The sequence below is a fragment of the Lactuca serriola genome, chromosome 2, assembly GCF_051521515.1.
Source record: "Lactuca serriola cultivar US96UC23 chromosome 2, Lser_US96UC23_V15, whole genome shotgun sequence".
Taxonomy (NCBI): Eukaryota; Viridiplantae; Streptophyta; class Magnoliopsida; order Asterales; family Asteraceae; genus Lactuca; species Lactuca serriola.
In genome coordinates this window covers 25106759-25178847 of record NC_136409.1, presented here as the reverse complement: position 1 = coordinate 25178847, position 72089 = coordinate 25106759, and the positions used below count along the sequence as shown (strand labels likewise).

The following is a 72089-nucleotide window of genomic DNA, read 5'->3' as shown; positions in this document are numbered from 1 at the left end:
CACCTCCCAACTTGAAAGAAAGCTCTTGACCATGTTTTGGGATCTTTCTCCATGAGATATTGATGGGCATCTGGGTTCAATGTATCAATTTCCTTTATCACAACTTTAAAAGCATGCTCAGTTGTGGCTTTAGATGCTCTCCAAAAAAAGGTATGATATATGGCACCCGTGAATCTCTTCTAAAAATTCTGGCAAATATGTCTAGCACATTACCTGTGCTCTACATATGGCAGCAACTCTTTAACAGCCTCTATCAAACCCTATATTAGTACAAAGGTTTAAATCAGATAGTATAAAATAAATATAGATGTATTACTATGTAAAATACTAACCTTATGTTGGTTTGACATTAAACTGAAACCATTGCCTAAATTCAAGTTTAGATCATCAATGAGAAGCTCTAAAAACCACTTCCAATTCTGCTTGTTCTCCATATTAACCACTGCCCAAGCAATAGGATATCTTGTCATTTGCATCCCTCCCAATAGCACAAAGCAATTCCCCCTTACAAACACCTTTAAGAAAACATCCATCAAGACCTATTATCCTTCTACACCCTTCAATCCAACCTTGTTTAACTCCTTGAAAACAACAATAGAACTTACTAAAATATTTCTTTCCATCTAGACCATCCTCCATATCTAGTTTCACAGTTGACCCAAGATTTGTCCTTAATATCTCATGACCATATGACCATAACTTACCATAATGTTCAACAAGGCTACCTTCAACAAGATTCAGTGCATACTTCTTTGCTCTTCTACATTGCCCCATACTAACTTGGATACTAAACTTGGCCATTACCTTTACCCTAAGCTTCCTTACACTTATTTTTTTGACTTTGTACAATCTCTTTGGTATAGTGACTCCCAATCCATGCATATGTCACCAATGATCCAAACTTGAAGTTCCTAGCACAATTATGATAAACTTTTAGTGACTTGATTTGGAAACTCTCTTCATCACTCATCCAAGAAGCCCATAATCTAAATGTGCAAGCACCCTTGCTACACCTCATCAAAAGTCTTTTCCTATCATTTTTTTCTAAATGCAATTGATATCCATTAGCTACAGCATAGTTACACAACACTGATTTTACTTGCCCTGGACCCTTAAATCTCATCCTTAGAATAGGTTTTTGTTTTTTCCAGTGTAATAACTCATTAAAAATAGAATGAGTTTGTATGTTAACTTCAACTTCTCTCCCATTTTCATCATCTACAATGTTGTTTTCATCCTCATCAGCAACACATAGCTTACTCAAGAAAGGATCATTTGATGTCCTATTCATATGCACTACATCCTCATTAAATTCAAAGGCAACATTTCTAAGTTCATCTATGTTGTCTTCATTTTCACCATCAATACAAGACTCATGTTCATCATCATCATTATCTTCATCATCAAGCCACCCATCAACACAAACCCCAATATGATCCACATAAACCGAAATTACATCATCTGTTCCATAAGCATCAAAAATAAAAGCAGCATATTCCACATCATCTGAAATGGGATTAAGCCCTTCCATCAGGGAATTGCCTGGTTCATAGTAGTAAAACTTTTTACACTCTTCATGCATGAAACGTTCGCAGAAGGTCACAAACTCAGAATAAGTCATAGAAGAAAAGTTGACATCAGTGAACATGGTTATCACACCACCAGTGTAAGATAAAGGATTTCAATTAAATACCCCTTGGTAGTTGTGTTCCACAATCGCAAACACTCCATTAGGTTCCGATTGTGCCATTGCTGCGACTTCTTTGTTTTTTCAGCTCGATCACAGGAATGCTTCACAAACCCTAACTCAGTTTCTTTTACAGCTGAATAATAAAGACGAGTGAAGTTCGATAGTTGAAGACGAAAGGCTTTAAGCTTCGTATATCATTAATTGACGTGACATATCTCACATGACATTGGATTAGGCCAAAAATATATATTAATTGACAAATATAAATTGTCAACCGGGAAACCTTCTAAAAGTTGTTAAAATGGTGTAATTAATAGGTCAATTACTAGTTTAGTGGTCTAATATACCAAAAAAAACTTTAAGGACCAAATTAGCCAAATGAAGAATGTTTCATGTGTTCTACTGACATTATCCTAAAATTATTTCATGCCAAAACTAACCGTCACAAGGGTTGGGAATGGTTGTGACTTTCCCTCCAAAAATAACTGCAAATGTTGATAGTATCGGTTGTTGAAGAGAGATATGAACATAGTGTATCGTTGCTCTATCGGATTTTTTTCTCGAAAAGCATACAAACGACAACAAAGTATTATGTGTTTGCGATTGGATTAAGTCTGTAATCCAAATCGATTCTATTTGATTATCATTTGTGCAACCCCATACATTGGATCACATTACAGAATTCCGAAAATATATTAAACATCAACGAAATTATTCAAGTACATATAATCCTATTTCTAATGGTCGATTTAAAAAAATATTCAAGTACATATAATCCTATTTCTAACGGTCGATTTAAAAAAATAATACTAAAAGGTGATATTCAGTGGGAGTCCTATATATCATCTTCATAGTTTAGGATCGATATACCATAATATATACTCCCATCTGTAGAACCAATCAAACAATAAAAATATGTTTAGCAACACTACGCGGTTTACGGTTGACTTTCTAATTCCAAGTTGTTAATACTTAATAAGTTATAATTAAAAGATGATAGTAGAATTTTTATTTTTAATTAAATATTGCTAATAAAGAAGCCATTGGTTGATATATAATAATTTACAATTTCCCTTCCGTCACTGGTACACGTCTTTTGTAAATAACATATGCTTAATACATTGGCATAAGCTTTATCGTTGCAGCAATACGGGTGAGAAAGTTAGCTTCAGGTGCCGCAAATTCTACACCCATATTTAGTTTGTGAGGTACTGAGGTGGTGTTTCTCCGATCAACCGGTCAGATATTTAATACCTAATCATATATGATTAAATTTTCGTCTTTATCATCTTATTTTATTTTAGTTTACCGCTATCAGAGTTCCGCAAACACCTATCAGTGTAAGCCGTTCAGTAAATTACTGTATTTAAAGTATCTTTTAAGAGGTTAAATTTATTTGTTTTTCTGATAAATTGTTGGTTTATAAGCATGCTAATTGTGATATCATGTCTTTGAAATGATATGATAATATAAATAAAATAAGTATTCTTGCTTATCGTGATCTAGTTTCATGAATTTAAGAGTAAATTACATGAATGATTTCTATAGTTTGGTGTAGTCTTTGTATTTGGTCCTTATTTATTTATTTTTTTAAATTTGGATTGTCCGTGTAATATTTGGTCTGGTTCTTGATTCTTAGTTTACAACGTATTTGGTTTTAGGCGTTTCGGGTGCGGTTGGTTTGGTTCTAAACACCTTCTTAGATAACATATTCCTTAGTAGAACCGAACTGGAACTGGTTAGTGGTATTCGACCCAATTTTCTATTCTTAGTTTTCAGTTTTTCGGTTTTCGGTTTTTTGGTTCACGTCCGGTTTACATGCCTAGTGTTGATGACCATGATGTAGGTAGCATCCATTGTGACATCTAATGCCACGACAAACACTTCCTCTCAACAACCACAAATTTTGTAGGCACACATGAATGAATATGGTTTTCGGATGAAAATTTAGTTGGCAATTTGACATTTACTTCTCAACTAGCTATTGAGAGAGGTTAGGGTTTATATTTTTTTTTTCTTTCTAAATTATAGCTCTCTTCAACATTATAAATACTCACATCTTCTTAAGGATGAGCATGGTCGGGTTGGGTCGGTTTTAGGGTAAAACCGAACCCATCCAATAAATTTCGGTATCTGGGCTTAAGAACCTGTTGGGTTCGGTTTTAAGTTGGTTTTGGTTTCTGAGTTTGTGGGCCGGTTTCATCGGTTTTGGGTTCAACCCATGGGTTTTGTGTTTTGGGTTTAACGCGATGGGTTTCGGGTTGTAACCCATTTTTAGCAAATATTTATGACTTAAAAACTAAAACAAAATTAACAACCTAGATTAAAAAACCTAAAAAACACCAATTACAATATTAAAAGTATGTTGCTAAAAGTTTATAGCAATCAAGTTTAACAAACAACAAACTTCAAATGGTATATATAGTTTCTATTTTATAAAAATATATAAGCCAGGTCCGTTTTAAGGCGGGTTCTACTGAATGGGTTGGGTTGGTTCCTATGGGTCGGTTTTAAGTACTAAAACCGAACCCATAACCCATTTTTCAATTTTTAAAAATTTAAACCCAAACCCAACGGTTTGGGTTTGGTTTCGGTTTCTCGGTTTTGGTTGGGGAAGCCTCAATGAAGTTGCTCCAGGATCCAAACCACATACATATGCAAGTAGAAAAATGGCAGCCAAAGAAAAGATGATTCACTTGCTCATTCTTAGACTTGCACAAAATGCACAAGGTGGAAGGTAAGGTAACCGTCGCTTGATAAGATTTCAAGCAACCTACACTCGAATTAATAATACCCTCCAAACAAAACAATTGATTTTAAGGGCATCCAATTATCCAAATAAAGCTCCTCCCATTTTCATTACGATCCACCTTGGCAACCGAAAATACCTCATAGAGGACACATAGAACTACACCCCCTCCATTTCCAAAAATCAGTTGCATCAGTGAGTCTAACCTCAACCAAGGCAGCCGAAAGGTTCAACAGAGCAGACGATTCACATTAATATATAATTTAGTCTGGAAGTTGGATATAGGATCATCATTATTATTATGCATTTGAATAATTGGCTCAAAAATATTGAGCTCTTCTTTTGACTTGAATAGACCACTTTTACCCGTCTAAATATTATAAGTTTGAATTTCATTGGGAAATTGATGTCAACGCTCCACTACCGAGTTCATTAACGAAAAGAAAAGAAAATGAATGATCTTCTTTTCCTTTCTCTTTGATTTCTTCCCATTTAGGACAATTTCTATGGAAGATTAATGTAAATCTTCCTTTCTTTTCTCTCCTCTTCCTTCCAATAAATAAAGTTATGAGCAATGATTTTTTTTCCAATCCTCCCGCCTCCTTTGCTTTCTCTCCTTAAATGAAACTCTGTAGCAATACATTCACGTCCCCAGCTTACCCGACCATTTCTGTTCTTGGAGACCGGAATTCCATCCATGTTTAATCGCTAGACAATGTTGTGTTTTTAAATATTACCTCCAAACCATCCAACAAGAATTTTTTTTGGCCTAACATGGTAGACCTTTGTGGTTTTCAATCACCAAGATGTTGTGAAGGCAACCATTAATCGGAATTGAAACTAATTCCTTGATCCAACCGATGATTAGTCAATATTCACACTCTACCAACATCTATATGCTTATTATCTGTACACCCTTCATAAACAATGACCCCTACTCTCGCTATTTTAGAGAAATCTTTTACGGACCAAACACAGAATGGTAGAACACATATTGTTAAGAACGCTAATATGTTCTTTGCCTAAAATCTTGGGTCTATCTGCATAGTTTTGAGAAACAATTTTGCCATATATCCCTTGAGTTTTGAAGAAACTCAGCAACTACCAATGAGTTATCAAATTCGATCCGGATGCATAGTTCTCAAATATAGGAGATTTTTACATTTTCCAAAGCTTTCGGCTCCGATCTATATTCCAAATATATATTTCATTAGCTTGTAGGTTTTAGTTCATTGATAAGAGATCTTTGCAAACATTCTTTCATAGACATAAAGGAGATTATGTTCATTACAAGTTGTTCAGCCTCCTCCCCTACTATTCCAATTTTCAACTTGGTTGAAGTTTGTTCCTTGCCTTTTTTTTTTCCTTTGACTATTTATGCTTATGTCAACTCAGCCCTTATCGGTTCATCATTCTTTAACACTACAAGTCTACACTCTTGAGTTTCTCCTGCCTAACCACCACACTTTGTCATTTGCTTTCGATTCTCATAGTTTCGTTATTCTTTCTTCTATATCTAGCGGAAATTGATCTCATTCTGAAGGAACCCAACCAAATTCCATTAAGTCTTGACAATGTTTTATATATATTTTACCCCAACAAACTTCACAAAACCAAACCTTTTACCAATTACGTTCCTCTTTCTAGCAATAAAAACATCAACCATACTCGTGTACAGATATAAAGTTTTCCACAAACATGCTTCCTTTTCTTGCTCTGGGACATCACTTAAAGGTGCATAGGCTCACTTCTATGCAACTACAATTCTGTCTTTTTCCGGCTAGCTTAAGCCATCCTTCCTTCCTACGCATGACTTGTAAGGCTTGTACTCTTATGCAATTTAGGGACATTTTCCTAAGACCATTGGTTAATGATATTTTTAACCATTTCATCTTCTAATTACATTGTATGCTCAGTGTTTTCATTTAATATAAAATTTCATATCAATGATTTGTTTCATCTTGACAATATTAATTTTTGGTATTTTGATAGCTCACATGTTCTGCATACCAATCTCCATGTTATCATATGGATGTTATAAAACCTACACTTTACCTTGGTGCACAAGGTGTAGAGGTGTAACAGGAAAAATAAGAACAATTGACAGAACATGTGAAGAGAAAAACAAAAGGAGAGAACACGAAATTACTTGATCTACAAGCTTTATTAGTAATAGAAGGATGAATACTTTATTAGTCTACCATATGTTCCGTATTTATACTAAAGGCATCCACAATGCATTGAACTCTATAGTGTTCAATGGAGTGCCACATCATCATTCACTATTTCATACAACTCTATTCATTTTTATCCCACAATGCATTAAACTCTACAAGTTCAATGGAACATGTTAAAAAATATTTATTTAAGGATTTAAATACTTTCCTTTTTCCCATTGAAGAGTTCAATGACCATTGAACTCCAAATTCATTGAATGACAAGTAGGCATGGCACCTCATTCAACTTTTCCATTAAACTCTCCATTGTGGATGCTCTAATAAAAAAGACTCCGTAAACTAACAAAAAATGTGGAAATATGGTAAGTTTCCAAACAATGCACCTGGGTCCCTGATTCTGAATTAAGCCAACAATTTCCCCCTAATTCAGAATTCATCACCTTCTTCACTACTAACATACTTCTCATCTCTTCAAACCTTACTTTTCTTGTTATTAATGACCACGTTGCCTTTAACAAGATCAATCCAAGCAACATTTAACCCGTTACTTGGAATTTCTTAACCAAACACTAAATAATGAACGCTAAAAGACACTGACCCGTGATTGGTAAGCTACCTAACCGTGACACACTGACCCGTACTAGTGACCTGATAAATAATTGATTAACACGACCATATAGATTACCCCTTAATCATGTTTTCCCACACTTCACTTACAACAATGTTTCATCACATTCTTTTCAAACCATCTCGATTGTCGACCTTTCCTTGGTACCTGACACCTCTGTCACATCGAAAGTCTTGTCTTGCTCAACCCCTTTTGATTTTTCACAAAACACCTGTAACATGTAACATGGAATCCCGTTGGACATTTTCATTACCACCTCGATTTTTTCGGGATCTACGACCTTTTCCTCGGCCACATCCAGAACTTTGTGTTGTTTCTTTATTATCACTTGTCTTGACAACCATACCTTTGCTATTCAAACCTATTTTAAGAGATTCTTTCATAGAAAAAGAAAACAAGGTCACCACCACCTTTAGCATCTTTTATTGCCTGCAATACGAACCAAACTCAAAGCTAAAAATTTTGATTTCATTACGCTCGTCTTTTCCATGCCTTTGGTTAATTAATCTTCCTTTATCACAGAAACACGTTGATCAAGGATGGAACCTGCTTTCAAGACTTCAACCTCTGATCATAACATCACAACCCCTTTAAAAGAAAGCCCGGTTCTTACCGCGTTTGCCTTGTAATGAAGGGTTACACCTTTTCTTGAAACCGACATTCTACATCTTCACGATCCCTAGGCTCTGATTCCATATGTTATCTAAGGGTTGTTATAAAACCTGCACTTTACCTTGGTGTAAAAGGTGTAGGCGTGTGCCATGAAAAACAAGACCAAGAGACAGAACATGGGAAGAGAAAACAAAAGGAGATAACACAAAATTACTTGATCTACAAGCTTTTTTATTAGCATAAGGAAGAATTCTTGATAAAAACACAGTTAACATATGTGCCGCATGTGGGGAATTAATTTTCTCTGGAAATCCTTATGAGGGTTGGATTTGTCCGCTTATGTGGAACTTGAACTCGGGATGCACGTTGAAATATTGCTTGTACGCTTCCGTTGAATCGTTTGTTGTTTCAAAAAAAAAAAAACCAAGTCTAACATATGTTACCTATTTATACTAATAAAAAAGACTCCTTAAGCTAACACAAAAGCTGGAACGTAAGTATCCAAAAAATGCCCCAGGGAATTTTTGTCCCATATTGTGAATTAAGCCAACAGACTCCACATACATGTAGGCACTTCCTGACAATGCTGATCTTTGACTCGATTAAGACAAACCTAGAGTTCCAAGTTTTATACTCAACTTAGTTTCTCGTAAACCATCTATTCAGGGCGATGTTAGTATATGTTATTTTTTCGTCTATTTTAGTCTTGGTATTTTATAGAATTATATTAGTTTATTTGTTTATTATATATTTTTCCGTCAGAAAAAACTTGTAGTTTATTATTATATTTTATCTTATTTTTAAAAGCAATATATAGATGCATTGTTAACCCTTTCTGTTGTAACATAAAATCATTGGTTCAAGATATTATATTTTCTTTGTAAACCTTTAGATTGGATACTACATCAAAATTTTCTCATAGTTTGTTAACCCTTTCACAGATATTGTGTTACTAATGGAAATTGCACAACACTTAAAGATACCACTCGAGGAGATAATAGTAGCCACTAAAAACTTCGACAAACAAAATTTCATTGCCAAGGGTGGATTTGGGAGTGTCTATAAGGGCGAACTCTCATTGTTTGGTAGGCTCATTGAGGTCGCTGTTAAGCGATTAGATCCTCAATCAGATCAAGGGAAACGTGAATTCATGACAGAAATTTCAATCCTTTCACGTTATACACACGAAAACCTAGTCTCTCTACTTGGTTTCTGTGAAGAGGGTGACGAAAAAATACTTGTTTATGAACATGAAAGTAGAGGGAGCCTTGACAATTATATACAAAACCCAGACCTCACATGGATGCAACGTCTTAAAATAAGCATTGGCGCTGCTCGTGGCATAAATTATCTTCATGACGAAGTAGGGCAACAACATAGAGTCCTACACCGAGACATAAAGAGTGGAAACATTCTGCTGAACAAGGAATGGGAAGCAAAAGTATCAGATTTCGGATTATCTAAAATAGCACCCGCACATATACAACACACTTTTGTTATTACCGGTGGTGCTATTTGAAATATTGTGTGGAAGACTAGCATATGGAAAAGGATCCGAGTCTCTAGATGTCTTGGCTAAAAGCAAGTATATAGATAACAAATTGGATGAGATCATTATTCCTGAATTGAGGAAGCAAATGACGTTGAGTTCCCTTAACACCTTCTCAGCAATTGCATATCAATGTTTGAAACCTGATCGAAGTGAACGTCCAACAATGGCTCACATTGTTGAAGAACTAGAAAAAGCATATAATATTCAAGTAAGCTTAACTTTACATAAGTAGTTCGTTACATTACAACAACTTGCATATACATTATACGTCAAATGATTATTTTATTTATCATGGTCCGTAGCTCACCTGTCATTTTTGTATGGTGTATTGCAAGGTGTCTCTCAAAACTGCAGAAGTAATTCGGGTTGGATATTGGGGAAATACATCTAATGGAGGTTCCCAAAATTGTTGGGATTTCATACTTGAAAAAGATCATAAATTAAAGAAGATAACTATCGATCATGGTGATCATATATACTCTCTCACGTTCACTACAGAATCCAAGGGTATTTTGTACACATCTGAAAAGGCTGGTGGTAGGAATGGTGGAGGCACAGTGAGTGAGGTAACTCATTTTTTAACAAACGTACACATACATGTTGACTCATTTATTTACTTGTTACAATTATGAATAGTTAAAAGATGTTACTTTTTGGCAAAATTCCACTATGTGCTTTTCCAGAAGAAGTTTGAAGAGAATGAGGAGCTAACTGGCATTAAGGGAACAATTTAAGTATTAACATCAGGGCATACAACTATTTCGTCACTAACGTTTATTACAAACGATACGAAACGTGGGCCGTTTGGTCGAAAAACAGATACCCCTTTCTATATACTATGGGAAAAAGGAAAATTTGGTGGATTTTATGGTCTTGCACACAACATTATTGATGGCATCGGTGTCTACATGAAGTCTTCATATGACGGATTCACACGGGTTGGAAAATGGGGAATGAAATCTCAAGGACGTTCCCGATAACCAATGGTCTTTCCGACTCCAGAAAAATCATTGTCTGAAGACGATAACAATCGATCATGGTTATCTTATATACTCTCTCATGGCCCGGCCCATGAGGGCGGGCAAGCTGGGCGACAGCCTAGGGCCCATCGTTTGATTGGGGCCTCTAAAAAGGATTTATGTTATAATTATATATTAGCAGTGTTAATTTTTAAACAAATATGATTGTAGATCAATTGGAAAAGGCGCTTCCTCTATTATTCTCTATCAGGTGTGTCCCGAGTTCAATTCTGGCAATGTGTATGATTTTTTATATTTATAATATTAAATGTTATTGTAATTTGTATATATCAAGTTATTTTAGACATTACACAGATGCCGGCAGGTTTACACACAAATGTAAACAGTTAGTTTATAGTTTACACACTTCAATTATTCAAATTATTTTTTTAATATTACACAAAAATCTAATTATAAATTAACAAAACTATTTATTTTTTTATGAAATAAAAGCTAATTATTTATCTAATTTTATAAGAATCCTACACACGAAGAATTTATAAATTGAGTTTTATTTAAGAGGCTCAATTTTAGAACATGATGATAGTTTATTTATTTATTTTTTAAAATTTTTATATTTACTTAATATTTCTTTTAACAGAAAAATATAATTCACTCCTAAACTATCATTAATTTAATCTATGTTTTAAACAAAACTTAAAGTCTCGATCCAAGAAAGAAAGAAAATATTTGATACCGTTGCTCAAGAACAATTTTTTTCAAAGAGCCCCTTTTTTGTTCTTGCCCCGGGCCCAAAATATGCTTGGACCGGTGGAGAGGAGAAGAGAAAACTTTAGATAAGGCTAGTGGTAGGGCCGGTGGAGAGGTAGTCTTTGAGGTGAGGACTTAACTAAGTGTATATGTCAACAAAATTTCGTATTTGGTATACTTTTTAAATGAAATGTTTACTTTTTTGGTTCACTTCTCCTTTCGTTTTTTGTTGTTTATTCTTCTCAGGTTAAATTTGCTTGGGACGAGGAAATTATTGCTATTAGTGGAATTGTCGGTATCTCAAGGGGATTTTATGCTGGTTATACGATCATATCGTCTCTCACATTCATCACAAACAAAAGAACCCATGACCCTTATGGTAATGTAACAAGAAAAGCCTTTTAACGTACCATGGGACAAAGGATCATTTGCTAGATTTTATGGTCGTGCTGGTGCATTTATCGATGCTATCGATGTATATTTGAAGACTACTGTATAACTAACCATCTTATACAGAGCGAAAGAATAAGGGATAATATCACTTATACCCTACGGACTTCTTTGTTTTGGTTTAAAAGATCACTGATGTTATTTTTTGGTCTTCTAAAGATATAAAACCTATTTTTATGTGTTAAAAAGCCATTATCAAATATTTAAACGGGTCATCCGGTAAACATTTGCCTAGTCACAAAGGTTGAGTGCCACATCATTTAAAACTTTGCCAAAGAAAAGAAGGAGAAAGTCTAGAGGGATGAGAGCAAGAACCCCAAAGTATTTGCTACATTTCCATCTTCTTCTCTCTCACTTCTGATTATCTTGCCACAAATAAATTCCAAAACCAGTTGGGGTTGGAAAACTCTTCTATTAAACACTAAAATAGAATTACAATAGGAGGAGCAACTCTCACACTCAACTATTACAAAAAACCAACCCTCATTAACACTCTCACTCTAAGTGTTATACTATCTAATTCTCTGTGTTTTGGGATGCATACAACTGAAGAATGAAGTCTCTATTTATAGTCTTGGCAGCCACCATTTTTGTTTCCTTCATTAACTATGTTCATCATAGGGTTGGAAGAACTTGCTACCCTAGGTTTCTTTATGTCAACAAAGTTGTCTACTGTAGCTTTGGAGGCTGGAATACAACAAATCTCCCCCTCCAGTCTCCGTCCAGCAATCCTCATCCCAACTACGTCAACATATAGCTTGTGTTTCTCTTGTGTCACCACCTTTGTCAACATGTCTACATGATTGTTGTTGGTGTTGATCTTTAACAACTTCAATTCTCATCCCTCAATTGCTTCTCTAACCCTGTGATAACGGATATCAATATGTTTTGAGCGAGAATGGTACATCGAGTTCTTACTCAAGTCTATAGCACTCTGACTATCGAAATGAATAATGTACTCTTCTTGTGGAAAACCTAATTCTTGAAGAAACCGTTTGATCCATATAAGCTTCCTCCCATCTTCAACGGCAACAATATATTTGGCTTCTTTTGTTGATAATGCGACACACTTCTGTAACTTGGATTGCCACGAGATAGCTCCCCCTGCTAAAGTGAAAATGTAACTTGATGTAGATTTCCTATTATCAAGATCTCCTGCCATATCGACATCTGTATAACCTTCCACGATTGGCTTTGCTCCCCCGTAGCATAAACATGGTTTCGAACTACCCTTCAGGTATCGAAGTATCCATTTGACTGGTTCCCAATCTTGTTTTCCCGGATTAGCTAGATATCAACTCACAACACCAACAACATGAACAATATCTAGTCTTGTACACACCATTGCATACATAAGACTTCCTACGGTTGAGTAATAGAGGACTGCCTTCATCTCCGCTTTGTCTTTCTCGGAAGATGGAGAATTTTTCTTACTCAATTTGAAGTGATTAGCCAAGGGCGTGCCAATGGGCTTGGCATTTTCCCTGTTGAACCTTTTGATCACACGTTCAACATACTCTTCTTGTGATAAGAACAATTTTCTTGATTTTATATCACGCATAATTTGCATGCCCAATAATTGTTGTGTTGGGCGTAAGTCTTTCATATCAAAGAACTTAGATAGATCCTTCTTCAAGTTGTCAATCATCGTTGCATCTTGACCCACTATCAACATATCATCCACGTAGAGCAAAAGGATGACAAATTTCCCATATGGAAACTTCTTCAGATAGACACAGTGGTCTGCAAAGGTTCTCTTGTACTCATGATTCATCATAAATGAATCAAACTTCTTGTACCACTGCCTTGGGGCTTGCTTAAGTCCATAAAGGCTCTTCTTTAATTTGCAAGCAAGATGCTCTTTCTTTAGGACTTTAAAGCCATCGGGTTGCTCCATATATGTTTCTTCATCCAAATCACCATGGAGAAAGGCTGTTTTCACATCCATCTGCTCAAGTTCAAGATTTAGTCTGGCAACTAATCCGAGTACAACTCGAATAAACATCATCTTCACAGCAGGTGAAAAGATTTCATCAAAGTCGATTCCTTCTTTTTGTTGGAAACCTTTGACAACGAGTCTCGCCTTATACTTCATAGTATTTCCCTTGCCGTCTTTCTTCAACTTGAAAAACCACATGTTTTTCAAGGCTTTCTTTCCTTTAGGTATTTTCACCAACTCATATGTTTGATTCTTCTACAAAGAATTCATTTCTTCTTCCATGGCCTTATGCCAATTTGCTTTGTCAATATGAGATTGAGCTTCTTGAAAGCTCTATGACCCCCCTCACTCGTAAAAAGAATGTAGTTTGCAGTCTGATATCTTCTTGATGGAGCACAAACTCGTTCGAATAGTCGAAATTGAGCTCTTTCATTTGCAACTTTTGGAAATGGATCTGAATTATCCAGGGGTGGAAGCTCCCCCTACTCAACACCTTCTTGATTTTCATAATCTACTTCTTCATCCTCTTCTTAAGCGCAAACATCTTTTATATTTTCAGATATTATTTCTGAAACTTTGGAGCCTGTTTGCTCGCTAATCGATGCCTTGAAATCGTAATATTGGTTTTCATAGAAAACCACATCTCTGCTTCTAATAACCTTCTTGAGTTCTGGGTCCCATAGCATGTACCCAAACTCTTCATCTCCATATCCAATGAAGATACATGGAGTCGATTTGAGGTCCAACTTCTTCCATGGTTCACTTGATACATATGCAAATGCCTTACACCCAAATACTCTCAAGTAAGAATATGATATGTCTTTACCCCTCCATATCTTCTCTAGAACTTCAAAATTCAGTGGAACGGAAGGTGACCTCTTTATTAGATAGCAAGCTGTCAATACAGCTTCACCCCAGAATGGATTTAGGAGTTTAGTCATGCTAAGCATGCATTGAACTTTCTTAACAATGTTGCAATTCATTCGTTCTGCTACACCATTGTATTGTGGGGGTCGTGGAATAGTCTTTTCATGTCTGATACCATGTTCCATGCAATATGTAGAGAACTCACGGGAATAGTACTTGCCTCCATTATCTGATCGGAGACATTTCAACTGCTTGCATGTTTGTCTTTCCACCATTGCATGAAAAGCTTTTAAGTGGTCCAATACTTGGTCCTTCATCCTCAGACAGTATTCCCATACCTTTTGCGATGCATCTTCAATGAATGTCACAAAATATCGGCTTCCACCAAGAGATTCTAGTTCAATGGGTCCACATACGTCGGAGTGGACAAGGCTCAGCAACTCAGAGCAGTTATTTCATGTGGAGCTAAATGAAACTCTCTGTTGTTTCCTAAATAGGTAGTACTCACAAGGATCCAGGGAAACATCTTTTGCCATTGAAATGGACTCCTTCTTTGCAAGAGTCGTCAGTCCTTATCGCTCATGTGGCCTAGTATTCTATGGTACAAGTTTGGTGATGTCTCTTCTTCAACAACGTTAAGACTTGGCTGAAGCAGCGTTGCATGGATTTTATACAGAGTACCATCAAGTTGTCCCCATGCAACAACCATAACACCTTTTAACAACTTCCAGGTGCCATTTTTGAATTTATTATCATATCCTTGGACTTCAAGAGCTCCGACTGAGATAAGATTCATTCTCAGCTATGGTACATGTCGAACATCTTTCAGCACCAATGTACATCCAACATTGGTCTCTAAATGAACATCACCAATAACAGTAATGCTTAAGAAACTAGTGTATCCTATCTTCAGGGTACCATGGTCTCCGAGTTTATAAGTAATGAATAAATCCCGATTTAGAGTTGAATGATATGCCGCATCACTATCAATCACTCACTCATCATCATGAGTTCCAACATGTAGGCATGCTTCCTCCTCATATGTAACAAGGGCAACATCTTATGTTATGGTGACCATGGTTTCAACATTTTCCATGCTTGAATTTTGGCTTGTTTCGGGCTGCTCACGTAATAACCTTCGACAATCACTCCTTTTGTGGCCATAATAATTACAATGATTGCAATAGCCTTCAAACCAAGTATTTGAAGACTTACCTCGATCCCATGATTTCCTTCGATCATGGGATCTTCCTCTACTTTGGCCATGTCTTCATCTACCTCTATCTCGACCTCGGCCTCTAGTTCTGCCTCCGCGTCTTTTGTTTTCTGAAATGAGGGCAAAAGAGTGGTTTGGACCAGCTTCTTTCCTTTTGGCTTCCTCATTCATTAGGGCGTCTGTGACCGTCTCTATTATCACTTTACCACCAGGGGCAGAATTGTTGAGAGTCATAACCAGCATCTCCCAATTATCTGGTAAAGAACTAAAGAACAATATAGCTTGTTGCTCGTCTTTGAGAACCCAATCAGCAGCACCGAGCTGGTTTATGAGATCCTGGAACTGACTTGTATGCTCGATTATGGAAATACCACTTCGTAACTTACGGTTTACAAGGCGTCTCATCAGCACGGTCTTCTTACGTGCCATCTTTTCCTGATACATATTCTCGAGCTTCTCCAAAAATTTTTACGCGTCTGTCTCTTGAGAGACATGATGAAAAACACTATGGTCGATCCATTGTCAAATATGTGCCACCGTCTTCTTATTTATTCTCTTCCAAACTCCGTCTGTCTTCGTGTCAGGTTTGATGCCTTGCTTTTCTATAGGCTCTGCTAAATCTTTCAGATTAAGAAAATCTTCCATCCTTGGCTTCATCATGTTGTAGTTTGTGGGCGTAAGTCGAACCTCGTAATTGTACTTGTAGATTCCATCGAAAATAATTGCAAATTTATTTTACAAATATTTTGAGGAAAAATTAGAAAAAACCGAGCTCTTGGTTAGATTCAGGAGCGTGAAAAATGGTGGGCTAGAATTTTCCGGTGTCAAAATATACTTTCTTGAAAAGTTATGTGCTAATTTGTAACTTTTCAGAACTATAGGGGCTAAACTTTAATTTTTGGAATTTACAGGGGCCAATCTAAAACGTTTTTGCAAACCAGGGACCATTCTGAAACTTTTTAGAAGTCCAGGGACCAAAATAGTTATTTTCAGAACAACAAGGACCAAACTACTGTTTTTTTCCAGAAATAGAGGGACATGTCTGCAACTTTCTAGAACTTCAGGGGCTAAAATGCAACTTTTCTGAAGAGATGGTAAATGCTGACGTCATTGATGATGTCAATCGTCTTCTCCGGAGACCGATTATTCCGGTGACAATTTCCGACAACTTTGACCAGACTTTGACCGACGATTTGAGGGCCTTTTGGTGGTCAAAAAATTACAAAAAATATATTTTCAGAATCCTTGAAACAAGCCCTTTCCAATGGTGTACTCAAAAGTGGATTTTGAGACAAAATTTTGACGAAAAAACAGAGAAATTCGTAAAGAATTCATTGGACACCAAACAGGGCTCTAATACCAGTTGTTGGGGTTGGAAATCTCTTCTATTAAACACTAAAATAGAATTACAATAAGAGGACTAACTCTCACACTCAACTATTACAAAAGACCAACCCTCTCACTAACACTCTCACTCTAAGTGTTATACTATTTGTTTCTCTTTGTTTTGGGATGCATACAATTGAAGAATGAAGTCTCTATTTATAGTCTTAAATTTTACTATGATCACATTTAAAACTCATGTACTTAAAATCATGTATGATTATACATGTACTTACAATCACATATGCCTAAAATCACATTTGGAGTGGCACGTATGATGACATATGATTTTAATCACATGTACCTATAATCACATCTGATTATAATCACATGTGATTTTAAAAAATTAAATTTTTATATGATCACATCTAAAACTCAATATCTTTATAATCAGATGTGATTATAATCATATATACCTAAAAACACATCTAATTATAACATTAGGATACTATAAAAAATAAGGTATAATTAAAAAAAATACCTTATACGTTGCTTTTACTTCGTGTTTCTAGTTCATGTGCATAACATTAAAAAGTTCTCATCCATCTCCTTTGCCTAAATCGTTAACATCACAATACCATCCTCCTTTATAAATCTCTTTTTGAACTCCAATAAATAACTTGCTTGTGTAGACATTTGTTGCATGTTGTTCTATCATATGTGGAGACTTCAAAGAATAATGTGCTCCCTTAGTTTTTTTTATCATGTTCACGTTGTGTATATCGTTGTTTTTGAATGTCGTTGTTGTAATTCTTCATGAAATTAGAAGGAGATTTTATGTTTCTGAATATGTATTGAAAAAGGAATTAATACTCTCAGACTTGATGTTATCTTCATCAACACACACATTGGAAAATCATTGAAATATGCGGGTATCTATGCTTCCTTATTTTCAAAAATATCTTTAAACCATCTCTCATCTTCAAGATTAAATTCTTTCAATAACAGTTCCCAATTCCACTAAAAAACATCACACTCAATATACATGTCCCAAACAAGCTTACTAAATCTTTTCTTAAAATTCGTGCTTTTAAGAAATTCCACAGATAGCATTATAATTACATGTGATTCACATATTAATATTCAAATATAAATGTAATAACAACATCTCATAACTTAAAATGATTCAATCACATGTTATTATAAACATAAAACAACAAACAACTTGATTTAATCATATATGATTAGAATCTGTGACAACAAAATAACATTTAATAATAAATTATTTTAAATAATATATTATTATCATTTGTTACAATCTTAAATGTATTAACCTTTAATGAATATATTACTAAAATCATATGTGACTACAAGTAGTCTATATATCCAAATATATTCAATCATATATGATTAAACGATGCAAAACTATACAAAAAAAATACCTTTTTTGGCAGTTTGTTTGTGACATGCCACATGCAAAATCCATGCTTTGACCGATAAAAAACCAAATCAGCAGCTTGCTTTAGTGTTGCATCTTGATCCGTTAAAAGCAACAATGGTTGTTTATTTGAATGAGCCTTAAAAATTGTACAAGTAGCCACTTGTACAAATCTACATCCTCGGTACTTAACAACCCAACTCCGACAGTAATAAATGATTTATGATGATCAATAATAGTGAAAGGAACAAAAACTAATGCATATTGTTTCATATATAACAACATAATCAAAATACGACTAACTATATTTAGAACTTAGCAATAAATTAAAATTAATGATATTAATCACATATGATTAAATAAAAAATCAAAACAAAATGCTTGTTGCCAATTAATAAATCGCATATGATTAGAAAAATAGTTACATCAGCATACTTATTGAGCATAAATCAATCATCAATCACATGAGATTATAATCACATATGATTAAACACATGATAACATCAATATGCTTGTTTAATCACATATGATTAAACAAAAAATCAAATTAGAATGTTGTTGACAATTAATAAATCACATGTTATTAGAAAAATAATTACGTCAACATACTTGTTGGGCATTAATCAATCATCAATCACATGTGATTATAATCACATATAATTAAATACATAATAACATCAATATGCTTCTTTAATCACATATAATTAAACACAAAATCAAATCAGAATGCTTGTTGCAATTAATAAATCACATGCGATTGGAAAAAAATTACATCAGCATACTTGTTGAGCATTAATCAATCATCAATCACATGTGATTATAATCACATATGATTAAACACACAATAACATCAGTATGCTTTTTTAATCACATAATAACTCAACACTGTTTTGACTTACTAAATATGAATTCTGAATCTGCAATAAAGTTATTGAGATTGTTGTCTATGTAGTGATTTTATTAGAGCTATCTCGGTGTGAAATCTGATCATGTGAAAAAATGAGTGAAGTGTTTTTAAAGTTTAAATTTCAATTTTTTAGGTCATCTATATCTTTCCATTTGTTACAATGTCTAATCTTTTTTATTACTTGAGGGAAAGTAAGTTTCAAGATAGGGGATATTTTCTAGATGTCATTTTATGCATCTTTTAGGGTAAATTTTATTAGCATTAGCATTATATTTTACACATTTGCATTTCATTATTTTAAATAATGTTCAACTCATGTCATTCATTAGAATTCCCATATTGCTTAAGCTTTTATGTTATTTTTAGATAATTTGAGTGGAGCAGTACTTTGGGAGCAGCTTTGGATGTGTTTGTTGAGGATTGGAACCAAATTGGAGCTTGGAACTCGTGAAGGATGCTGAAGAATGCTTGGAAGTTGCTTTAATCAAGGAAAAATAGAAGTTTTGGTCAAAATATAATAAATTCGATCGAATTATACAAAAAGTCGATCGAATAAATGTTTCAAAGAATTGTCATCTCGTTTTAAGACTAAGAAAAGAAAAGCAAAAAAAAAATTCAATCGAATTTTCCCAAACTTCAATGGAATAAATGTATAGAGGTTCAGAACTTCAAAAAAAAAAATCAGTAAATGCCTAATTTGAGCCTAAATTCAATTGCATTCAAAAAATTCGATCGTGCCTGAAAAAATTCGATAAAATATTTACCAGTGTTTTATCTGAGCGTATAAATAAGCCTTCATAACATTCCTGTAACCCTAACTTTCTACTAGAGATGATTACAGACGACAAAAAAACTTCTGAAGGCGATTTTCTACTACTTTTCATCACTTTTTGAAGATAAGAAGGTTGTGAATCATCTACTACATTTAGTTTTAGATTAGTTATTTAGATTATCTTTTTTCAAGTTTTTATCAAATTTAAGCAATGTCTGACTGAAACCGTAGTTTTCAGTTCTGCATTACACTAGTACTTTTCATGTAATCAATTATCATATTTGGTTTTCTTTGTGTGCTTCTATCTAGTTATTTCAGTTTTAAACTTAAGGAATGTTTGATTTTTAATTCTTGTTAGACTGATCACCTAGCTAGGGTTTAATCGTTTTAGTTAATTAGTTAATAGAATCCATAATTGTTCTTGTCAACTAGTAATAAGTAACAAGTATTAGAGTGGTTCTATGTTGGGATTTAACTTTGATATAAACTAAAATTTCATACCTTCATGCTTCCGAGCTTGTGAGAAATAGTGGGTATTGCTGGGAATTTTAGACAAATGTTAATGTAACTTTTCTGATCTTAATTAAGAGCTTGTTTAATTAGATAGTAAAAAGCTAGGGTTAAGTGAAGAGCTTATTTTGGTTAATTTAATTAGTTAAAATTGATTATACTTGAGCTTGTTAGTTTTTCTCATTACAAGCTTAGATAGAACATACTCTAAACACCCAGATTTGTGCTTATTGAATGAATGGGAAAATCATAGAAGAATTGAATTCGGTTTTATTACTAATTTCGCTTAGTTTATTTACAATGCTATTTTTAGTTTAGTTAATAATCAAAACCCCCTTTTTATATTTTCTATATTGAATAGAATGTGCATTATGCAAAGTGACATTGCCCATTAGGCTGTGTCCCTGAGGATTTGACCCTGCTTTCCTGTGTTATCCATTAGTGCAGCTAGTAATCAAAATATTATTTTCTTAAATCATGCACGACTACGGTTTTACACTGTGAACACTCTCTTCCAACAACTCCTACATGTACAAGTTATGAATACTATATTGTTGAATATTCACTAGTAATAAGAAGAAAATGTGTTATCTAATGCACCTACCATACTCATAACTTGATAAAATATTCCTATGTTCCACATGCTATCTATATGAACATGAGATATGGAAAAATATCATTCTCTAATTTTCAATATGATGTATCCTGATAGAGACTTGTGTTAATGTTGGGTAGAGACCAAGACATAGCAAATTGTCGGAAAAAACCTCATGCACCTCTGTTTGAAGGATATATGATATTATCGTTTTAGAATTATTGTGACCGAATCCATAAATTAAACTCTAAGTGCGGGTTACTCCAATACCTAAAACTTTATTTTAGGTACTCATGAGTATTGGTCGCAATTTTAAGCTATGTCCATCTCCATGAGCAATCTACGAATGCTCCTTGTCAATCTTAAATTACTACTTATTTCTAGAAGTAGGACTAACTATGGAAGTTTGAATAAATTAATATAATGGAAGTAATTCTAAACACGCAAAAATGGGAACATAGTAATAGTTTAATGAAATGACTGATTTTCATCATATATTAATATCTCCACTTAATAACGCCAAAGCAAATAAAGAATTATACTACTTAAGTTCCCAAACCAAAAACAAACTAATTTAAATACGTGCAAGGTAATTCATTTTCAAAGCTTGTGCCTTTGACTTTTTATAACAATCATACTTGGTTAGTGACATTGGCATAAGGAATGGATCGACAATATTTTCTTCCGATATGACTCTACTGATTTTGATGCCTTTGAATTAGACTAATTATCACATATGATGGTAGTTATTGATTGTACTCCATGTGACCTTATGTAACTTGGGATCCTAACTCAAGGTTAATTCACACTTTCAAACACTAAGGCTACTGATGAATCTCTTTTTGAATTAGACTAATTATCACATAGTTTTCTTTGCAATATCACTTGCTGCAATATACTCTAAGTTTAATGTTAAAATCTACTATAATATATACCTTAGTACTTTATAAGCTACCACTTCACCATTCAAAAAGGACATGAACTCTGACTACGAATAAAATCGTCTCTATTAGTGTGGAACTTAGTATTTGTGTAACTTTTACACTGATCTCTTCCACACTAATAAGAGCGTCTCCTTTGTCCTCATAGGACACTTAAGAATGTTCTTCATTTTGACTTTTTTATTCTTTCCAAATTGATATGATATCGATTCTTTAGGATTAAGGCATATAAGTTACTAGATCCAATACATAACATGGCATACATGATCAATGAGCATGTGGGACTCGAATCAATTCCTCTATCTCAAAAGTTCAAGTAGTATAGTAGCATTTCTTAATGTTATTCCATACTTAATAAGCAGAAACTCATTTTGGAGTTCTGCATCTTGAGTTTCATCAAGATTCCATGCACTTTGGACTCATCCAACGAATCACTAGATCTATCTCCATAGATCCTTACATTTAGTACGTGTGTTACTTCTCCCATTTGTTTCATAATGAAATAATTCTCTACCTAAGACAAGAGTTTACACGTTGGAGAGTTAGGAAACCGTTTACTTTGAATTGTATATTATCCATATATATATACATATATATATATATATACATATATATATATATATATATATATATATATATTCATGTTGCAAAAATCGGCCTAGGCGGCAGTTTAATCGGTGCCTAGGCTCTTGTCGGTCTTCCACTAAAGACGTTTATAGCTTATCGGCCTTTATAATCGTAAGAGGTGTGTGTGTGTGTGTCTATATATATATATATATATATATATATATATATATATATATATATATATCAGTGTCGCAAAAATTGGCGTAGGCAGACGATTAATTGGCGCCTAGGCATTTGAAGGTCCTCGGATGAAGACGTTTGTATCTAATCAGCCTCTTAATCAGACATGGACAAAGTCGGAGTTAATCAGAGCTAGGCTTGTCTAGGCACTCTATTCGGTCAAAGCAAGTCAATGGAAATTAAAAACTTTTAAGGGTTAAATTGTAAAAGTGTAAAACTTGTTGCTAGGTTTCACCTATTCCATCGCATTCAATATATATATATATATATATATATATATATATATATATATATATATATATATGTATGGAAATTTTCCCTCGACTAAGGAAAGAATGAACGATGAATGAAGTTAAACGCCACCATTTTCTTCCCCATTCACGACATCAACAACGTCTTCCTCATCTATGAGATTCCTTGTCGCAACAAGAACACCAATATCAACTTCCTCACCTTCTGAAGCTTCTCACAATAGTCTCATTGTGAACCTTCTCGACTCTAACGTCTGCTCTTCCTCCAATTCCTTATGTTCATCCTCTAATGTTGTCTAATCACTTGAAGCATGTCGTCCACATATGCAACGGTTAGTTTGACTTCTCCTTCTTTTATTTACTGTCGAGATTAAATATGGGAATGTCACACCCTGCTAAAGCAGAAATACAAGGCGTGGCAGTACAAAGGGTTTCATAGCAAAAGTTAAAAGACAACACCAACCATAGTATTAAAAATCATTACAATTTTACAATGATTTTGAACAAATTTTAAAAAGAAATTAAAATGTAAACTGAAATACAAAACATGCGAATGCTCCTAAAAGTAAAGTGTCTCCATGTGCCTCTTACTAGATGATTCCTGAAAAAAACATGTAAAACGAGCGTCAACTATAAAAATAGTTAGTGAGTACTCACAAGTTTATAACATAATATAGTTTGAAATCATGATAATCAGAACATTGATAACAATTTCCATAAACAAATGTTCATTGTTAAAATAATTAATTAAGTTTTCATGAATAGAAATTCATTGCTAAAGAGAGTAATAAAGTTTCCACAAAATAGAAATATATTGCAAAAATGAGTAATAAGTTTGCATAAACAAAGTTCAGTGTCATCATGAGAGATAAAGTATGTTGCCCAAATGAGATGCAACATTCATATTCTCATGGGAAATAAAGTTCGTTACTAAAACGAGTAAACAAGTATCATTGCTATAATGAGCAACCAGGTTCGTTGGTAATACAAGTAAATAAGTTTCCAATAATAAAAGTTCGTTGCTATAATAAGTAAGCTAGTTTTGTATGTATATGAGCAAACAATGAGTTCCCGACCAAGCTCATTACTGATGCCCTATCAAGATCTATGCTTATCGTTCCATAGATGAATATGGTATCATGCACCAAAGCAATCGGGCGAGTGAGGAGTTGTCAATTCCTAATAGTGCTATTCATAATGATCATTGGCTCAAAGAGTTAATGGTTGGAGAAAAGTGTAAGGGAAGGGACTTCAAACGATAAGGCCTCATGTTTCGTGTTTCATAGAGATACATAGCAAAATATAGCAATCAAGTTTGATACAAATCAATTTAAATATAACGAACAATAAATAGTTTTTCGGACATGCTTTTCCACCCCCAAAACATAAAAACCGAAAATAGGGGAGTCGTGAATACTCACAATGCTTTGAGATAATACAAATGATGTATTGAACTAAGTTCCACTTGTACCACTATCGATTCCTACACGATGTTACACACTAATGAGCCTCTAATCGAAATCTAATACCAGTATACTTACTACTACAATAGAATTATACCAATATTGTGTCAAATTTTAATATTGATAAGTTACAAATATTTTTCTGTGAAGTTTATATTTCTATGAATCAATTGTTATATAACAATTTAAGTGGAAAATTCTCATTATTGAAATGTTAATATTTAACATTTTAAGAGGTATTCCAATGATTAAATATTCAAAAACTGAAACAGTTTAGTTCTAAACTTTCCCAAACTTTGTATTTAAGTTTCAAATGAAGTCAAAGATGTTAAGATAAATTTTCTTAAATTTTTGATTTGTCTAACTATTTTTCACCATTTTAATTCCTTGAATAATCATAAAATCATGAAAAAATAGTAAATTATCATGAAAAGTTCTTATAATTTTTGTGTAATTGTTTTACAGATTATATAATCTTGGAAAAATAATAAAATATATTTTCAAATAGTTTAACATGATTTTTCTGATTTTTGTGTATTTATTCTATGAATTAGAGATAAATATAAAATAGTTTCACAAATTCCTCAAACTTTTTGTACTAGTGTTATTACATATATAAAAGCTGAGAAAAATATAAAAGCTAGTTTCCAAATAGTTTAGATATTTTCTTTGTTTTATTCAATTAAATAAGCATTAATTCATGAATAATTAGTAAAACATTAAAGAAAATTACAAAACTTTTTTAAAACTTCATATACAGTGTACATAATTTGGTAAAATTATTGAAAGTCATTTTTTGAACATAAAATCTTTATTTTTAGAATTTAAGTGTTTTTAATACCAAGAAAATAGAGATAAATAGTAAAAAGTTAATCTAAATCCCCAAATTTTTTATTTACAGTTACAATGTAATAAACGATTTCCTGGTACGTTGTTGTGAATTTTGGATAAGCTTAACTATTTTTAACTTATTTAATTCTTTTAATATACATTAAATCTTGGAAAAATAGTAAAATGTTATGGAAAATTCATAAAATTTTTATGTGAAGCTTATATAATACATAGAAGCTTTGAAAAATAATAAATATGATTTTTATAACTTGGAACCCAACTTTTGTTATTTATTTGTGCTTAATAACAATAAAATAAAAACTAGTAGTAAAAAGTAATAAAAATTTCTCAAACTTCATGGGGGATGTTGTTTTAAAGTATAGGTCAATCTTGAATTTTTCCAGAATTTATTTACTAGTGTAAGTATTTTATATGCTTTAACACTCTGTTTTCTTATTATTTTAATAAAAAATAAAAAATATATATATATTGAGCTGAAAATTTCCAGAATGCATCTTCATACAATTTAATAAAAATGAAAAATCGATTTCTTATTTTTTTTTTGTTGAAAAACATGCCTAAATGCTCAATAAATTATAGAGAAAACTTGGTTCTTGTGATTTTGGTAAAGATTATTGATGTTACTTTGAGAATTTTTGCAACATGTTCCAAAGGCTTTCGAATCAAGATCTTTTTTTCCTCTTAATACATGATCTTAAGTGCTCAAATTAATTTTCCCTAGATTTTTAGTGAGGATTAAGACCTTTGAACATGCAATACAAAACTAATATTCACAAAAAGGTATTGTTTGAGCAACAGTTTTATAAAAATTGTTAAAAATCGAAATATTGGAATTTTCTAGTGAGGTCAAAGGGTTTGAAAGATAACTTACAATATTATATTTCAGAAAAAGAATCTCGAATTTTGGTTAAGAAATGAGTGAGATATGGCAGTTTAAAGTCATGCAAAGAAATATGACAGATTGCATGCATGATGATTGGTTAGAAAGGTGAGTTTTCATCATTTCTTTGGGTAAATCTTTTGAAATACTTTATGAAATCATGATCCATGCATGTTATGGTCATGTTTCTGGAGATCAAATATATTTAAAAATCATAATGTACATACATGCATTAAAATACAAAAATCTTATTTCTCAAGAACTCTTAAAAATGAGTTTTATGTTCTTAACTTGAAAACCTATTTTTGTGTTAAGATCATGAACATGCAACCATGTTTTTCTACATGCATGGTGTTAAAACACATCCGTGATGTTATAAAATCCATTTTAACCAAAAGGAAACAAATTTGAAGAAGATGAAGAAGTAGAAGTTGGTTTTTGAAGCAATATGCACATAAAATCATAAGAAAATAGTAGAAACTTGCTGCATGATTTAGTTAGGTGCTTTTACCTTGATGAGACCTTATGGACGATGGATATTTTTATGCAAAATGGTGGGTTTTACTGTAAATTTCGTGGGTAAAAGGAAGAGAAGGAATGGGGGTTTTAGAGAGAAGAAAAAATAGAAAAGAGGGATTCTATCTCTCTGAATAGCTCATCTCTCTCGTCATCTCTTTGGGGTTATACTTCACCAAAATCGTCCACCAAAATATTGAGATGCATGCTGACTCATGAATTATCAACCGGAAAAATCTTTCCCATAGATTAAGTGTAACGACCATAAAATTCCAACTAATTTAAACTTTTCAAAAACAACCCGATTTCATAAAATTATTACAAAAAGGTTTTCAATACAATTATTTCAGAGTCTTCCCAGAATCACATCACAAAACATAATCATGAGGAGCAGTACGATCACGCCTTTGCCTTGCCACGGTCTCCTGAAGAACCTGAAAAATATTAAACCACAACTGTAACCCCGAAAGCTTAGTGAGATATCCCCAAAATACCAACCACATATACCATACACGCATAACATGCCATATCATAACAGAACACAGAACCGCCATGCACTTCGGGTCTACTGTGTGACTAGTCCGCCAAACCGGCCTTCAGTCCACCCTCCGAGTCTAACCACATACATCGAGCCTACAGTGTGATTGGTCCGCCCGCACCGGGCCTTCAATCCATCTGGTCCACTCTCTCAGTCTACAATATGATTGGTCCACCCGCACTGGGCCTTCAGTCGGCCTGGTCCACTCTCCGAGCCTCGGCACGTCTGGTCCGCCCACTTGGCCTACAGCCTATCCGGACCGCTCGCTGGGCCTTCGGGATAACCGGTCCGCCCTGGGTATGTTGGCCTACAACACAAAGCAGGTCCCGCCTCAACCCAACCCCAGTCCAATCAACCATGTGCACATAAACATTCAATCATATAATATATCACATCCAATCAAACCGATCTAATAGATCACATAGCATAACATCATCCTAACCAGGATACCGACCAAACCGGTCACTAGCATAGCATCATCCTATATACCAGGATTCCGACCTTAACCAGGTCTCTATCATATACCATCCTAACTACCAGGATGCAACATAGAAAAGCAATAACATGACAACGATACCCGGATCACAATCCGATAAAGGGCCAGTCTTGGTGCCTTAGACCCTGTTGATATAGTGAGGATAACTCACCTCGCAACTGCCGACTAAACAGATAAACCCAAGCTGCTCCGACCACTGATACGATCTCCAACACTGGCCAACACCAAAACGTTGAACTCAAAACAAAAGCCAACAATTACCAAAATGCCCCTGGAAATCAACCGGTCAACCCTTGGTCAAAGTCAAAGTCAACCCCTGACTGACTCTACTCGCCGAGTCAACCCGATGACTCGCCGAGTCCCCATACACAGAATTTCCCCAATCCGCGACTCAACTCGCCGAGTCACGCCGAGACTCGCCGAGTCCAACAACTCTGAGTCCTTTGACACTCGACTCACCAAGTCATCCCTTGACTCACCGATTCACAGCTCAACTAGAAGAAAGGTTAGGACCTCACGACCAGACTCGCCGAGTCCAAGGCTATCTTCAACCAACTCGCCGAGTTCCTGCCCATCTTCAACCAACTCGCCGAGTTGTTCTTCCAACTCGTCGAGTTTCAGTCTATCTTCAAGCAACTCGCCGAGTACACCCTTGTGACTCGCCGAGTACCCCTAGATCTGAAACCATACAGAGGCTTTCCAAGCCATGCAGAAGCTCTAAACCATAGATCTACCCTTCTACAAGCCATCCATCACGTAAAGTGGCAAACTTTATGTGGATCCAAGGAGATCTAGGCATTTTACACTCTAGGGCTAGGGTTTGGGACAAAAGAACTTCACCAACAACTCCTGAGCATGGACTTTATGGCTTTCTGGATCATAAACAACCTAGATCTGAGGTAGCAACCTCAGATCTTACACCAAACTTGAGATGGACATCATTTATGCCCCAAAACCCCCACAAAAGATAGATCTAGATGCACAAAAGCTCAAATAGAAGATTATTACCTCCAATGAAGGCTCCCACTGATGAATGAACCAATTCTCTGCAAAGCCCCTTGCTCCACTCTTCTTTCTCTTTAATTTCCTTCCAAGATTACCTCCTCCAAGGCTCTAATCTCTCACCAAGGAAGGCTCACACGAATTTAGGGTTTCTGGAACTCAAAGGGAAGGTAAAGAGGCTGGGGAAGAAGTGTTATGTTCTTTATATAGGTCTTAACTTCCGAAATTAGGGTTTTCTCCACTCAGCACCAACTCGCCGAGTCCACCCATACTACTCGCCGAGTTGGTCACTTAACACGCGACCAGAGTCGCGACTCTACTCGCCGAGTTGCCCTCTCACACTTACACTTTTAGCCCTTCAACTCTACTTCTAATATTCCGGGATGTTACAATTCTCCCCCACTTAAATTAGGCTTCGTCCTCGAAGCCTGTGGCAACACAACTTCAGAACTATTCTCGCAATGAACCACCTGGCATTAACCAGACCAGGTTCCTCAAAGTACAACCACCGAAACCCAAACCCAATTTTCCTTCCCGCGGTGTTCTGACCACCGCTTCAAGCCGTCCACCGGCCTCATCCTCCGATAACCACACTTATCAACTGAATACCACCCCATGATGCATCACTCGCTCTAAATCACAACAATCACTCGACTCAACGAGCTAGAAATAACCATGAACCACCAGAATTCCCGGTCTGAGCCCAACTTTATCCATTCCATGCTGATAGGATGACACATCCTTCAGCCTCAAAGCAACTCCCATGAGTTTCTCCACTGCAATCTCATACGCATGCTGAACTGGCTCTAACATCTTCGGGTTGGAAAAAACTTATACACTGACAACACCTCCAAACATCTCCCAGGATGAATTTCCACCACATACATAAATCCTTGATCAAAATCAAACTTGAAATCCAAGATTCCATTCCTGTATTCCTTCCGAGCCTTTTGGCTCTACACCCACGAAAATTTCTTCCGTGACCTCAGCAAACATCCAACCCGGATGTGATTCCATACCACAGCCGCAGACACACTGCTCATCAACCATGATTGGAACATCCCAATCATAACTCTACACTACTGCTTTCACTTCCGTGAACTTATACTCCTTCTCGGAGCTACATTCCTTTCCCTATCCTTACCAAGGAAATCCACTTGGCCGCCTTGTTACTATGACAAGTGCCACAATGCTCACCCAATACTACACCATTCTCTTATAGCATAACCGCTATCCCATGCACCACACACGCTCTGAATCCACTCGCAAGGATTCTCAAGTCCATGCTCTACCTTCCACTCACCACGATCAATACCCGGGGCCAGACCTTCTGACGCTAACACGTCGAGACATACTCAATCCATATCCCCGTACCAATTTATCAACACATGCAGAGTCTTCAACATGACTGGACCGCCTTTCCAGGTCTTCAGCCCATCTGGACCACTCTCGGAACCTTCAGCAGGTCTGGACCACCCCCCAGGGCCTTCAGCATGTCTGGACCATTCTCCGAGCCTTCAGCCTGACTGGTACGCCCACCGGCCTTCAGTCTATCCAGACCGCTCAACTAGTATCCAACATCCCGAATTATCCCTCTAGGAAAACTCCCGCATGCATATTGTTCTAGCCCTCTAGGGGTTCCGAACTCTATCTCCACCCTACATACTCAATCTCGGCCCGATCCTAGGCCTTCCACAATCAATCACCCTTGGCCTGTATCCCGCCCCGCATGCCTGCCACTTACTCATACCAGCCTACACTATTGGCTGACAGAACCACTGTTGAATTCCAAGCAGCTAAACAACCTCTGATGCCCATCGATCTTCTGGAGAATTTTCCAATTCTTCCCCACTTAGAGCACTGACTATCAACCACCGGTCGCCATCACCGACCTCCATTATCAACCCTACACAACACAATCCCTTACACGCGATCTGGTTCCCACTAGAACGAGCAACCCTCACAAAATCACATATTATCACGGATCATCATGGCTCGAAAGAAACCCGACCTGCAGCCAACCACTCCTCAAACTGCAGATGTTGCTCAACCTTCAGACCAAACGCCAGATTCCCACTAATAACCCTCATGAATGATAACCAACAAAATTCCCAACACCAAACCCTTAACCATACCATAACCCTCAAGGAACAACGAATGCAATACCAGAAACCACACAACGAGACTAGCAGATATACAATACTCCAAAATAATCACAAAATAACAAGACATCAAGGAAGAAACATACCCGCAGCTGCATCCGGCATTGCCCTGACCTCCTCTGCTGTAAGCTGAAAAGCACGACCCTGAGCCCTTGGGGGCTCCGCTCCACCCTGACCTCCACCCGTAATCCTCAAAGTGGCCGGTGCTGGAGCCTGCACCGGTCCTGCAACAACCTGTGGACAGTTGGCCTTCAAGTGTCCAACCTGATGACAATGATAACAAATCCTCAAATCCCGAACCGGGGCTGTCTGCCGACAATCCCTCGTATAGTGCCCCTCCTTTCCGCACTTGCGGCATGCACCACCGGACCTGCAAACTCTGGTGTGATCCTTCCCACACTTCCCACAAGTGTGGCTGCTCTGATCTCCCAATCTAGAATCAATGGTCTTGGACCGTTTCGGCGCCGGCTGCGACTGCACCGGAGCCTGCCTCTACTCTCGCAACTGTAACTCAATCTCCAACTCACGCCGCCTGGCGGCCTCCTGCAACTCTAACAAGGTCTCGCACCTCTGTGTAGACACAAACTGCCTGATATCCCTCTTGAGCATACTCAGATATCGGGACATCTGAGCCTGCTCCGAAGCAAACTCGGGGCTAAACATCGCCCTCTCAGTGAACATCCTGGTGATCTCCGTCACCGACTTCGAATCCTGCTTCAGCTCCAGGAACTCCTGAGCCAATGTTTCCCTCTCAACTTGCGGAACATAACGAGTGTTGAACATCTCCCGAAACTGATCCCATGAAACCGCAGCTCTCTGCGCATCCGAATACGACCCCGTGGTCAATCTCCACCAATCCTTCGCCCCGAGCCTTAACAGGTTCAGAGCACACCTCACCCTCTGATCAGCAGGGCATGAACACGTTAAGAAACACCCCTCCACGTCCGACAACCATCTCATAGCAACAATCGGGTCCTGAACCCCATCGAAGGTACGAGGCTTCGTATTATCGAAGTCCCGTTACTGAAAACCCTGACTAGTTCCTCCCCTGCCGCTGCTACAGCCGCTGTAGCCGCCGCGACAACCGTCTCTGTGAGAGCCGCATAGCGCTCATCAAAATTCTCAACCATGGCGGTCTTGATCGACCCAAACAGTTCTGACAACTCAGCCCGGAACAACGCAACAACCTCATCATGCAAGATCTCACAAATCCTAGCATCCAACTCGCACGTGCTCATCTGACCAATAACCTCGGGCGGTACTGACCCACCCTGACCTCCCTCTCCTGCTCCCGATCCTGACCCGGATCCGCTCCCATCATGCCTCGAAACCTCCATACTGAAAAACATAGCAAGATCTCAGATACTTCCCACTAACCCGGGAACCAACCCCCAACCCATCCCTAAAGGTCATGGTTTCTTTGATACGCGTATGGGTCCTGTGCTTTCAGTAGTACGGGCCCATACTACCTTCCACACCTACCCATATTTATATCAATTATACCACAACACCCTAGTGAAGAACATACATATCAGCACTCAACCCTCACTCCTAGAGGAACACTGGAAATCTCCCACAAGGAAACCCTAGGCTAACAGGCATCATAAATTAGGCAACATTATCATGAAATCCTGAAGATCCCTAGCCTAGTACTAGCATGCTGTTCTATCAAAGCTCAAAAACAAATATCATGAATGGTATTTTGGGGTTACTTACTGGCTCCGGCTGATCGTACCCCCGCGTCCTCCTTTACTCATTTTGAAAACCATTTTAAATTCTCTTTTGAAAACTCTCCCTGATTTGAGACTGGATTCACACGAATGTTCCTCCAATTCACTCAAACCAAGGCTCTGATACCAACTTGTAACGACCATAAAATTCCAACCAATTTAAACTTTTCAAAAACAACCCGATTTCATAAAATTATTACAAAAAGGTTTTCAATACAATTATTTCAGAGTCTTCCCAGAATCACATCACAAAACATAATCATGAGGAGCGGTACGATCACACCTTTGCCTTGGCACGGTCACCTGAAGAACCTGAAAAACATTAAACCACAACTGTAAGCCCGAAAGCTTAGTGAGATATCCCCAAAATACCAACCACATATACCATACACGCATAACATGCCATATCATAACAGAACACAGAACAACCATGCACTTCGGGTCTATTGTATGACTGGTCCGCCGCACCGGCCTTCAGTCCACCTGGTCCATCCTCCGAGTCTAACCACATACATCGAGTCTATAGTGTGATTGGTCTGCCCGCACCGGGCCTTCAATCCACCTGCTCCACTCTCTAAGTCTACGGTATGACTGGTCCGCCCGCACTGGGCCTTCAGTCGGCTTGGTCCATTCTCCGAGCCTCGGCACGTCTGGTCGGCCCTCATGGGGCCTACAGCCTATCCGGACTACTCGTTGGGCCTTTGGGATAACCGTTCCGCCCTGGGTATGTTGGCCTATAGCACAAAGCAGGTCCCGCCTCAACCCAACCCCAGTCCAATCAACCATGTGCACATAAACATTCAATCATATAATATATCACATCCAATCAAACCGATATAACAGATCACATAGCATAAAATCATCCTAACCAAGATACCGACCTAACCGGTCACTAGCATAGCATCATCCTATATACTAGGATTCCGACCTTAACCAGGTCTCTATCATATACCATCCTAACTACCAGGATGCAACATAGCAAATCAATAACATAATAACGATACCCGGATCACAATCCGATAAAGGGTTGGCCTTGGTGCCGTAGACCCTGTTGATATAGTGAGGATAACTCACCTTGCAATTGCCGACTGAACAGATAAACCCAAGCTGCTCCGACCACTGATAAGATCTCCAACACTGGCCAACACCAAAACACAGAACTCAAAACAAAAGCCAACAATTTCCAAAATGCCCCTAGAAATCAACTGGTCAACCCTTGGTCAAAGTCAAAGTCAAACCCTGACTGACTCTACTCGCCGAGTCAACCCGATGACTCGCCGAGTCCCCATGCACATAATTTACCCAATCCGCGACTCAACTCGCTGAGTCACCCCAAGATTCGTCGAGTCCAACAACTCTGAGTCCTTTCACACTCGACTCACCGAGTCATCCCTTGACTCACCAATTCACAGCTCAATCAGAAGAAAGGTTAGGACCTCACAACTAGACTCGCCGAGTCCAAGAACAGACTCGCCGAGTCCAAGGCTATATGCAACCAACTCGCCGAGTTCCTGCCCATCTTCAACCAACTCGCCGAGTTGTTCTTCAGCCTCGTTGAGTTACAGTCTATCTTCAAGCAACTCGCCGAGTACACCCTTGTGACTCGCCGAGCACCCCTAGATCTGAAACCATACAGAGGCTTTCCAAGCCATGCAGAAGCTCTAAACCATAGATCTACCCTTCTATAAGCCATCCATCACGTAAAGTGGCAAACTTTACGTGGATCCAAAGAGATCTAGGCATTTTACACTCTAGGGCTAGGGTTTGGGACAAAAGAACTTCACCAACAACTCTTGAGCATGGACTTTATGGCTTTCTGGATCATAAACAACCTAGATCTTAGGTAGCAACCTCAGATCTTACACCAAACTTGAGATGGACCTCATTTATGCCCCAAAACCCCCCACAAAAGATACATCTAGATGCACAAAAGCTCAAATAGAAGATTATTACCTCCAATGAAGGGTCCCACTGATGAATGAACCAATTCTCTGCAAAGCCCCTTGCTCCACTCTTCTTGCTCTTCAATTTCCTTCCAAGATTACCTCCTCCAAGGCTCTAATCTCTCACCAAGGAAGGCTCACATGAATTTAGGGTTTCTGGAACTCAAAGGGAAGGTAAAGAGGCTGGGGAAGAAGTGTTATGTTCTTTATATAGGGCTCAACTTCCAAAATTAGGGTTTTCTCCACTCAGCACCAACTCACCGAGTTGCCCTCTCACACTTACACTTTTAGCCCTTCAACTCTACTTCTGATATTCCGGGATGTTACATTAAGCATCTATGCTCGTCAGTTTTAGAGAGAAGCAAGAGAGAAGTTTTTAGAGAGAGAAAGATGAGATGTGTGTGTGTTGGAGAATGAGAGTGAAATGAGGAGAGGGGGGCGATTTTTGAAGTGTAATACCCCTTTCTCATTCATTTTCTTTTATAAAATTTAAATTCTTTTATAAAATATCTCAATTTTTGTATAAAATGTGCACTAAAATCAAGTTTTTATTCATAAAACCTTGATTTTTGATTTATAAATTAAAGGTAAATGTTAATGAGTTAAATTTTATTTTCCTTGAATGAATTTTCATAATTTTAATTGTTAAGATCATATTATAAGCTTCATAACTATTTTCATAGAATTTTTAAGGTTAAATTTCATAAATTTATGTTAATAGGGCATTTAGGGTTTTTGAGAGTTTGTAAATCTTTGGATATCAAAATCAATAGAATCTTTGAGACTTCAATTTATCTTCTTGTATTATAAATCTTTTTTAGTTATAAATAATGTTTGTAACTTATTTTATCAGTTTATTGACATTCTATATAGTGGTTTCGAGATTCAAGTGAAATTGAGGAATCAAGTATACTAGTCCTAGCTTTCAACTTTGACTTAAGTTCCAATGAGACTCGGACCTAATTTCTACTACTAGGTCAAATGCATGATGTGTGTATATGATTCATGAAAAGGTGTTCAAGTCAAGGAATGACCCGAATATGGATAGTCATTATAGTTAAGTAGTTGTAGAATTCACATACCAATGTGAAATCCAAGTACACTATCCTTCATTTCTACTTGTTTCCAAGTTTCTAGTAGGTTATAACTTAGCTTCTAGTTACTAAGTCTAGTATGTGTCATTCCTACATGTGCAACTAAGTTTATCAATTCTAGAACTGACTTGAATTTTGATGGTTGTCACAGGGAAAACAGGAGATGAAATTCTATTTTGAGATTAAACTTTTCCATATTCCATGAACCTTCATAGAGCTATAAAATGTCTAATTGGCTCTAATGCCCATTCTTTAAAATGATTATGTAGTAGAACTCAAATTTTTTATTTAAGGAATTTGTTGTGTTATCTTCCAGGTCAATGTTCATTAACATGGGCTTCTCAATATGAACCTATTAAGTATTTTTTTTTATCACTTTAGCCATAACATTAATCTGTAAGATATGTTGAGCATTTGTAAGTTGTTTGGTTGATCTATAATCATTTTGTCAAGCATTTATCCAAAATTTATGTTGTATATTTTAAGGTTTTAATTTGTTTTTGATGTGTTAATATGATAATTATGATTATTACAGTTGGCAATCAATGACTTCTAATGTTTCGACTACATCATTTGTGGGATCAACGACCACTGGTACACATAAACAAAATTCTGATGATTTTGGTTGGGAATATGGTTTTACACCAGATAAAAGCAACTTGGATAGATTGAAATGTAAATTGTATGGAAAAACGTTTGGCGGGGGTATTACTAGAATGAAACAACATATTGCTCTTTTGAGGGGGAATGTATCTTCGTGTCCAACTTCTACAAAAGTTGATCAATTGAAATGTCGAAAATCTATGAATGAAGGGATGTTAAAAAAGAAAGCAAAACAATAGCAAGATGAGGCCTTAAGATCAGATTTGAGAAAAGAATTCTATGATAGCGTGGATGGAGTAAAAGCGTCTTTGGGGTTGAAAGCACCAAATGTTATAGGCCCCATGGATGGCTACTCAAACATAATCCTCGAAGAAGTTTTGAATGCAAGAAAGGGAAAAAAATGTTGATCTTAACAATATTGTCCGGAAAGAAAGAAAATTAATGGTCCATAAATACATTAATAGGTGGGCATACGAGAATGCAATTCCTTTTCATGCCTTTAGAAGGAATAACTTGAAAATGATGTTGGAGGTTATTGGCCAATTTGGAACTGGGTTTCCACCTCCTACTAAATATGCTTTGAGTGACACACTTATAAAGAATGAGGTTTAAAGAAATTTTTTTTAAATAAGAAGAATGGACATGAATGAAAAGAGGATGGATGCTCGATTATGAAGGATTCTTGGTCCGATCGAAAAAGGAGGAGCATAATGAATTTATGTGTTAATTCGAAGATGGGTACTATTTTTTATCTTCAGAAGAATATCCGCACAAAGCACATACAAGCCAAAACATATATGAATATGTGGATTCTTACATTCAAAAAGTTGGTCATGAGCATGTTGTTCAAGTTGTGACCGATAATGCCACAAATAACATGGGGCGACAAAGTTGCTAAAAGAGAAAAGACCATCTATTTTTTGAACATCATGTGCGACACATACAATTAAACTTATGCTTGAACGTATTACATTATTTTGTTTATTTACTCTATTTATTGTATTTATTACTTTACTAGTTTATTAATTTATTTTGTTTTAAAATGTTCAATTTTATACTATAATTTGTTATTTAATCATGTTTATTTCTTCAAGGTATCGAAGCATTCCCAAGGTTTAAGAAAATCCTAGATCAAGCAAAGAAACTAACCATCTTCATTTATGCTCACCAAAAAACATTGGAGATGATGAGAAGTTACACCAACAAAACGGAAATTATGCGACCGCGAGTCATGACATTTTCTTCCGCTTTTCTAACATTACAAAGGTTATCCAAAATAAAGGACCAAGTAAGACATATGTTTTCTAGTACCGAATGGGAGGAATGTAAATTTTACGATACGCCTAAAGGGTTCGCCAGATATAAATGATGTCAAGTGTCTTATTTTGGTCCAGTGTGACATAATGTTTACAATTCTTCTCCCCTTTGGTGAAATTCCTTCGAATGGTTGATGCGGATTGGAAACCCTCAATGGGTTTTGTTTACGGGGAGATTAAAATTGCAAAAGAAGAAATTACCACATCATTGGCTGGTAATGAGAAAGCATACAAGCCTATTATAGATATCATAAACAAAAAAGTGAAAGGCCGTCTAAATTCAAGTATACAATAACGTCTTGTCTTTTGAATTCATATTATCATTATAAGGATCCACAACTCCAATATGATCCCGATATAATGAATTCGATTCTTGATTTTTTGATCCATTACTTTGTGGAAATTTTGATATGCAAAGCCAAGTTGTAAATATTGTCTTCCTAAAGTACAAGAAAAAAGTTTATAGATTTCGTTGCGATCTTGCAATTAAAAATTGTAGTGTGAACGATACAGAGTTTGACCCGGGTAATTGGTTTTACTTTTCATTATTTATTTTATAAAATTTTGATATTTATCGATTAATAATGTGTTTTTATTTCAAAAATTATAGCTAGTTGGTGGGGAATATTTGGTGTCACGACTCCTTCAATCTTTCTCCAATTGCTTTCACAACCCATTTGACGAAGATTGCAACGTTGATTCTTTCTTTAACTAGTAGTTCTTTTGGTAGTGAAAGCAATTGGAGCATGATTGAGGGGTTAGTAATATAAAGTATTCACTTTATATTTATAAAAATTAAATATTAAGCATATTTCAAATTCTTTGTTGTGTTTATATTTCTAGTTACACAAAAAAAAAACCAAAAGAGAAAAGTAGAACCATGGGAAGTGCTATTAGCAAATCATTCACACTTGGCTAAAGAATGAATTGTTGATTTTCATAGATGTGATGTAGATGAAGTAAACCCTGAAACGGTTAATGAAGATGTAGGAACCGATGAGAGTTAAGCACCCCAAGAAAGTCCAAGAACGAGGGAACTTTTCGATGAAGATTTTGAGTCCGAGAGTGAGGAGTAAGTATGAAAAGAAGAGGAGTATGAGTCGGATGAGGTTCAAATAACAGAAGTATGTGGAGAATGTTATAGGAAAATATATGTTATTTTTGTGCTATTTAAACTTAATATGGACATTTTGGATGATGATTTGGTGTGCTTGTCGAACTTATTATTAACCTTTTTGTTTATTATGGATGATAATTTGTTGTGCTTGTTAAACTTGTTATTAAAATTTAATGCTTATTTACTTTATATTATTAGGATTAAAATTAGATTTATTAATTTAATAATAATTTTCTTAATAATTAATGGTCCCTGATTAATCCTCACCTAGCTGATTAATTCATTGACTGCAGTCCACCACCGAACTACCATCGAGCATCTTTTACAACCTTTATATATATATATATATATATATATATATATATATATATATATATATATATATATATATATATATATATGGGGGTGAGAGAGAGAGAGAGAGATTCATGTATATACTATGGGGTGTTTGGCTTAGCTTTTTACAGCTAAAAGTCCTTTTTGGAAAAGAAAAAAAAAACAAAAGATGTTTGGCAAAACTAATTTTAAAAGCTACTTTTGGAGTTTTTATACAAGGAAAATAAATTTTTTGGAAAAGTCAGAAATCCTGACTTTTTATAACTTTTCTAAAAATGACTTTTGGGTATAGAAAAGCTAAGCCAAACACCCCCTATAATTATTGTGTATGTATAGGTCAATCATTATCAAGGAGCAAATTTGTCTAATGTAATTATTATTTCCATTAATCAATTAATCATATACCAATTTAAAAGCCTATAATCATGAAAGTAAATTCATATCACACGTTCATTCGGTTTTTTGGAAGATTTCATCGCTTTCTTAGTGGGCCTCTTTTTTCCTCTTCCTTGGATTTTTCCATTGCCAAGTGAAGGTATTTTTATGACTAATTTTGGTTTCAAATTCCTTTTTATGTGAAGACGATTCAACGCTGTAATCCCAATTCTAAAACCCTATATGAAAACAAAGGACACATTCTTGGTTCTTGCTTGAGTTCCTGTGAATACTCTTTGATGAACAAAGATGTGACATAAGTTAATTCTTCATGGTTACGACTTCAAAATCAGATGAGTAAGGTGCTGGAGAATACATTTTGATGATTTTCGATTGGTGAATTTTTGGTCCCTAATACAAAATTCAATTTAATCATTATCTGCTCATATCGTCTTCATGATTTTTACATCACTTGTTCCTTGTAAATTAAGGATAGCTTAATCAAATTGTTAGAAGCTAGGATATATTGTTTCTCCATTGATTAATTTGTTATTTTTTTTAATTGCGCAACGATCTAATTTTGTTTAATTGCCAATAACTTAATCAATGTGTATTGTGGAGTGATCGAATTAATCATTGGCCAACTTCATCAATTTTACATCCCCTGTTCCAGGTAGTATTTAAATTGTATAGTGATTTGCTTATTTAATTTCAAATTACCACATTACATTGTAAAGTAAGAGTATATTTATATATTATGGAGTACATAATGGAATTGTGCTCTTCAAACTTACATCTCTTGTTCTAAGGTAGTATTCAGATCGTGTGGTGATTGGCTTCTTTAATTTCAAATAAACACATAACATTACGAAGGAAGAGTTTATATATGCTTAATGATGTTTATAGTTGGAAAACAAATTTCGTAACTTGTGCTGCGTGCCATGTTGTAATAGACAAACCCATAAACTATTTGTCTCTTATTGAAAGAAATGATTAGCCTATTTATAGAATTATGTATTACTATATTGTAATTTCTTATATTTTCATATTCTTAAAAATTTTGGATACATTCTTGTAGAATATGCTTAATTTTTATAGTATCATTACGATAGAATTTTTGTTTATATCACAAGAATTATTTATTGTTTCAAGGATTTTTTTTTCTTAGATGTGGTATTTTGTTAGCTCATTTTGAAAATTTTGATCACATTCTTATAGAATATTCTTAATTTCTCATATTCCTTTCACATTCTTATAGAATCTGAAGGTGGATATGATGTTGTTTTATTTTTTTTTTGTTTCTCATAAAGAAGAATGGCTGAAAATCAGAAAATCAAGTATATGTGCAAGGTAATTTGAAGGTCGTGTTGGAAAATTGGAAAATCGGAAAAATTTATCTATATATTCGGACCACCGCATGTAACTGAAAATCGAATATAGTGTTGACATGAATGCGCACTCTTTTAGAATTCATATCAAGAATAGATTATTTGATCTCATGTTCTTGAAGAATATGTTATACCATGTAACATCTTTTTATGTGTAATAATAATATTTCTTACTCTTTAATAATTTTCAAATGGTATATAGCTTTGATGAATGTGTAAAAATAATATTGTAAATACTTCTAAAATATGTTATACAATGTTCTTATGAATCATTCTAAAAGAATAAAATTTGTGTAGTGACAAAGAACATGGTTTGACATGCGGAATTAAAGATTGCACAATTGAACATGGTGATTTGGGTGTTTAAGAGATATATTGAATGTATATGGTGTTACACAAAAAGGATCTAGATCTAGACTACATAATTAACACACACTTACACACTCATTTTTACATCTTTCAAGCACACCTCTACAAGTGGTATGAACCCACTATTTATAGAGGTGTTTACATGTCTCTCTCTCACTCTCTAACAAATGGGTCTAAAGGCTAAAGCACCACATGCAAGTGGGTTTTACAAAAGTCAAACATTTACAAAGTCATGAATGAATAACTTTGCAACCCCAACATTCTCCCCCTCAAAGTTAGGAATGAATGACTCACTTCAAATCTTCCAAAATCAAACACTACGCGGTTCGAGCCTCAAATGTGACACATGTCGAAATGATCTTCAATCTTCAATTCTTCCATGACTCTTCAATTTGGGCTCTAGGATGTGAGACCATACAAACCAAGCAGCAACGAATGATTAATTCCAAATAATCACCCAAAAGTTGCGCATAAAAACACACCCCAAAAATCTTCAATAATTCCAAACCCATTTCGAATACATCATTTCCGAACTTCCAATTGCATCATCTCGTGGCTTCAAAACTCCAAGATCACTTCGGTCTTCAAATCCGCGTAATATGAAAAATTCAAGTTCGAATTTCCATATAAAACTTCTCCCCCTTTTTATAATCGAAATTTGATTATAAAACTCCATGGAAAAAGAACGTGCTCTATTCGGAATTTTTCATGCCAAAACTCCCCCTTAACATGTGGCATAAACATTGTGCTTCAATCCGAAAAATCCAAAAAATATTGAATTTTTAGCTTCGTTCACGGATCGCCTTTGACAAAATTTCTCAAAAATGGGTAGAAATTGTCAATTTCAAAATTCTGTAGTGACCCGTTGCGCCCAAAACAGCCAAATATGCGAAACACACTCCCATTTGCGAAACTGGGTAAAATGTGTAAATTCGCACAAACTGCAAGGACCAGATTTGAAAATTCTGCAATTTCAGCATTTTATGACCCCATTTGCGAAGTTGGGTACAAACTGTCGTAAATGCGAAACTACAGGTATTCGTTTTGACAATTTCTGCATGTTCTTCAAACTTGCGAAGTTGGGCAACTTGTGTTATTTCTTGAAAAGAGCAGGGACCAAATGCGAAACTCTTGGCTTTCTTCTTCATTGAACTGGTAATAACAGGCTTCGCATTTTCATTCCCACATCCTTCACATCCCTTCGCATGTTCCACCCAATTAATCAAATGCGAACTCTCAATAGGAAAATGCGAACCCGATTCATTAGACAAGTGTGTAAATCAAAAATAATTTTGAATATTTGCTGAAACTCATCCAAATGCGAACTTGATTCCAAAATGCGAATTAAACAATCATGGAAGATGCGAATCCAACCAAGATGCGAACTTAATTCCCAATTTAAGTTTTCTTCCCAGTCGACTTTGCTTTTTACAATCAACCTTATGCGAACTAAAATGCAGTATCAGTCAACTTCGCATAATCGATCGACTTCCAAAAACATTGACTATCGACAATTGATCCTTCGCGTTTCAGTTAAGAACAACTCTAGATTTGCGAACAATACTCCCCAAGTCTTAAAATCGACTCCAAAATCAAATATTCTTTTTTTTTTTTCAATCACCAAACCCAAAATCACGAACTCAAGAACACTACTAGCCAATCCTTCAAATATGCGAAACCGATCGACATCTATAACCAATAACCATTTGATATCGACTTTTGTTCATCACATTGAACTCCAATCAACTTACAGAGTTCGTCATCAAGAATACAACACATCCAAATTCGAAATTAAATTCAAATGTAAGTTCGATTTCGTTATCCATATCTCATATTCAACTCGTAACAACCGATTTCAGCCTTTAATTCAAGGAATCATCACTTGAACATCGATCTTGACTTTTTCTCAGTTTGACTTTTCAAAGTCAAAGATCACTAAACACGAAATCAAAGACTCTAATGACAAAATCCAGATCAAAACATGATTATCTAACTGTTCTTCACATGTTCTTCACAAAAATTTGACAGTTCTTGATTAATCTCATCAAGATCAAAGAGTCAATTTCCGATTTCCAATTCTAAAATCGATTTCATCATATACGACTCATCTGAAATCGATTTCTAAGTTCAGATTAATAATCAATACCAAATGATTGTTAAGAATGATGAGATGAAAACGAAACTCAAGAACAAACTGAATAATATGCATAATAAGAACATAGTCGCATAAGTAATCAGCGAACAAAAAACCGACGAACAAAAGTGAATTTTAGAATCGGATGGATTTAATCACTTCTTGGGCTGAATAATGAAATCAGATCACAAAAACATATTGGGCTCAAAATTAAACGGATCTATGAACAGTAACAGTTCTTTTTGATTGGGCTCAAATCAATTGAATCAAACATCACTCATGGATTGGGCTTCGATTTTGAACAATGAATAGTAAACAAATTTTGATTTTATTTTTGGTTTGGACTTGATCTAAACAAAAATTGATTGGATCAACAATGAGGTTTGAAACAAATTAGATCCAATGAATCAAAACGATCAAAAATCAAAAACGTTACGCACGATTTCAACGAAATCAAGAGAGATCATAGAGAGAGACTTACCAAAAATTGTTCAAGTTGCGACAAAAATTGCCAAACCGAGAATCGTTCTTCAAAAGTCACGTTGATCGTGAAAACCAAGCTCTGATACCAATTGTAGTGACAAAGAACATGGTTTGACATGCGGAATTAAAGCTTGCACAATTGAACATGGTGATTTGGGTGTTTAAGAGATATATTGAATGTATATGGTGTTACACAAAAAGGATCTAGATCTAGACTACATAATTAACACACACTTACACACTCACTTTTACATCTCTCAAGCACACCTCTACAAGTGGTATGAACCCACTATTTATAGAGGTGTTTACATGTCTCTCTCTCACTCTCTAACAAATGGGTCTAAAGGCTAAAGCACCACATGCAAGTGGGTTTTACAAAAGTCAAACATTTACAAAGTTATGAATGAATAACTTTGCAACCCCAACAATTTGTTTCATCTATCTCACTAGTTTTATGACAATAGTTCAAAATATATATACCAATTAGTGCATTTTTATATAACGGAAATCTGATTCTTAAATAATAAATTCAATTTCAAGTAAATTCTTGATTTTTAAAGAATGAAATCACTGGATTCGTTGATTTCTTTCTTTGTGGGTATTATATAGAAAAATTGTTAGTATTTAGTAAAATCATGAATGAAATCTCATAATTCTTAAAGAACTAGTTGTGAGACCCATGTATTACACGGGTTAATTTTAAAAAAAGTTAAATATAAAAGTCAAAATATTTAAGAACTTTGAATTTATAAGAAAATAAGAAAAATAATGAATTATTATAACGCAAATGATTTTTATCTTTTAAATTTAAATAAATAAAAGAAACTAATGAGCTTTAATTTTAGGAAATTTGAAATTAAAAGGTAAGTTTATTAATGAAATTGATATTCATTTATTACTACACCAGGTTAAAACCCGTGGAACCCACGGGTGCTGTTTTTGAATTGAATTTAAAAATTAATTATTTAATAAAATATTATTTCAATAATTCTGATAACTTATAAATTGTAATATTGAATATTTCAATAATTTTTTTTATTTGTAAGTATTTAATTACTAAGTAAATGGGAAGTATTTAATTAGGAATGAAGATTTTTGAAAACTCTTTTTTTTTTATGCATGATTCTTGTTGGACATATGCAGATGATACATTACGAATGTGTGTAATGAAATTAACATAAAATACAACAATACGTAATTATAAAAAAATATAGTAATATGATGGATTAAGTGTGATTTGCTAAAATTGAATAAAACGACGTTACAAAAAAGTTGGCTACAAATTTCGAAAAAACTTCCTTATAAACAACATTGGAAGTTTTATTTGTGAGTTTGCCATCTTTATCTAAAATTAATAATTTTAATCCCTCTCTGCTCTGAACTCTAGATAAGACAACATACAATTGTCCATGTGAAAAACTGGATCTTTCAGAAACAAACCAACCTTTGACAACGATTGTCCTTGACTTTTTTTAATAGTCATTGCAAAACAAACAGCCAAAGGAAACTGTCTTCTTGTGAATTTGAAGGGAATCTTTTTTTCTGATGGAGTTAAAGACATTCTTGGAATAAAAGTCCGATTTCCAATATTAGTTCCAGTTATTATATGTGCCTCAATAACACGTTTGCCCAATGATAACACCTGTACTCTTGTGCCATTACATAAGCCATTTTTCTGATCAATATTTCTCAGTAACATTACTGGAACACCAATTTTTAAAACTAACTTATGATTTGGTAAACCGGATACCTTGAGACCATTTAATACATCAGGAGAGTATAGATTTGCATCAAATTGATCATTGAGAAATTCGGATTCACATATGCAGTCTGAACTTAAATATTCAACTTCATCTCCTGGAAACTTCTTAAGCAAACGGTCGTTTATTTCCTGGACAACTTCATTTTTTGGAGCAAGTATCGCTCTTTCTTGGAAATAATTTATATCGCTATAGTTCTCTAAAATTGAAGGATATACAAACTCAATTAAGGAACCTATAGGATCATGTGAATCATTAATGAGAATATCATCTGGAATATCGATAATCGTTTCACCGTCGTTCGGACCACCAAGTTTTCCTTCTCCTATATCCAACAACCAATTTGCAAAATCTCTTATTTTTCCTATATCTGATTGATCCCTTCCAATAGTTAGCCTCATGTTTTTTGTTAATCTATGGACTTTGCAATGTTCCCATAAATATGAAGAACTCAAAGAAGCATTTACAATGTTCTGTTTACTGCCACCCGGAACAACAGGTAGAATTTGTCTAAAATCTCCTCCAAAGACAATAACTTTCCCTCCAAATGGAATATTTGAGATGGTTGAATTTACGCACCTTAATAAATCCTTCAAAGTTCGATCTAAAGCTTCAAATGCATGCTTATGGACCATAGGTGCTTCATCCCAAATTATTAAAGAGGTTTTTCTTATTAAGCTTGCCAACTCACCGTCTAGATTTATGTTACAAAAAGAATCCTTTGTACGCTCAAATGGAATTATAAATCGAGAGTGTGCTGTTCTACTATCGGGCAATAATAAGGAAGCAATACCGCTTGAAGCAACATTTAATACAATATTTCCTTCAGATCTAATTGCTACAGATATTGTTTTCCATAAAAAAGTTTTACCCGTTCCACCATAACCGTAAACAAAGAAGACACCTCCTTTATTTTCTTGAATAACACTCTTGATGTTTAGGAAAATGTTATGTTGCCCATTTGTTAATGCAATAAACATACGATCATAGTCATTCTTTATCACGAGAATGTCGTAATCTAGCTCCTCGGTGATAAGTCAATTGTTTGAAGAAGAAACGGATTCAACATCTGGGTATGGCATGTTTTTGAAGTTTTTGAGAGTAGAGTTGTTTCGAAGTAAAATTTGTTGTATTTCGAACAAAGTTAAGTTCTTAAGTTCATCTACTCCGAGTGACAATTCTGCACGAAAATATTAAATAATTAATAAAATATGTGGTCGATATTTAATAATTTAATTACTAATTATTTAATGGGTGTTGAAAAACAAAAAGAAATTAATTTTAAAAAATAAGAAAAAATGTAATACCTGCTGACTTAAATCTTTGTCGTTGGCTATATAGAATTCCATCTGCCAAATATTCCCATGTATTTTCCCAAACGATCTCTGGTTTAGACATACTATTACACATCAACAATGTAGCAAATAAAAAGCGTAGATAAAAACCAGATCCAGAATGACTTGCTTCTTTAATTGCATCAATGTATTCCTTGTCATCATCTAATAGCCCGAGTGGATAACAGACATCTCTAAAAGAAGAATGTGTTTGACCATTTACCGTGCGAATTTCATCAAATGATGTTGGTCCTTTTACTTTATTTAAAAGAATCCTTAAGAAATATGCTTCACCTAGTTTAGGTGAAACAGAATGAATTCTACCGATGGCTTTTCCTACTTTCCTTCGCTTCCAAAATCGACCATTTAATATCCAAACAAACTTTGTAGGGAATTCAACATATGTGAGTTTTCGTGCTTCACTGTCGATTGCATTACGCTCCATCCAAGCTGTGAACTTTGAAGCCGCAACAGAAGGTTTGTCAAGAACATTATCAATATCATCGTCTTCGCCATATACAATCTGCTGTTGATTAGGAAGATGAAAAGGTAGTCTGACAACAGAAGGATATCTGCAATGAACATCATATCTAAAAATTCGCCATGATGCTTCACATGCTGATAAATATCTAAAATCGTAATATTCAGCTATTTCATCGACCACATCATTATTTTCACATTCATTGTTGGTTGGTACAACAGCAACTGTAGCTCTATCAGGACCCTTATTTATGTATTTAAACAAATACTTTATAGAAGATCCCTGATTGCACCATTCAATATTAATATGTGCCTGATATCTTTTCAATAGATATTTGTTGTATGGAACAACATTTCTATTATCCAACCTTACACCTGATTTTTCTACAAAATGACCATCGTTTCTTTGCCTATATAACGGAAAACCATTCTGATCAACAGACGAATGATTACTGAATTGTTTTGGAAAGTTTTTAGAGTACTTTTTATCCACCATGCATGGACAATTCATATTTTCAGCTCCACATGGACCATGAATCATAAACTCATTTACAAGTGAATACAATTCAAGATCTTCAATTATGTCTGGTATCTCTGCTGAAATTATTGGATCGATAAGTTCAACAGTTGGTAGCTTGTTGTCAGAATGCATGAATAGACATATATGACTATGCGACAAACCTCTTTTTTGAAATTCAATGGTATAAACATCTGTAAAAGGATTTGACAAAAAATAAAAGAGAATGTGATTAGATATCAAAACATATTTAAAATATAATAATAAGATCAATGTTTTATAAAAAAATAAAAAATATAGTTTTAATTACATGCTTGAACTTTGCCGAAAATTTGGTTCTCCCTTAAGTCTTTAATGAATGCATCAAGCTTGATCTTGAACAACCTACATAGTATATCAGGTTTGTCTTCTGGTTGAAGTGAAGTATCCTTAAGAAACCTTTTAATCTCAGGCCATTTGGGATTACACGTAAAGGTTATGAAGAAATCAGGATATCCAAACCATTTACATAGTGACATGGCATCCAAATAGTTTTGCAGCATATAGCGTGCACCTCCGGTAAAGGATGAAGGTAATATGACACGTTGGCCGACATTCGAGATATCAGTCGTTCCTTGAGCTTTTTGGTTATGTAAATTTTCATAAGAATCACATCTAAGAACATGTTGTTGCCTACGTATGTAGTACATTCTCTCCGTTTCCATCATAGTATAGGCATCTACCAGAAATTGTTGAAACAACCTTCTTGAATTAAGTATGAGAGAGAACGAATGATCTCTGTCTTGAATCCTATAAGCGAAATATTCTCTCATTGTACATTTCGCACGCTTGCTGTTGGTCGTATATGACACACCTCTATGAAGAATGTCAACACTATAACCATCATCCCCATATGGAAATAGCAATGGATATTAAAGAGGAAGGTACGAAGGATGCAATTCACTGATACGTTGTAGACAACCATTTTTTGTTTGAACGACTATATCCCTCTTTTCGATTGAATCCGAAATGTCACCAATTATTAAAGCAACAACCTCAGAAGCAGTCGGTAGGTTATATGTTCTTCCATCTTGCTCCCTTCTCCCAATAAGTCGTAATTTCATATCAACTTCTGGATTTTTTTGAAAAGTATCTCTTACCATTCTATAAGATCTAACCAAGACATTATTTGAATCCAAGATCACCTTAATATCTTTAACAATATCACTATTAGTTGATGTTGATTGATCCTTTCCACCACTAAAATAAATAAATTTATACATAATATTAGTAATATATATATATATATATATATATATATATATATATTAATAATAATAATAATAAATTATGAATAAGAAGTTTGAGAAAATACTGAAAACATCTTTGTCTATTTGTAATTTCGTTGTCAGTGTCATAAATGTATAACTGAGAGAATTTTGGTTCCGATCCTTTTGCTGGCAAAAGACTTCCAATACTATGACAATTTTGACCACCCAATCTGAAAATGTATGGAACGTTTCCTCTATTGATTGAAGAATCAATTTTACCACCCATTGACGTGAAAGAAAACATTGAATTGTAACGTCGAATGTTTTTCATGAAGTGTTTGGTTTTTGAATCCATATTTCGGAACATTCTTTCATAAGTCGGGGGTGCATTCTTTAAATCTGGAAGTTAAACTTTGCCGTAAGCACAACATAATGAATAATTCGTGTTCCCATTTTCTTTACCTCTAATGGATTCATTTCTCCATAACTTTGCACGACATGTTTGACATACAACATCTTGATCACCATGATCCAAATATTCTGTAAAATAAAGGCGTTGAATAAAATATCAATGAATTTTATAATTATATACAACATAGTATTTGAAATGTAAAATGGATTTTATTTTTTGATTACCATTTGAGATACCAACTATAAGATTTTCATTGTTCACTTGATGTATATTTTCTACAGCTTCTGTCAAATCAATCAATGGGATAGGGGATAAATGTCTTGTCTTCGTTTTTAATTTTTGACATCCTGGATTTAACTTGATTGATGATGAAGAAGTTGTTACTGTAGATGCATTTTTTGATGTCATATCATTTGAAAGTACATGGTACTGTCTTTTCTTTGCTAACTTGGAAGTGATATATTTATCGAAACTGATGTTATCTGACCAAAAAAAATAAAATAGTTAAATATATATATATATATATATATATATATATATATATATATCCCGATTATATACATAATGGATAATAGTATATTTTAAAAACCATAAATAATTACCATTTGTAATGTTAGATAACGGATTTATAACATTTGTAATGTTAGAGAATGGAGTTCTAACATCTGTAAAGGAAGGACGTATTGTATGGTTGTGTTATGTTTTGCAGGTGTTGTAAATGAATTGACATTTTGAGTTTGACGAACAATGTTGGTTGATTGATCTGCAAATAGAAATAACTTATAAAACTTGTAAATATATGTATACAACTATGTAACAGTAAAAGATAGAATATAAAATACTAATACGGTTATAGTTAATGGTATTTTTGAAGAGATGCTGTAATGATGTACTTGGAACGTTTGATGTTGTTTTTATTTTCTTCGATCTTTTATTTTCCAAATATATTTTTCTTTGTCTTCTTTTCTCTCTGGCCTGCATGTGGTATATGTTACTGTTGTTTTCTGCATAAGAAGACATAGGTTAGGATATGAAATGTGAAATTAGGTACATAATATGTTTATATAATACAATTGAAGTTAGTTACAATTACATAAATAATAATAATAAAGTAAATGTATTTAAAAAGTTACCTTTATTAATTCGTTTATTAAAATGTGTAACAAAATTTGCAAATATTAATTTACTCATTTATAATATATTTTAAACAAATTACTCAATTGAAGATTTTTAAAATATTAAATAGTATAAAATAGAAATTATATATTTGTTTATATTGTGTAAAAGAGACTTTAAATAAAAATATTAAAGTTAACATGAGTCGGATTGTAGATATGGGTCCGAAAATAAGATTTGAAGCGGAAGCTTGTGTTGTAGTTGCAGAAATAACTCCATCAAAAGAAGTCTCAATACTCTACCAACAACTATCTGTCTTCGGATCGTATTATTCACCACTCACTCTGTCTATCTTTCTCTCTTTTTGTTTGTCTTTTTGTATCAATAAGGTTAAAACCCAATTCGTTTCACATAAAATCTGAAATCTGGATGTTTGTTTACAACGACTCCAATCTTCCATAGACGGTCATCGAAGATTAGCCGTCAATGACTCTCCTCGATTCCCCCACAATCGATCGCAATCAACAACGCATGAAAGGGAACCTAGAATATTTCGTCTATGATACCGTGTAATCGTCCGATTTGGTCTCCGTCAGGATTGAAAAATACGATCCGAAGGTAGACTCTCCTTCTTCCTGTGCCACAATCAATTATTTCCCTGATGAGCATCATGACTCATCATCCTCATTTCCAACCTAGGGTTTATTCAATTTACATCTGCTCTTTCCCCAATTTCAACCAATCGTGGGTTCGGATGATATCAGGGGTTAAAACCCTAGATCTCAATGGAAACAATGAAGGTAACATTGTGTGATACACGAAAATCTTGATGATTATAAATTGCTTATTGATCTTAAACATCTATTCCTGCATATTTTTTTACAGTTAGTAAAACATCTATTCCAGCATATTGATTATTGTTGTAAATTTCAACCATAAATTCATAGAGAAAACAAGGTGATCTAAACTCATAATACTAACCTGACATATGGATATGGAAATCTTGCAGGCAGTAAGACGGCTTTAAAATGAAAAGCAGTTGATTTGTGAACTGGAATGAGGATTAGAACTTGAATGAAGCAGTTTGATGTAAGTTTAATGAAAAAAGAATCGCAGAAGCAATTGAACATTAAAAAGACGAATGAGGAGTTTCAAAATTTTGGATTTCACGTTCTGAGGTAAAGTTATATATATATATATATATATATATATATATATATATATATATATATATATATATATATATTGGAAAAAGATTACAATTTTATGATTTTATTGTTGTTGGATCTTTATTAGATAAAATTTTGTTCCTAATTTTTTGGAATTTAAAATATTGCAACTAAAAATTAGTTTAATATACGAATTTTATCTAAAAAGGTAGTATAGAATATTAGGAAATAGTAAATTGAATATACGTTATTTATAGAAGATAAGTAAATATGATGCAACCATTACAAAAATGTATGAATTAATTGAAGAGAATCAAAGATATAAATTTTGTTTAGAATTGGTTATTGATTATTTATTAAAAATAACATATTTATCGTGACAAAAATCTGCTATCGACATGTAATTCCAGGTTTGGGTTATTTTTATCTGTTGGATCTTATTCTTACAATTCAACATACACAAAGATTTAGTATGTTGTCTCAGTTAAAACATCAGAATACATGACTATCAAAAGCAATTGGAAGGTAAATGACCATTTTAGCATCCAATGTATTTAAATATTTTTTTAACAATGTAAATATTGGACCAATAGTGTGTTATTTTTTATATTACAAAAATCTCCCATGTCTGAGATCTTAAACATGGATGATTCATGTAAAATGATTTTATGACACACAAACCATTCCTTTAAAACTATAGCAATGTTCTTTGAAACGAAATTCTCTTTAAAATTTTAAAAAGCAGGGACCAATTTGGTCATTTATCAAAGTAAAATGTTATAATTGGGAATCCATAATCTGTTAACAGTTGAAGATAATAATCCACACACGTTATATTTGGATAATGTACAAAGTGCAATACAGTAATAGGAAGAGAATAAAGTAAGATGTTATAATAAACAAAAAAAAGTACATCGTATTTCTTTCATTTAGTCTAATGAAAAAAGGTAAATATAGTTTGTTGTTATTTACAACAACTCAGAAAAGAAAAAAGCAATACTTTATTAGTATTTACTACAAATCACAAAAGATAAAGAAAGATAAACAGAATAAATGTGTTTATGTATATGTTTGGCAAAGAATAAATGTGTTTATGTATATGTTTGGCAAATAGCATGCATGTAAAAAAATTGAAGTATTCATAGTAATATGAAATATGTGTATATGCATGTGTTTGATATATAACTGTAATATATTCATAGTAATAAGAGAAATCATGTTTTTTTTAAAACAATGATTCACCTTTTTGGAATGTAAATCAATAAAAATAAATGTTAAAATCTAATTTCTGTCTAAATTTTCAAACAAATGCATAATTAAAGGAAATGTTGAAATCTAATTGCCTTGGAATGCACAATTCCACTTCTTGGTTGCGAATGGATTACTAACATGTCATGAAATGGAATTTCGAATTCCAAGTCTGTTGGAATCCGCGGTTCCATTACTTACCTGCAGTTTCTAACATCATGAAATGGAATTTCAAATTCCAACTCTGTTGGAATCCGCGGTTCCATTTTTAACCTGCGGTTTCTAATATGTCTGTTCTTGTTTTGATATGACAACTCATTGCATAACAACTTCAAAAAAGACAACTGATTCTGTTTCCACTGGATTCTCATCCAAATAAAAAAATCAAGTAAATTTACTATAATACCCTCACAAAGTACACTACTAATTTGACAATTTACATAGTTTTTTGGGAAAAAGATGGGACTTCTACCCTAAAAAACTACACTCCTTTTTCAGGATCATATCTATTTATCATATCCAACATAACTTAAATTTGTCCCAATTATGATGCAAACATGTCATGAAATGGAATTTCGAATTCCAACTCTGTTGGAATTCGCGGTTCCATTTCTTACCTACAGTTTTAACATGTATGTTACTGTTCTGATATTGCACCTCATTGCATAACTGCTTAAAAAAAACGTAATATGTTCCATTGTACCTTGTAATTAAAAAAAACATATATTATAATAATGGAAAGATAATTTTGTTTGTCCAAAAAAAAATTCATGACTTTGAAAAATATCATGATTCACAAAAACATATATAAACAGATACACACACATAGACAACCACATATATTTAGAAAATTAAACTAAAAGATGATAAATTACGGATTATAGCATTTTTCTTTGAGAATAAATTACTAAAAATGGGATATAGTGTAACACGAACTTTCAAAAAGAAATTGATAATTTTTTTGTTTATTATTTAAATGGTTTGATAAAATAGATGAAATAATCAATTTTTTTGTTTATTATCTAAGTGTAGATTTACCAAGAAAACAATGAGAAAATTACATATTTACTGATATACCCTTAAGGGTATATAATGAGAAAAAAACTAAAAATCAAAAACTAAACAGAAAAAACCTGTATATTTAACAAAAAAAATTAGGATATAAACAGGAAAATCGTAAAGCACTGATTGATTTATATATTTAATTATCACCTGTAAACATACTTTTCAAAAACAGATATAAACAGAAAAATTATGATTCACAAAAACAGATATAAACAGATACATACATATAGACAATAACACATATATTTAGAAAAATAAACTAAAAGATGATCAATTCCAGATTATAGTATTGCACTTTGAGAATAGATTCCTAAAAATGGGATATAGTGTAAAAGGAACTTTAAAATGAAATTTGTATTTTTTTGTTTATTATTTAAACAGGTTTGATAAATCACATGAATAAATCAATTGAATTGATAATTTGAGTTACTTTTTCAACATGTTTGTAGTTTATATGAATATGATGTGATTGCTGAAATGCGTAAAAGAAACCACCAACTGATAAAAGTATTTTCAAGTTTTCAGAAAACATGTCATGTGGTGGGGTTTTTAAGAAAAATGGTTATGGAAGAATTATAGGTCTAACCATCCAAATACCCTTAATTACGATTAAGTATTTAGATGAACCAAATCACTGGAGGAAGCAAATAGGTGTAGAAGAAATTAAATGGTCTTATGACTCTAATGTATCACATACAGTTATATAAGATACATAAATCAATAAAACTAAAAATCGACACACACAGATCGCGACTATAGGTACCAAAATATTATACATAAAGAAATACCAATTTATCAAACTCTTATACATAACAGGTAAAAAATAGAGGGAAAAGTGATGAAATCGATTAAGAATGTAGATGAAAAAGAACATCTAAAAGGTAAAGAACAATGTAGTTTTGTTAATCTGATGATGAATATATGACCTCTAAAATCGTATTTCGTACTGTTTTATAATGTTTGATAATTGGTTTTGTAGTGTTTGATGCAGCAATCAATCCAGCTGGCGCCATTGTGTCAACTCCTGCTGCTCATTTGAGTTTTGGTATGGTCAACCCAATTTCCGCTGTCATGCAAACTGTGGACCCACTAATTGCTCAAAAAATGGTAAAGTAGAGATTATTTGATTCCTGTGCTTATCTGTTTTTTTTTTCTTTCTAGTTTACCTTCAAAAATAAATCTTTTTACAATTTTGGTCCTTATGTTAATGGTTTCCCAACACTTTTGGTCGCTGAACCATCAACTATAACAACCCAACTGTAAATTTTATGAAAATGACCGCTTTGCCCTTGTATACTTTATCGCATCTGTTTTTCATGGTCAAGGAGTATAATTAAACCCCAACACAATCCATCTCTTTCCTTGAGAAACCCTAATAACCGATTTCAACGAAATCCTATAAATCAAAGTCAAACCAACCCAAATTCAAAGTTAAAGATCTAACACCAAAATTCTAAACCAAAACAAATTGTAATATCAAAATCAAAGCAATGAAGAACAGAAGCACATGGACCCAAAATTCTAAACCAAAATCAACTAACTTCTCCACTTTAAAACAAAAAAAATATCCAAAAATATTCAAAACCAATAATATTTAACATCCTAAATATCTCAAAATAAAAATCATACCAAGCAATCAAAATATCTTTAAAACAAAAACAAATGATCAAAATATATTAAATGCGTGTTATAACCAATACCATCTCACTTCTCCATTTTTGGAATTAAGAGTGGAGTTTCCTCTCCAGTTGACTTTCTTTTAGACTTAGTGCAACTTAAATCATCTCCAGAATCAACATCATAAATTTTTTTGGAGGTTGCACTTTAAATCACTTGATATTTTGCTTGGACTTGTGTCGGTTGACTTATCAACTGTTGAGGGTGTAAAACTTTCATCTGTTTGTGAGATCACATCCTAATTTAAATAAAATAATAATAAGTGTTTAATTCCAAAAAAACCCTAATATAAATAAAAGTTAATAAAAGGAATTGAAAAACCCTTTGAACAGGCTGTACAACATCATCTGATTCCAAAGCAACTTGATTTAAGGAGACAGATTGAATACTCTAAAAAATAAAATTGAAATATGTTAATCGTTATGTATTTTAACAGTAAAGAATTATAAATGTTCAACAATAAAAACTTACATACCATAAGTTCTATTTTACTTTCCAATTCAGAAACAATGGACATATCTTCTGCAACTCTGAGAACTGTGTATATATTATTATAGTTGTTGACATTGTATTCTGTAATATCTACAAGAAAACCAAACTTGCTGTTTTTCAACACGTTAAGTTGCATTGGAAATAGTCCATCACTGTCTCCGGCCTGTAAGATATATTTTAATAAATTAAAAAAAAGTAAATGTTTTATGATTTTAAGATATGAATAATATACCGCATCATGTATTTTTTTCAACTCGTATGCACTTATATTTAACAGCCTCTTTGCTTCCCTATCAAAAAGAGTCAATCCAATTGTTCGAGTACAATCTTGTACGTTGATTGGAATTATATACCTAAAATAAAAAAAATTATGTCATTGTTAGTGTTGTTTTATAGATTGATAAAATTAATAGAAATAAATATGTGTGTACTTTATAACTGTTTGAATTTCAGATTTTTTGCATTGTGCATTTGTACACCCGACAACCATAGTTTCTGAAATTTTTTCAGGGTCGGTATACGAATGATTGGCTTTGGGAACAGGGATTATTTTTTTTCCACATTTTTTGCATGCTTCATAATACCATGGTAGATTCCGTCTTATATTAACAATTGAAGCAACTAATAAAAACTTCATTTCCTGTATTAGATTAAATGTAAAAGTTATTAAAATAAATTATGCAAAAATAAATTGTAAAACATATCAAATAATGCAATATACCTTAATTGGTTTCGTGATCTCACAAATTGTTTTTAATGGAAAATTGCCCTTAAAGTCATCTGTATATGAAGAAGAGTAGCTTTGAAGTGTAGTTATGCTTTTTTCAGTTATACCGAAATTGTCTTTACATTTCAACCTGTGATTTTCAAATTAAATTCAAAAATATTAGGATTTGTGTTATTTTAACTTAAAATTCATTATAAAAAATAAAAAAAAATTACAAACTAACTTATTTTTAAACTCATTTATTTCATAAATGTCAGAATTTATGAACAATTTCGTTACTTCAAAATGACTTTTAGCTTCACCAATACCTGTAATAAATGTATACCCAATTAATAAAAATTATAAATAAACAATAATTATAAACATGTATATATAAAGAGTGAATACAAACCATTCCAAATGTTTAGCTTCAAAAACTGCATCACGATAACAACACAATTAACCGTCGGGTTATTTTGTAGGTATTCTGACATTTGATATGCTTGACTTCCAAAAATAATAACCTTCAGATGTACAGAACTAAATAAACCAAAAAATCGTATATTAATATTAATTTGTGATTAATTAAAGATAATAAATAAATAATAAAATATAATCTCACTCTAGGTTGCTAAGAGTGAGTTTTATATAATGCTTCGATGCTACTGGATTTGAAGTTTCAAGAGGCCTAAATGACACGATCTGTCCAATAACATCTACACAAGAGATAACACAAGATAAACTATAGCATTAAAATCGTAATATTTAAATAATAAAATGTATAACCAAGAACACAACTGATAAAAAATGATTTGATTAAAATTTTATAACTAACCAAAGAATGTGTCTCTTGGGCATGTTTGTTCTATGATAGAATTAAAGTCAACAAACATAAATCCATTGACCGGACCCGAGAAATCATCACATTTTTTTAGGATGCTTTTCCAATCCAAAGTTAAGGTCTGTTTATGACCTGTATAACTAAAACCATTAGTAACAGCAACCATATTGGGTTTTATAACTATATAACTTTCATCTTCCTTTAAAAGATGACGAAATCTGGAGAAATTCTGATTGAAGACATGAGCATGGTATTGTGTACCCTGTTTAAAAAAAAATTAAAAATTATTATTTTGTTGAAACATGTGTAATATTGAATGATGAATAAAAAATATATGAAATACAACAAACCTCCTCGTCCATCAGGATCATTTCAATTGAACAAACTTTATTATTTCTGATAAAGTTCCAAATTTTAAGGACCCGAACCTTGATATGTGATTTTTCATCTATCTGGTCAATGTTATTTAGGTAAACTTTATTTCCTATATTCATTTTCTGCAAGAAAATTTAAACCATATAGAATTGTAAGGAATATTACCAACCTTCAACAATGTACAGAACATCCAAACTAATAATTCATATCAAATAATAAAATGGAATACAAACAAAAACCAATAATTCATATCAAATAATTTTTTAGATTGAATAAATTTTTTTATAATAAAGTGGAAAACAAATATAAATTGCCCCAGTTCTGTTTTAAAAATCACAGCAAAACAATATATTTAACATGTAGATATATTTAAATATAAAATTAACATATAAACAATAATTATACCGACAATGCCCCTGCAACTCACTAATAGATAACATAACAATTAGTAATGGTAATGTAGATATCTTGAATTTGTACTGCTAAATGTTCATTTATTCATCTAAATTCATATGTAAATAGAGAAAGTAATAATAATTGAATCATAAATTAGGCTTATAGTAACAACTTCAGATCTGAAGAAGAATAATCATTATATTTAAATATAAAATTAACATATAAACAATAATTATACCGACAATGCCCCTGCAACTCACTAATAGATAACATAACAATTAGTAATGGTAATGTAGATATCTTGAATTTGTACTGCTAAATGTTCATTTATTCATCTAAATTCATACGTAAATAGAGAAAGTAATAATAATTGAATCATAAATTAGGTTTATAGTAACAGCTTCAGATCTGAAGAAGAATAATTATTTTATTTAAAGAAAATGAAGTTTTCATGTTCATTAGTTTTTTCATCATTATCTAAATTCATATGTAAATAGAAAAAGTATTAATAATTGACATCAAAAATTAGGTTTAAATATAAAATTAACATGTAAAGAACAATTATACCGACAATGCCCCTGCAACTCACTAATAGATAACATAACAATTAGTAATGGTAATGTAGATATCTTGAATTTGTACTGCTAAATGGTCGTTTATTCATCTAACTTCATACGTAAATACAGAAAGTAATAAGAATTAAATCATAAATTAGTTAACAGTAACAACTTTAGATCTGAAGAAGAATAATCATTTTATTTAAAGAAAATGAAGCTTTCATGTTCATTAGTTTTTTCATCATCATCTACATTCATATGTAAATAGAAAAAATAATAATAATTGACATCATAAATTAGGTTTAAATTAACAGCAAATCAAAGTAAATGAAACAGAAAAACAAAAAAAAACATATTGTAATAATTAAAGCTTTGAAGACAGTTTTTTTTAAAGAAAATCAAGTTCTCATTTTTATTACTAATTTCGTATTTTGTTATCATTTTCATTACTACTTATGTCTTTTAAACTGAAAAGGTAGAAGAAGAAGATGATTAAGAAGAATTAGGAAAAAGAAGAAGAAGAACATCACTAATAAAATGAGAAAATGATAGAAACTGATAAATCAGACCATTAAGAGCATAAAAATATTAGTAATCCTGATATTTTAATACACTAACCTGATATTAGATTTTTGAAGCGTTGCAGAATCAAGAAGAATGAAGAAGAATACGTTTGCAAATATTACTATGGAGCAGAATTCCTATGGAGCAGAATGGTAAAAAAAAAGAACCGTATGAATGGTATTTACGTTTGAAAAGTTTTTATGAATCAATAAGAATCAAGAAGATTACGTTTGCAAAGAATAATATTGCAGATTTTTAGGGATTTAATTTGCAATCAAAATAAACAAACTTTCAAAATTAATCGTGTTTTTCGAATCTGAAGATTGATTAACATATTTTTTCAATGTATTTCCATATCTTTTATTCATTTAAAATTTTTGGTTGAATATTTTGAAAGGATTTGTTTGCAGATTTTTCCGGAATTGTTGCATTTGGATTCTATGGCATTTACGTAAATATAGATGAATAAAATGAGCGGGAAAACTCTATTTTGGGGGTCTTATAGATTGACACGTGGTCGAGTTCTACTTATTTATTAGAATTAGGATTTATAGCAATTATTACATTAAAATATTATGTGGAATTTAATAAAATAGAAAAAATCATAAAATGACACGTGGAAAAAAAATTAATTCAAAATAACCATAAAAGGACATTTGACAAATTAAATAAGAGTTTCACAAGTGGAAAAAAAACCTTCATTTATTAGAGATGATGAGATATGTTTCAAGTTAAATTATTCTTAAAGAATCAAATCTATTTCATGCTCTGTGATTATTATGTAAAAACTATTGCAGATTTTTCAATATGTGATTTTCAAATAAATGATTTGGTTTTTAAAAGAAATAATCCAGATTTTATTAAAATATTTGACTTGGTTTCCTAAAATATAATTATTTTCCTGTTTATCTCACTAAGAAATGCCATATTTACTCTTTAATAAACTTATAATAAATTATTTAAAATTCTATACTAAACGTTATCCCAAGGTAATTACTATGTACTCGAAGATCATAATGATTCATTATTTCAATCTAATGTTCATAAGTTGGTCATACATTCACACAATATTTAGGATTTATATTTGATCCTAACAATATATATATATATATATATACACACACACACACACACACACACACATATATATATATATATATATATATATATATATTGAGTGGTTCAAATGAGAACTATAAAAGATTAAGAACTTAAGAACCCTCATTAATTAGTAAATATGTACATGATACTTTTATTAAACCTGTTAAAATCGTGATTTTTTAATTTTTCTGGCACGAAAAGAGAAAATTTGTAATTTTTACAGTATAATATTTTCATTCATACATCAATTCTTATTTAAACATAAAAATTATATAAAATACAAAACTTAATACAGTCCATTACTGTTTACTAGATAAAATTCACAACTTAAAATTCAAATTCTACCAGTGCCACAAAATACCACACACCGACATCAACCATCTATGTCAACGACCCAACAATCATTTCTTCCAAATCAGATTTATATATATATATATATATATATATATATATATATATATATATATATATATATATATAATGAATTGTTAACTTAAATATTATATTCACTATTTAATAAACCTATTAGTTCACTAATTTAAAGTTTTGTGCAACAATTATACAAACTAATACATTATTATATATTTATCCTATAAAAAAAATACTAAAAAAGAAATTAATACAAAAATTCATTTTTGTTGGGTCAAAAATATGGTTTATACTTTGCTTTTTCTAGGAAAATGTATTTTTATGTCTAGGATCGTAAACAGCTCAGTGTTTACGGTCATATATGTGTTTACGGTCAATGTTTACGGTTGTGTTTACAACCGTAAACAGGTTTATGACCAACCTGTTTACGATCCATGTTTCCCAACTATATATAGGGTGAGGGGTGATAGAGAGTGTACGGTCTAGATGAGCTTATGTGTGTGTATTCTAAGGTGTTCTAGAGAGAAACAAGAGAGAAGAACAAGTGTGTGTTAATTTGTGTGAATCTCATGTAAATGATCATCATTCTATTCCGCACCATCAAACGGATCTGATTGATACACAAGCAGATCAGAGACTTACAAGTGGTATCAGAGTTTGGATTGTATCTGTCAATTTTGTCACATCTGAAGCTTATTTGATCTTATTTTCTTAGTATTTTTGCGTTTTTGGATAGATCGTGGCAAAATAAGGGGTGTTTGTTCTTAGCATTTTTCATAAAAACGGGTTTTTGATCGAGTTTTGGAGCAAAAAGGTGCAAAAATCATTGTTTTTTGTCGTAACCAACGAGGGGGTGGTGGCGTGTACGGCCAGCAACTAGGGTTTCCGAGGAGTTTACGACCGGTCTTCGCACCTTGCATCACATCGCGCCTCGTCCTCACATAAGGTCCGAAGTTCGCACAAACGTGCTTTCATTAAAAAAAAAGGAATCATTTTTGGGGCTACCGTGTTTCGAACTCGGGACCTCTGTTTCATAAACATCAGCACCTTACCAACTACGCTACTAAGGAACTTGTTTCAATCCTTCCAAATTTAATTCAAAAGGACTCATTCTCGGTTCCAATTTCGCAAATTTGTCACTTTTAACCCCAAAATTCAATTTCTTTTCATTTTAAATTCCAATTTCAACCAAAAATTTTAGTGTTTAATTTTTAACTTTTTATTTAAAATTTTGACTTTGGCTTTTAAAACTTGAACTTTGACTTTAAACTTTGACTTTCGCGTTTAACTTTTAAATTTTCAACTTTAGCTTTTCGGTTTGACTTTTCAAGTTTTACTTTTGAGTTTGACTTTTTAAATTTGACTTTTAAGGTTGACTTTTGAGGTTTATATTCTAAGGGAATTTTTTTTAAGTTTGACTTTTAAGTTTGATTTTGGCTTCTAGTTGTGCTTTTAATGGTTTTTGAAGTTTACGAGGGAATTGAAGACATGAAAGATAGTCGTCAGGATATGTTAAGACAATAGTTCAACATGTTCAATTATCTCCCTGGAGAAACCCTGAAAGCTTAGTTGCAGCGATTTACTACACTCACTACTGAGATGAATATAGCTGGGATCTTCTTAACTAAATCTGAGATAAACAAAAAGCTGCTAAATTCACTTCCGAAATCGTGGGATATGAACGTGGATGTCACCAAGAAGACAAAAGATCTCAATCGTCTTAGTCTTGCTGCTATAATTGAAGAACTTGACGCTTTGAAGTCTGGAAAAACAATGAGTTCGACAAACATTCCGGTCAATGAAGTTTCATGCTCTCAATCATGTGAAGCTACGATTAAACTTCTTCGTGAACATAATGATTTGCTCAAAAGGGAAGTCGAGGACCTAAAATACGAAGGATATCAACTCAGGAAAGGATAGAAACCCCTAAAAGCTGAACTAGAAGCAAAAACCAAAGACTTTAGGAGGCTTCAAGAAGATTATAGTAATAAATGTGAAAATTATGAGTATGTTAAAAAACAACTTGTTGAGTTAACTGTTGAGCTTGACACATTAAAAAGCAAATTTGAAATTACAGATTTTGATTTTAAAAAGTTTGATGTGTCAAGCGATGTAGTTGCAAACATGATAGACCATTGTCTGCAATTTAAAAATAACCAGCAGAAAGGTCTAGTGTATGATAGTGTTCATCCACCTTTCAATCATAACTACACATTCATCCCTATGACACAGGAAGAAATTGACAGGGAGGCACATCTTTAATATGGCAAACCAGCTGGATTTGTGTCAGGAGGTATTCAAGTTGAAAATTCTAATGTTTCTACTTAATGTGCAGGTAAAGTAGTAGAAGATGAGATCAAGGAGAAAACCACTGAACAAACCAACATCTCCTTGAGCTCTGAATCTGTTGCTTCGAACTCAGCTGTTGCTGATCAACCTGCTGTTGAGAAATATAGGCCACCAATGCCAGTGAAACAGAGTGCATGTTGTAATTGTGCTTGTGGGAAAAATAAGAGACAAGGCAAGGATACGCCACTAGGGACAGGAAGAAACAACTTCCGAGTGAAGAAAAAGACATGTTTTCACTGTGGAACAACTGGACACATTGCCAAAAATTGTCCTAATCGCGCATACGTTCCCTACTATGCACAAGGGTGGAAGAACGCGCCAAGAGGGAGATACTCCAACAGAAACCTCTCAAGGTCACGTTCAGACAATGGTGACTGGAATGCGCAGAAGGCCAATAATCAAAACCACAAGGCCAAGAATCTAAAATCCCAAGGGCAAGTAGGAAATGTCAGCCAAAAGCCCAATCCAAGAGATGCTCCAGTGAAACAAAGACCGGTTAGGTCAAAGTCATCTCAACGGACGACATCAAGTTCAAAAGCAAGTACTGAGCCACCCATCAGATCAAAAAAGAAATGGCTTAAACCCAACTACAAATAGGTTCCGAATGCTCAATCTCCTAAATCAACCAATGATTCTAATATTTCTTCATCTTTTGTTTGTGACAAACAGGATATGTCATGGGAGAGAGTACCCTGCAATGATGACAAAGGTCGACCCAGTTTCAAAATGGATGGGGTTCCAAAGACCAACTGATACCGCTCTGTGCTAGAGCAGCTATGGAGGCATATCATCAGACTTCGGTTTGTTGATAGTGGCTGTTCTGGGCACATGATAGGAGGCATCTCTCAACTATACAACACTCAGAACTTTGTTTGAGAATATGTTTCCTTTGCGGGAGAAAGGAAGAAAGGAAGGGATCACATGGGGTTTGTGCTTAATGACATGAAGAATTTTCGGATCTGTTCTGAGATTATGCGTGCTGTTCTCAGACCTCCTGGATGCCAATTCAATCGGTGAATTACGGTTTGCGTTTTGCTCTCTATACTCCTGAGTTATCTTAATCTGATTCGTTTTAAAGACAATATTTTATAGTTTTTATTTAGTAGGTATTGCTTGGGAAGTGATATTAAGAAAGTGATAACGGGCTGTCTAAAACATGTGTAAAGGACTAAATCTGAATTGTCTAGACTCTGTGATCAATGTGCTGGTAGGCACGATGGATTTGAAAGTGTGGACTTAGATAGGATTTGTTGGACTGACCATACGACACTCGGGTAGATTGAGCAGTGAGATAAACATAGGAACCCACAGGATACACTATATTAATACGCATTTAGAACAGTGGTTCAACTTTTCCTTAATGTACAGAATTATATCCTTAATTCTGGTTCTGATAGGGCGACTGGGGGGTTCTGATAAAGTAGGTCTGTATTGAATTATTTTCTTGCTTTCTATCTGTTAGTCATATGTTGCTTCCTCTGCGTGATTGGAAGAGATCCGACCTGGATTGCAACATAGGCAACTCTATTTCTATGCATTTTCTTTATCTCTGCAATTCTTCCTATCTGTGAGCCATATTTTGTCCCCTCTGCGTGATTGGAAGATCCAACCTAGGACACAACATATGCAACACCCTACTATCTCTATAACCCTCTATCTCTGCTAGTCATATGTTGTCCCCTCTGTGTGATTGGAAGAGATCTGACCTGGGACACAACATATGCATCTATCTCTAAATCTGACTTCCTCCTTAATAAATGTTTACTCACCTAAAGTAAGGAGTCCTTAGGAAGTTCTTGATTGCCAGAGTATATCGGGAAGTGGGGAACATGTTCTAGTGCAACTAAAATCGAACCATTTAGAGGTCGTATGTAGATTTCGCTGCTTAATTTAAGTGGACAACAATACACGTGGTCGTCATCAGCTAAATGGTGTATTTAGAAAAGTTTGTCAATATTCTTCGTGTTTAAGTGGAACACAATGCCGACAATTGACCATATCTATTCATGAAGGTGAAGGTACTGATAAACAAGTTCAGGCTGTCTCACAACTTTGATCCCAAATAATTTTTCTTTTTGTTAAATTTGTTCATAGTTTTCCTCTATGCACAAATTTAGGGGGAGAATTAAAAATTCAAAAATCAAATAAATCTCAGAAAACTAAAAATCCAAAAATAGTGTTATTTCTGTTTTAGTTTTTGTTCAGAAAATATCAAAAATCCAAAAATATTTTTGTTTCTGTTTTAATTTTAAAAAATCCAAATATATTTTTGTTTCTGTTTTAATTTGTGTGCTAAGTTTTCTTTTAGTTTTGTTTTGTCTTGAAAAGTGAATCCAGGTGTAGATGAGACTCATGGCGACTGTATCGAAGATTTTCTGAGCCAAGGCTTCATCCGTGAGCATCGAAGAATTCTCATTCGAAGGAGCAAGAAATGAAGATTATTCTTTCAACATTCAATCCTTCAACCCCAGTAGCAAGGTGAAGTTGAAATTGAAGATTATGTGACGGATTGCATTGAAGCCTCCTCAATCAGTCTGCCGCTATCTTAAACCTGCTGAAGTGATCTAGTAGATTAGTTTTCTCTGATGCTTTCTCTGAAGATTCTCAAGCTGAAAGTGCTATCTTTCAAGAATCAGTACATCAAGCCTCCTCACCCAATGTGCGTTCAAAGTCAATTTTTTGAAGAAAAACCCAATTGCTCAAGATGAAGTCATTCATTGAAGATCCATATGTTCATCTTGATGCTATGTAGAAATTGAAGATAAATGCTGAATCCAAGCTCCCAATGAAGATTATCAAGAAAAGCCAGCTACCTTTTTAGAAAAGAAAGCTATAAACCAAGGGGGAGATTGTTGGGTTAAAAATATGGTTTATACTTTGCTTTTCTAGGAAAATTTATTTTTATGCCTAGGATTGTAAACAGCTCAGTGTTTACGGTCAATGTGTACGATTGTGTTTACGACCGTAAATAGGTTTACGGCCGTAAACCTGTTTACGGTCCATGTTTCCCAACTATATGTAGGGTGAGGGGTGATAGATAGTCTACAGTCTAGAGGAGCTTATGTGTGTGTATTCTAAGGTGTTCTAGAGAGAAACAAGAGAGAAGAACAAGTGTGTGAATCTCATGTAAAGGATCATCATTCTATTCATCAATACATTGAGATTCATATTCTTCTTCTTCTTCTTCTCTTCTATTTGATCTGACATCATCCGTTTGATTGGGATTCCACACCATCAAACGGATCTGATTGATGCACAAGCAGATCAGGAACTTACAATATTTTAACACAAAATTCATAAAAAAAATCACAACTTAATAAAAATAATTCATAGCTTAATACATTTAATTCACAGTTTAATACATAAATTCACAATTTAATAAAATGCATAATAATGCATTGGCAACTTAAGTACTATATTCACAGTTTAATAAACCTATTCATTCACTAATTTTGAGTTTTATGCAACAATTATAAACACTAATACATTCTTACATACTTATGCCACAAAAACATGCTAACAAGACATTGATACAAACATTTATAATTTAACACAAAATTCATAAAAAAATCAGAGCATAATATAACCGATTCATAACTTAATACATTTAGTTCACAGTTTAATGCACAAACTCACAATTTAATAAAATACATTCACATGTTAAAAAAATATCACAATTCACTCCTTAAAAAACATAAATACACATTATTTGATAAAAGAATATAATAAAAACACATTCTAAATTCATATTAAACTTATAAAAATCCATGCATTTAATGTTTAAAACTTATAAAAAAAATCTTTAAACATAACTAAAAGATCATGCATTCACAACTTAATACTTATAAAAAAAATCATGCATTCACAACTAACAGTGGATTCACAACTTAATATTTTATGCTAATATTATAACAAATAAGAAAACAAACTTAGATTCATACCATAATAACAGTAGATTTACAGCTTAATAACAATGAATTCACAACTTAATAGTTGTTAAGACAAATATTAACAATAGTAAACAACATAAAATGAATTAAAACATCAAATTCACAGTTTAACATAAGAAAAAACAATCAAATAAAAAAAAGAAATACCTAATGAAAATATGGTATTGTTTCAATAAAGATCAGGGAGAAAAAGATGGAGCTGAGTTGGCAGTACTACACCGGAGCGGCAAGGCAGTAATTGTGGTGGCAGTTGACATCGATCTCAGATCTAGACCCTCAATCTTGTCATATGTCATGATCTGAAGGCATAAATCATAGATCCGTAAATGAAAATCATAGATCTGTCGTCGAAATCATAGATCTAACGCCGGAGATCATAGATCTGTACTACACCGCTTCAGATCTGATGCAAACAAAGGATTTTGGAGGTTGAAGACCTACATCTATCATTTAATGTTTAAAACTTATAAAAAAAATGAATAGAGGGATCAAAACTCCCACTTTACCTTGAGGAAAATGATAGATCGATAACCCCTTTGCCGAAATCATCACACCATGCTCCAGTAAGAAACCGAAGCGATCTTGCAGAAGTTGGAATTCCTCTACAGTAGGGACTCTACCGTAACAGTCCATTGTCGAAAACAGATGAATGATAGAAAAGATAAATTCACAAAATGCTCGAGTTGATACAACGAAAGCAAAGAAAGAAGGTGAGGATGAAAGGTCTTAGGAAAAGAGGGATTTTAAAGGCAAAACAGGTGTCACAAACCGCCTCTTGATGGATCTGACAAACGTTGACGGCGCTGTCTAAAGCTTGTCAAATGCTAGAAACAATCTCATACATACATGTGTAGATATACAGGCTCGATCAGCGACGCTATCAAGCCAACACATACACCTACAAGCCTAAGGGACTTATTAACGTATCCTTCATGGAGAATGTCAAAAAAGGAGAAGTCTAACTAATTCCAGGCTTGGTTGGATCAGAGCGTGGTTAGACTCAGTCTGATTCCAAGGCCGGGCCTTCGCCAATGTAAAGATCACTGGCATGACGATTAATGTGCAGAACTGTGCCTTAATCTCTTCTCCAAGGAATAACACCCCGACAAACGTGAGACAAATCATAGTGTTCCACTTTCCCATCTGACGATAGCCACGATCATCACAATATCAAAGATTCCCCTCTAGCCAATAAGGGGACGAGGCAAACAGACCTGATGGAGGATCCTCCAATATGGGTCTGCCACGTCGCACCTGACGAGGGAATGCTCAACAAAATCAGTTGAGGGGCACACGCCTCTCAAACATGTATAAAATGATCCTTTTTCCTCACAAAGGAAGGGACAGACACTTTTTCCTATGATTTACTCTTATCTCTCTCATAATTCACTCTAACTTCATCATCGGAGCTTTATCCTGGGAATTACTCCCGGACGTCGACTAACGATCCTCTTTCTCTTTTGTACTGTGATATCAGGAGAAGGAACCCGCATAAAACTCACCAGCAATCTCTCTCTCTCTCTGTCTCTCTTTCTCTCTTGTGTCCCTCCTCCAAACCCTAAACCACCAAATGTTTCCCCTCACTCCTATGTTTCGATCAAAACTCAAATTTTCATAAAAACGAAAGGGAATCAAGGGATAAAGAGAGATATAACACTGGGGAAGAAGACAGTAGAAGAGGGAGAAAGATGCAACATTGACATCTGTGCCATTACTAGCGGAATTTGACATGAAAACTATATTTCGCCGATCCAAACATCATCGTCAACTTATACAAGATTGCTAACGAACACCTTTGCTTAGGCCCATTCTCTCATCCATCGTTAACCCACACAATGAACTTTATATGGGCCTTTCCTCTACGTCAAACACTTTTTCCAATATTTCGATCTCCCTGCCATCGACATTGCTACCTGGTGCATTCTTTTGGTGTCCGCCCACAACCAAATTAGTAAGATGTGTGATATTTGATTTTATTTTGGTTTTGAATCTTTACCACCCTGTTATAACTTTTCCCCCAAAATATTGAAGTGTGTTGTTCATCTAGTTCGAAATTACTCAATGAGAGTGAGTGAAAGAAAAACCGACTCCCTAAACATATGTTCCTTTTCCAACCATCGATTAAAGAAGTAAGAAGGGTGAGATAGGCCTTGTTTATCGATTATTTATACTTTTTTTTCATAGCATCTAGATTGCTACAATACACACAAAACCTTGTTTATCGATTGTTTCTTTTACCATGATTGCATTCAGATGCCGAAAGGAAGGTGTGAAACATGCAAATTCATCTAACATGATTATTTAATCGAACTAGAAGAGGAAGAACAAGAACCAGTTCATCCCAAGTTTTCTTTCTTTCTTTAGCTCTGGAATTCACCAACTAGAAAGAGAGTGATCATTCATTCTTTTGTTTTTATCTTCTAAAGTTATTTGCTATTTAGAATTTGATATAAAATAATGATTTCTTTTCTTTCTTGTTTATTTTACAGACTAGTATTATATTCTATTTAAATTTTTGACCAATTGGGCAAGAACAAAGATCACCTAGAGCTTTTTAGAATTGTGTTTTTTTACCCATTTCGATGTTCATTTCCCCATTTGATATTATGTCCATGTTAATCTACTCATGTATCTTCCTTTATTTGATTGTGTAAGCCTATGCTCACTTTTGAAGATTTGATATTTAGTATCGAACATATATAAACATGACATCTTATGGGATTTTGTATAAATGTTCACTTCTGAAGATTATCAATTTATAGTTGTTTTATAAATATTTATTTTAGGGTCAATGTACACCTATGAACATAAATCAAAATATTAGTTAAATATCAGTTATGAATGTTAGTGAATTTTCATATATTTTACAATGTTCATCTATGAATGTATATATATTTTCCAACGTTTATATATTAATGTTCATAATATTTATACATGTTCAGTTATGAACATTAAAGAATGTTCATATATTTTCCAATGTTCATCTATGAACATTAATTGACAATGAACATTAATTGTAATCATATTTTTTGATATTGGATTCTTGATTTTTAGTTGATTCATGAAAATAGATTTTTTTTATGGTTGATGCTTGAATTTTTTTATTCCTATTTTGCTGGGATTGATTAAGATTGAAGCTATAATTTAGGAATATCATTAACAAAGTATTATTTCCTTTTAAAACTAAAATAGTTATTTTAGCATCATACCATTTTGGTCCTAAACTAATCAAATGGACAAGAAAATGGTTCTATTGTTCAATGAATAAAATTGGTTCTATATTGAACCATTCAATCTCTCTTTCTATCTTCCTCTCTCTCTCTCTCTATATATATATATATATATATGTGTGTGTGTGTGTGTGTGTATAAATATATATATATATATATATATATGTATGTATATATATATGTATGTATATATATGTATATATAACACATCTTTGTTTCTAAAAATTCAAACACTTTAACTTCTCTCATTGAAACAGAGATTCCAATTGAGAGATTCTTGTTGCATTCCATAAATAGACTTCTTAAGCTTACAAACATTTCACAACCTAGCTTGGTTAGGAAATGTGTATATACCTATCCATGTTTGTCTTCTTCTTGAAATCCACTTACATGCACCGTTTTAAGGCCAAGTGTTGGATCAACCAGGCCAAGTGTCTTCTTCTTGAAATCCACTTACATGCACCGTTTAGGAAATGTGTATATACCTATCGATAGTTTTTGATAGTTGGTAGACTCTGATCTTCGTCTACCAGTGGCCCATTTAAGTAAATAATATAATATCTACATGACTCGGTATATGCCATCCTCTATTAGGTTTGTGTGGAGGACATGAAGTTATGTCAGATGCCTCAATAGGACTGCCAATTGTAGTTTTTTCGTTGTTTGGCACTTGATTCTGATCAAGATTTATATGGTTCCCACTAGCCCTTTCAAATGTTAGCTCGTTTTCTCAGAAGGATGACATTTGTGCATTAATGGTGTGTAAAATATAATCTATAAACTTGAGATGACTTGAAAACCATTCCATCTGTTAATTTCCTCCAAAACATATGACATAAAATATATAGAATCGAAAATACAAATCTTGTTTTAAATTTATAATTTCTAACAAACCAAACTATCAAGCTACACTAGGCAATGGACCTAAATAATGACAACATAGCTTAGGTAAGTAAGGTTGTCGAATGCATAGGGAACAAAATTGTACTACAATACCAATATATTCTTATTAATCATTCTTAAGAGAAAACATATAAAGGGGAATTAAATAGTGTTGCTAGCATAATCATATAAATAATCAGATGGTCAAGTCACTAAAGTTCGATCTGGTTAGATATTTGTATTCAATTCATCCAAGTTTAATTGATTATTTCTATTGTATGCAATGGATATTAGTCTA

The 72089-nt window shown here is 33.7% G+C and overlaps 4 protein-coding genes and 1 pseudogene across 4 annotated transcripts; 2 read left to right on the top strand and 3 right to left on the bottom strand.

The window, feature by feature from the left end:
- Positions 1–2843: 2843 nt before the first annotated feature.
- On the top strand, positions 2844–11689 carry LOC145090251 (uncharacterized). The gene is made up of 4 exons (XM_079028554.1): positions 2844–2928; positions 8798–9616; positions 9744–9974; positions 10092–11689. The coding sequence occupies exons 2-4, from the start codon at positions 9494–9496 to the stop codon at positions 10140–10142; spliced, it is 405 nt and encodes a 134-aa protein (XP_078884680.1). The 5' UTR covers positions 2844–2928; positions 8798–9493; the 3' UTR covers positions 10143–11689.
- Positions 8812–9375, top strand: LOC145089075 (putative serine/threonine-protein kinase PBL22 pseudogene; annotated as a pseudogene).
- A 33622-nt stretch (positions 11690–45311) lies between the features above and the next one.
- Positions 45312–46346, bottom strand: LOC145089074 (uncharacterized). The gene has a single exon (XM_079027570.1). It carries the CDS (start codon positions 46344–46346, stop codon positions 45312–45314), a length of 1035 nt encoding a protein of 344 aa, XP_078883696.1.
- Positions 46347–46748: 402 nt separating this feature from the next.
- On the bottom strand, positions 46749–48746 carry LOC145089072 (uncharacterized). Its single transcript, XM_079027569.1, has 3 exons — positions 48353–48746; positions 47019–48236; positions 46749–46891 (listed from the first exon to the last, which is right to left on the bottom strand). The coding sequence occupies exons 1-3, from the start codon at positions 48744–48746 to the stop codon at positions 46749–46751; spliced, it is 1755 nt and encodes a 584-aa protein (XP_078883695.1).
- A 7009-nt stretch (positions 48747–55755) lies between these two features.
- Positions 55756–58380, bottom strand: LOC145089071 (replication protein A 70 kDa DNA-binding subunit B-like). The gene is made up of 12 exons (XM_079027568.1): positions 58369–58380; positions 58013–58280; positions 57800–57893; positions 57590–57717; positions 57422–57506; positions 57193–57328; positions 56903–57111; positions 56704–56824; positions 56455–56634; positions 56301–56369; positions 56136–56217; positions 55756–55850 (listed from the first exon to the last, which is right to left on the bottom strand). The coding sequence occupies exons 1-12, from the start codon at positions 58378–58380 to the stop codon at positions 55756–55758; spliced, it is 1479 nt and encodes a 492-aa protein (XP_078883694.1).
- Between the last annotated feature and the right edge of the window lie 13709 nt (positions 58381–72089).

Coding starts and splice junctions, on each gene's coding strand:
- LOC145090251 (XM_079028554.1), top strand. CDS start 9,494: ATGACGTTGAGTTCCCTTAACACCTTCTCAGCAATTGCATATCAATGT. Junction 9,617..9,743: donor AAAAAGCATATAATATTCAA/GTAAGCTTAACT, acceptor GTGTATTGCAAG/GTGTCTCTCAAAACTGCAGA. Junction 9,975..10,091: donor GTGGAGGCACAGTGAGTGAG/GTAACTCATTTT, acceptor GTGCTTTTCCAG/AAGAAGTTTGAAGAGAATGA.
- LOC145089074 (XM_079027570.1), bottom strand. CDS start 46,346: ATGGTCCATAAGCATGCATTTGAAGCTTTAGATCGAACTTTGAAGGAT.
- LOC145089072 (XM_079027569.1), bottom strand. CDS start 48,746: ATGGAAACGGAGAGAATGTACTACATACGTAGGCAACAACATGTTCTT. Junction 48,237..48,352: donor TTTCGGCAAAGTTCAAGCAT/GTAATTAAAACT, acceptor ATCCTTTTACAG/ATGTTTATACCATTGAATTT. Junction 46,892..47,018: donor ACAAAGATTTAAGTCAGCAG/GTATTACATTTT, acceptor ATTTTCGTGCAG/AATTGTCACTCGGAGTAGAT.
- LOC145089071 (XM_079027568.1), bottom strand. Junction 57,329..57,421: donor ATAAATGAGTTTAAAAATAA/GTTAGTTTGTAA, acceptor TGAAAATCACAG/GTTGAAATGTAAAGACAATT. Junction 56,218..56,300: donor TTGTACAGCCTGTTCAAAGG/GTTTTTCAATTC, acceptor TATTTAAATTAG/GATGTGATCTCACAAACAGA.